This window comes from Akebia trifoliata, chromosome 8 (genome assembly GCF_017979445.1).
Source record: "Akebia trifoliata isolate Shusen 1 chromosome 8, ASM1797944v1, whole genome shotgun sequence".
Lineage (NCBI taxonomy): Eukaryota > Viridiplantae > Streptophyta > Magnoliopsida > Ranunculales > Lardizabalaceae > Akebia > Akebia trifoliata.
In genome coordinates, this window is record NC_141382.1 from 41,756,891 (window position 1) to 41,811,832 (window position 54,942).

The 54,942-nt window shown below is 36.1% G+C and overlaps 4 protein-coding genes across 6 annotated transcripts; 1 reads left to right on the top strand and 3 right to left on the bottom strand.

Annotated features, from left to right (window-relative positions):
• Nucleotides 1-5,092: 5,092 nt before the first annotated feature.
• LOC147396888 (Pentatricopeptide repeat (PPR) superfamily protein) lies at nucleotides 5,093-9,813 on the bottom strand. Of its 2 annotated transcripts, none has more exons than XM_086452181.1 (2): nucleotides 7,193-9,813; nucleotides 5,093-5,834 (listed from the first exon to the last, which is right to left on the bottom strand). In XM_086452181.1, the coding sequence occupies exon 1, from the start codon at nucleotides 9,494-9,496 to the stop codon at nucleotides 7,592-7,594; it is 1,905 nt and encodes a 634-aa protein (XP_086308307.1). In that variant the 5' UTR covers nucleotides 9,497-9,813; the 3' UTR covers nucleotides 5,093-5,834; nucleotides 7,193-7,591. The 2 variants fall into 2 exon arrangements, with proteins under 2 accessions (XP_086308307.1, XP_086308306.1); XM_086452180.1 differs by having other exon boundaries at nucleotides 7,033-9,813.
• A 2,925-nt stretch (nucleotides 9,814-12,738) lies between these two features.
• LOC147396889 (WD-40 repeat family protein / notchless protein) lies at nucleotides 12,739-33,862 on the bottom strand. Its single transcript, XM_086452183.1, has 13 exons — nucleotides 33,557-33,862; nucleotides 33,019-33,100; nucleotides 32,770-32,859; nucleotides 32,049-32,174; nucleotides 23,509-23,636; nucleotides 23,017-23,216; nucleotides 22,708-22,771; nucleotides 16,798-16,908; nucleotides 15,826-15,963; nucleotides 14,028-14,170; nucleotides 13,813-13,867; nucleotides 13,396-13,452; nucleotides 12,739-13,291 (listed from the first exon to the last, which is right to left on the bottom strand). Exons 1-13 carry the CDS (start codon nucleotides 33,707-33,709, stop codon nucleotides 13,208-13,210), a joined length of 1,431 nt encoding a protein of 476 aa, XP_086308309.1. The 5' UTR covers nucleotides 33,710-33,862; the 3' UTR covers nucleotides 12,739-13,207.
• Nucleotides 33,863-37,815: 3,953 nt separating this feature from the next.
• Nucleotides 37,816-47,889, top strand: LOC147396890 (GPI transamidase component Gpi16 subunit family protein). 2 transcript variants are annotated; one of them, XM_086452185.1, is made up of 7 exons: nucleotides 37,816-37,964; nucleotides 38,501-38,890; nucleotides 39,940-41,199; nucleotides 44,649-44,798; nucleotides 44,888-45,068; nucleotides 45,847-46,048; nucleotides 46,678-47,889. In XM_086452185.1, the coding sequence occupies exons 2-6, from the start codon at nucleotides 38,678-38,680 to the stop codon at nucleotides 46,026-46,028; spliced, it is 1,986 nt and encodes a 661-aa protein (XP_086308311.1). In that variant the 5' UTR covers nucleotides 37,816-37,964; nucleotides 38,501-38,677; the 3' UTR covers nucleotides 46,029-46,048; nucleotides 46,678-47,889. The 2 variants fall into 2 exon arrangements, with proteins under 2 accessions (XP_086308311.1, XP_086308312.1); XM_086452186.1 differs by lacking the exon at nucleotides 37,816-37,964 and adding an exon at nucleotides 38,025-38,129.
• On the bottom strand, nucleotides 47,789-54,329 carry LOC147396891 (putative glycosyltransferase STELLO2). The gene is made up of 3 exons (XM_086452184.1): nucleotides 52,220-54,329; nucleotides 48,704-48,830; nucleotides 47,789-48,467 (listed from the first exon to the last, which is right to left on the bottom strand). Exons 1-3 carry the CDS (start codon nucleotides 53,905-53,907, stop codon nucleotides 48,000-48,002), a joined length of 2,283 nt encoding a protein of 760 aa, XP_086308310.1. The 5' UTR covers nucleotides 53,908-54,329; the 3' UTR covers nucleotides 47,789-47,999.
• Between the last annotated feature and the right edge of the window lie 613 nt (nucleotides 54,330-54,942).

Genomic DNA, 54,942 nt, shown 5'->3' on the forward strand with positions numbered 1-54,942 from the left:
TTATAAAAGCACTCCACGAATTAATAAGGGCAACCCACATATAAGTGACTTACATGGGTTAAAAGTTTCGAAATTAGCTGATTTTTGATGAGGATTATCTCTATGATGAGGAGATCATCCTCACAAAAAATCATCTCATTATGAAAACTCTAATCCCATCAAAAATGATTTACAAAAAAAAAATTAACGATTTACATTTCTTGAACTTGTTTTGATGGGGTTAAAAGTTTCGAAATTGGTTGATTTTTGGTGAGGATGATCTCCTTATCAAAAATCAACTCATTCAAAAACTTTTAACCCATATAAGACAAAATAATTAGGCTCTAGTGTGGGTTGCCCTTATTAATTTGTGGGGTGCTTTTATAATTATCCTTATTTGAATTGTTATATAAGTTTGAATCAGTGTTTAGAAAGAGTTGACTCAACCCAATTCAGATTTGTCCGTTCCAAATCAAACTCAAAACCACTTGAGCGAATTCGAAAAATCACTTTGGTTACATTTGTAAGGATTTAAGAAGAGAGCTATTATTGCCACATAAACATTTGCTAATGCCACACTAATTCCTATTTAAATCATTAGAGAATTAAGGATTTTTAGTGATTCGGGCTCGTAACTTTCACAAGTTAGGAGTTCATGCCTCATCTCTCCTAAATTGGGAGTTTACTCTCAAAACTTGTCATATTAGCAAAAAGTATATTTTCATGCCCAAAATGCCATTTACCCTGATCTGATGCTAAACCTGCTATTGTCATCTTTTGCCGATGTAATTATTACACTTTTTCCTAATATAATATATTTCTCTCATATTTTCGTCATTTTTGCTAAAGCTTCTATCAAGTAGTTGAAGAAGATATTAGACGAAAAATAGACTTCAGAAGAAGATTGAAAATACAGATATGAAGAAGAAGAGGATTTCAAACAGAGAAGATGTAATTGAAAATTTGAAAAAATCGAAAAACGCCTTTGTAACAAAGTGCATTACCTTTGTATCATAGTGTAATTTATTTGTAACAATAGTGATAAAGTTGCGATTCAAGAATAATTCGACAAAGAAAAACTTTGAAAAAATAAAAAATGCATCGTTAAAACGTCAGAACAAGTAGAAAAATAAATGAATTATATATGATAGAAAATTTAAAAATATATATTTCATAGAAACGTGTATTATACTATATAAATATAGATAGAGATATTTTTGTCTTATTAAGGGTTGTTGTGCTCACCTTGTTTATCTAATTTTTTTTTTTTTTTAAATCTAATTTTTTCCATGAATTCTAAAGGGGTGTATTGTTGGATAGCCAATGTGGTGATCCATTTGAGCTTAACTACCTTTAGTAAGAGTTGAAATCTTACTAAGTAAGAAAAGTGTTTTTCTAATAAATAAAAAAAATCCTTCTATGACAAAGTTGCGTGAAAAATGAACCGCATTTCGAAAAATTGTAATGCTTCACGATCATTCGTGTTTATTGCTTTTTCTCATAAAAACAACTATTTACTTCAAACACTCACTAGTTTTTTTAAATAAGAGTGATTTAGTTAGCAGATGAAAATATCACGATTAAATCGTAATTTTTTCAAAATATCGACGATTTTTGTCATTATGTTTGTAACGCAGCGCATTATCGAATGATATCAGACTTTATAAAAGGCATCATGTGCATATCGTCGTGCCATGCTGAGTAGTCACACATCTTTTTAGATGTGAATAACTTCCTTTGTATGTATAATGATTACACTTTTTCATAATATAATATATTCGCTCTCACTTCACCATCACTTTTGCTAAAGGTTTTTTCGGAATAGTTGAAAAATATTTCAGACGAAGAAGAGGTTTCAAAAGAAGATTGAAAACGGAGAAGAAGATATAATTTAAAAATGGGAAAACGGATTTGTAACGAAGTGTATTACCTTTGTACCGTAGCGTAATTTATTTATAATGCAGCACATTATCGAATGATATTAGACTTTATAAAGGTATTATGTATATAACGTCGTGTCATATTTAGGTGTCATATGTACTGTAACCTAATTTACTTTTATTTTTATTTTTACATTTTTTACTATGTGGAAGATGAGACAAATGGATTAAAGTATGGAGGTTGGAGCTAATATCAAAAATTTCGTGACGTAAAAATGAAGCTTCTTTACTTAATAATGGAGCTTCATTGCTGTTAATTGTTTAAAAATGTAGGAGAGAGCAAAATACCTATAGCCAAAATTTCATAGAGAAGAAAGATATGTGTAAAAATGACGAAGTAAGCTCCAATGAGAAGTTTTGTGTAAAACTGTTCATACCATCTTCTACGTACTAGATTTCAAATATAGACAACAACTCTCAAGACAAACCTGACAAGGTTGAGGGGTATTTTGACCTTTTAGTAAGGTGTAAGGGTAAAATACCAATTCAAAAGAGTTAGAGCCTGAAGCCCTAACTATTGAAAGTTAGGAACCCAAATCACTAGAACCCTCAGCAAATTACATACAATTGGTGCAGCATTAGCAAAAGTTGGTGTTGCAATAGCAGTTCTCTTCAAAAAAGAAAGATTTTTACTAACTGGATTGTTAAGATATGATCCAAAACCTCAAGGTGCATTATACACTGATCTCAACAATTTAAATCTTAATCTCAATATTTTATTGTTTTATTGGGATGAGGGCCATTAAGAACTAAAGATTTTTACTAACTGGGTTGTTAAGATACTACCCAAAAACTCAAGGTGGATTAAATTGTTGATCCCGACCTCAATCTCGACGATTTGAAATCACTGTTTTATTAGGGTAAGGCAGCATTAAGAAAGAAAGATTTTTATCGAGTGGGTTGTTAAGGTACCTCTCAATAACTCAAAAGTGCATTTAGAAACTCTTGAGGTCTATTAAGTAGTTTCCCTTTATTTGAGAACTTCTTTTGCACCATCCTTTCCTTATATCTTCCCCCAACAAATGGAATTATTAAAACACACCATTTGAAATGAGAGCATGGTTTTAAATCTTGTCTAAGACTGAATCGAAGTTCGATTCATCTTGCTCTCATCCACCAATGAGACGGGTTGACAAGTGGTCTCAAACCTGATGTGTTTCTCAAAAGTCAGTCCATTGTGTCTCAATAGTCAAGCTATTGTGTCATTGTTGAACGACACGCTCGAATAAATCGAACGACTCGATCTCATTCCTGGACAAGACGAGACATCAAAACAAGTTTTAAAACCACGAATGAGGTTAACATAAGGGTTTCAAATCTCGGTTTGACCTTGCATCTCGTTCATGGATGACACTGATCTTTCTTAGACATGTCAACTCATCTTGGATGAGATAAAGCATTTAACTCAATTTAGAAATATTTATCCATGTATATTTATATACAACTTTATTAAATAAGAAAGATCAGAATTTAGTCATAAATTCTTATTTTATGGATAATAAATACTAAAATTCTAAAAAATAATAATAATTTTTAATTAGAATATGCAAAATCCCAGTTGACTTGCATATTGAGCATTTTCAGAAATACCCTAAAAATACAAAAGGTTTCGTAATAGGGCCCCCAAATGTGAGCATTTGTAAATCATCATTGGCGATGATCATGCTAATGAAAGCTTCTCTATTAGTGGGATAGATTGTCTTGATGTTGACAATATTGAAGGTGCAAATGAAAAGAATGACTTGGCAATAAGGGACGAGGGCATAGACTTGGATGGCATTGAAGAGGAGAGGAGTGTTTTGTCGACAAGATCATCAAATTCAAAATAAAAAAGACAGCATGGTAAAAAGACTCGAAATATAGAAGTTGTACAACAAATGATTGAAGGAACAAGTGAAAAAATTGATGAGATGAGCAAAGCCTTAAATCTCACTACATTGGTCTGCACACTATACATGGAGTTAATGAAGATGGATGGGTTCAACAAAAAAAATATCTTGAGTGTGCTTATGAGATACTTGGGAGAGATGTAACGGGAGCAAGAATGTTTTTGGCAAGAGATGAAGAATCTCAAAAGATAATTTGGAGGGACAACGTGAAAAGATACGAGATATATAGGACACATATCTCGTAAGATGACATTTGCTGGATTATTGTATCGGGGCTTATATTTTAGACTGTGCTCGTTTAGTAGATTTGGTGGTTTTAGACTTTTGATTGAATTGTTGTTAGACTAAATCTTGTGTGACTTTGAGACCGTTGTTGGAATCTTAGCTATGAACTTGCTTGTTATATGCATATTATCGGTTATTTATCAGTATCCTCATCGGTTATGTGCATTAAATGTACCACTTATACTCTATTTTTTTAAGGGTAACTCTTGCACTTTTATTTTTGGTACGAGTGGAGGGTATGTCTAATGACCTTATCTCAGTGAGCCCAAACAATCTGTCTTAAAGGCATCTATGATTGACACATGACAACCCAATTACCTTGACATAATAAGTCTTTACTCAAGGGTATTACATATGACACACAAACAGTAATAGAAAAATAAAATGAAGTTTCCATTCTTCCTCTTTATTCTTATTTTCTTTTTTAGAGTACTTATCATCGAAGAGTTTGTAATCATATTGTATAGTGATTATCATTTTTAGGATAGTTAACCAGGCTTGTGTCTCAATCTATCGGATTCTTAGTTAACAAGTTCTTGCATTCTCTCTTTGTTTATTTACATATTGCATGCTTTACTACTGTTAGACTGTTTTATCAAACATAGTTGGGTGGTTGTTCAAGCCCTTCTTAGCAATTCAGAATACGACAAAAATTCGATTTTGGATTGCAAAAATCCAGTCTAAAATTCAGCCAAAATTCAACAAATGGAAAATATGTGGCACATGCTTCCATACGTGTATTATCCGTTTCATTTCAATAATTCGAAAATCAAACATTCGGCCATATGATAGTGATGTTAATAGTGATGATGATGGTAATAATGATGGTGGTGATAATGAGATCATTGAGATTATTGTTCCATTGATTTTTAAAAGAAGACCACAGTCAAGGGACAAATCATCAATTTGGAAAATTAAGGTGTAATCTCAATAAATGTAGAAAGTCATGTCATTATTTTTATAAAAATAAAAAGGACATTTGTCACGTAAAAATGTGGATTCTTCCAAAATTTTGAAACATGACCACTTCAAAAGTTGACTTGTGATACACGTCACAACTTACAAGTTTACACTTTGCAACATACAACAAGTTATAGTAACATTTTTTTTATCACCGAGTTTTATAAAAATTCGTAAAATTTGTAAAAAATGTGTTTTATTCTTCTCAAACTTAAAATCCGTGAATTATTCAAAATAGTTCAATAATCCGGAGAATAATACTTTCATTGAAAAAAATGAAAAATTCGTGAATTTTTCAAGAATTAAACAGGTGATTGCTAACAAGGGGTACGATACAAACAACGAGACCCTCATTTTCCAAAAATGGGATTGACAGAAGTTGCTTTGTAATGTGTCAAACCATTTGATCTATGGGTCCAAGTCTCTTTCCAATTTATTTTGCATTGAAAAAAACCAAGCACATAAAATGATTTTGCGAGATTGTTGGTGGCTACCAAGCAACAGTAATTTTGCATTTGCATGGCACCAAGCTGGGCTGTGATATCAAATACAAATTTTGCACACATCTTGGATGTTTTTAGTAAAAACTGGCGTGGCAATAAAAGGTCTAAAAAAATCACATTTTGATGGGAATGTCTGTTCGATTGCATCTTCCAACTGTCTCCCTTGTCCCTTACCCTTTGCCCGTTCAAGCTTTTTGATTTCTCTAGGCAACTGCTTATACTTGATATGTTGCATTCGATAATGCACACCGTATGTCCATTTTGACATTTTCCCTTATCTGCAAGTGCATTGAGATTTTAAAGAAAAGAAAAAATGGGAGTCAAAACAACAAAAAATATGGCATAAAACTCAAACATAATTCAAGTGGTTCAAGCTTATAAGATCATTAAGCTCTTCATCCCGACATACAAAAAACCAACAACCCTTTCTCGACTTGCATTGCTTGCACTACAAAACTTCCCTAGAGCTTGACATAGTGGTTCCATTTCTTCTCTTTTCATCAAGAATTGTCCTCTTTTTATCCCTTGTACTAAAGAGCTAAAAGGCATCACAAAGAACTATAATAGTGGCTAATTTGAGTAGAAGGAAATGTTTATATTGATATATCACATAAACTAGACTACAGTTTGCTTGTGCCGTACGGATATCCTCTTTAAGGTTCAGAGAGGTAAAAACAAAAAAATAATAAAGTTGGGGGGGGTATTATTAAAAAATTGAGATTAAGAGGAAAAATAATAAAGTTGAAGGGTATTATAGTTAGATGGGACTTTTATTCCCTTCAAAACTATAATTGGATGAGATTTGTATCCCCCTGACCCACAAAACTGTAGCAAAGTGGATCCTCCAATTGTATTTTTATTATATAGACTAGAGGTAGATACGAGCATCATCTTTAAGGTTAAGGTGGGTAAAAATGAAAAAATAATGAAGATGAAGGGGTATTATTAAAAAATTTTGAGATTAAGAAGGTAAAAAAATAATAATAATAAAGTCAGAGAGGTATTATTAAGAAAGGAGGGATGGGGAAAGACAAAAAAGTGGGTTATAAGGATAAAAAAGGAAAATAGTAAAATTAGAGGGATATTATTGAAAAATGGGTAAAAGAGGAAAGATGATAAAATTAGAGTACGGTGAATTGTGAACTGCACAAAATTATAGTCCGATGGAAGGTTTATCCCCACCCACAAAATTGTAGTAAAATGGGCCCTACAATTGCATTTTATTATGTAGATGTGCTAATTAATAAAAACTAGATTGCGAATCCGTTTAAGTATTGACTGAAAAAAAATATATATATATACCTAAGTGGTTAGCAGTAAGCATGAAAGTGGGTTCAACAAGTTTTGACCCTACGTTGTGGGATCAACAGTACACACGCCTAACCAACTTAGCTAAGTTGGCACCTTCAACTAAATTTATACTCACCTCCATTGTCTTTTTTATCTGTTCATAAGCAGAACAAAGACTCATTTTACCTATTGGTAACCCGTCAAACGAGTTTTAGGGTGCTTGCTGACAGCAGAGAACAATCCGAGTAGGGGCAATTATGACGATTGATTACAGCAAGAGTTTTTTATTTCAAGCTTACCCGTCTCCACCGCTAAACTAACTGTTGATTGATTATAGCAGGCTTACCCATCTCCACCGCTGAACTAATTGTTGCTGCTATGGGATTGTTAGCCTTTTTTGTATTATTCTTTCTTGGATTTTCCTCAAAAAACTTTTGATTTTTCCAGCAGAACCACATCATCTTCAACTTCATGAATTATTTTGAAACCCCTGATTTTTTGCTCAAAATCACAACACCACGGGAATATTGAAGGAGTCAGCCCCATCTTCAACCAGACAATGATGGGTTTCTCGAGAAAAACAAGGCTTTTTTTTGCAAGAGGTTGAAGACTATTACAGTCATTTTCAATTAGTCTCTCTTATGTCATCAGTTTGAAAGTGCAGTAGTATCTCAAATAGTCACCAAAATCTGGAGTGTCTATGTCTAAAATCCGTAATTAGGAAAGAACCATTTAACCTCTGCAGTCAATACACATGCCTAATATCTGGCATGTACCCATACTCGGGTAGATGTCCAATCAATGCATCCAATTCAGTATAAATACGATCAGATTCAATGTGGGTCCGGTCCCCAGTAACAAATACATGCATCCCCGTTTTGAGCTCAATCCAACTACACCCCGGAGTCTTCCTCACATTTCGGATCCTCATGGTCTGTCTCATATCCGAAACATCTTTGTATCGGCCTATAGATCCATATACGTTCGAGATTAAAACATAACTTCCACAATGCCCTGGCTCAAGCTCAAATACCCGTTGTGCCGCTATCTCAGCCAATATGGCATTCCCATGAAGCCTACAAGCAGCTAGGAATGCCCTCCAAACTACGGGGTTTGACTCAATTGGCATCGATAACACCAATTCATAGGCCTCGTCGAGATGCCCTGCTCGACCAAGCATGTCAACCACACACGCATAATGCTCAACGGTGGGAACCACCCCATAGTCTGCTTCCATCTGAGTTAGAATCTCACTCCCATGTCTCACAAAACCGGCATGGCTACAAGCAGATAGAATCCCGACAAATGTGACCTCATCGGGTCTCACTTGCACCTCATGCATCCGTGAAAACATATCTAGTGCTTCGATGCCATACCCATGCATGCCATAACCTACGATCATGATGTTCCATGATGCCACATCCTTATTTCTCATCTTATCGAAAACCAATTGACCATCTCTCAAACACCCACATTTTGCATACATATCCATAACAGCATTGTCCATATACACATCATTCGCATCCTTCGTCAAACAATTAACAATCATGTAGCCATGAATCTCCCTTCCATGCATCAATGCCGCTAAATGGGCGCAAGCAGGAAGAACAGTTGTAACTGTAACGGTGTCGGGTTGGATCCCAGAGCCTCTCATCCGATCGAAAAACCTCAGAGTTCCATAATAATCACCGGACTGTTCATGAACTGAAATTATCGAATTCCAAGAGAATATATCTCTTTCTTGCATCTCCTCAAAAATTTCCTTGGCATCTCCAATGAACTTGCATTTCCCATACATATCGACCAACGAATTCAAGACTACAATATCCGATTCATACCCAAACTTCTTCACAAACCCATGAATCGCTCTTCCATTGTTGCAATCTCCAATCATTGCAAACACTGATACAATCCCAGTGATGGTAAATTTACTCGGCATGATCCCTTCGTCAACCATCCTCGCAAAAACCTCTAAAGCTTTATCAAATTCGCCAATCTGAGCATACCCAGTGATCATGGCATTCCACAACACCACATCCTTATCTCTCATAGGCAATTCATCGAACAGTTGTCGTGCCTCATCCATGAAACTAAATTTCAAATAAAAATTGATCAAAGAACTAGCAATATAGGCATCACAATCCAACCCAATCTTAAATAATTTCCCATTAATCTTCCTAACTTCATCTACCTCTGCAAGGTCCGAACACGCTTTGATCACACAAGGGAAAGTGAATTTATCTGGGTGGATGGTACAATCTTGCTTCATTTTTTGATAGAATTCAAAAGCGTATTTGGATAGGGCATTGACAGTGAATCCAGCGATGATCGCATTCCAAGCGAACACATTTCGATCATCATCAGCGGCATTGAAGACGGCTAATGCATGGATAGGTTGATTGCATTTGGAGTACATGTTGATGAGGCTGGTGATGGAGAGTGGGGAGTTGAGGAATCCATTGGAGAGCATCCATGAATGGATTTCTTTTCCTTTGGAGAGATTATTGTGAAGGGCACATGCTTGTAAGAAAGAAATGCATTTACTTAGATTATAGGGAAATTGAGAAAATTCGATTGTTGAGGAGAAATTGGAGTGAAGGTGAGGAATTTTTCGGATTAGTTTGATGGAAATGAGATTCCTTTTATTCATTGGACGGCATGAATAGGCATAAATAATTAGGGTTTCTCACCTCAAGAAAAATGCACTTGTTGAAGATTTGGGGTTGACTTGGGCATTTTTGTGCAATTGAAACAGATCTTTCCACAGTCGAATGTGAATGGAGTAATGGAGGGAAAGACACACACACACACACACAATATTATCTGGGATTAGGGACTAATTTGGGGACTTTATTGTCGAGTTCGACCATATTTAAAATTTTCGAAAAACTATTGGCGCGGATATAACGGTCATAATAGCTCTTATTATCCAATTCGTTAATTCTCAAAGACTGTTTAGTAGAACAATTTGTATGAGCCATTACGATGGATATCTATGTAATAAAATACAACGGTGGACCTTACTCAACTACAATTTTGTGGGGGATATAAACATGATTTTAAATCTCGTCCGAAATTGAGACGACTCATTTGATACGTCTCGGTATCGTCCACTAACGAGACGGATAGATAAGTCAAGCATAGCGGACAAGATTTAAAATCACTATTCATTTTTCTCATTGTTGAATGAGACGACTCAAACACATCAGAAAACTCGTCTGAGACAACTCGGTCTCGTTCATGGACGAGACCTCACTTTACTACCTTTCCTTTTCTCTCATCTTCAACTCCATTGCGTTTGCTCTCCACCTTCTCTTTTCCAATAATAAACCTTTAGATTTACTATCTTTCCTTTTTTATCCTTTCAATTTTGTGAGTATGCTCATGTCATAGGCATGAACAAATTTTAATATCAATTACAACAAGCTGTAATAACTTGAATTCGAAAATTTTAAGTATTGTTGAACTTGATAAAAAATTGCGTAACTCTTGACAATAAAAATGTTGAGCTCAACAATAAAAAGTGGTGAACTCAAACATTATAAATGTGATCTAGATAGTTTTTTCTTTTTTTTTTTTATACATTTTTTGAATTTAGTATTAAATAATTTTTTTCGAAATACCTAAAATGCATATAGCATAGTTGCAAAATAGATACTCAAATCAAAAGTCACAATGAAATCTTCAAAACATTTATCTGAACCCCAATTTCTTCTTTATTTTTTTCATAAATCGTAGAAGTAAATTGAAAATTGTAGTCAGTTGGGCCATCGATTCAAACTCATTTCCAAAACACTACTTAAAATAAGTTAAATAAAATAACTTTGATAGTTCCTATGAATCTTGATACACATGTATATCTATATAATAAAACACAACGGTAGATCCCACTCTTTTGTCTCAATTTTTATGTTCCATCAAAAAAATATCTAGAGGAAGACTTTTATCATTATTACCTTTCTCTTCCTTATTTTTAAATAATACTTTCAATTTTATTGTATTTCCTCTTCTATCCCTTTTCAAAAATACTACTTTTTCTTTCCTCTTATTATCTTTTTTTTTTTCCATTTAATCCCAAAGAGGATGCTTTCCAATAATATTCCTTAACTTTATTAACATTTCTCTTTTACCCTCAATCCTCTAGTTTGAAATACCGTAGGTTTTAAAACAATGAGGCAATTCTTGATCATGGTCTTTTGTAAGAGAAGATGGATAAAATAACCAAAAATATCCTCATTTTCACTTTTTCCCAAAAAAGGGTGATTGAGAATCTAAAATAAATACAGTGTCTACGAGGAACGTGTTTATTGAAAAATAAACATGCTGGGCTGTGTGCCATATAGAGAATGGCTTGGTTAGGAGTCCAATGTGTCTTAAATTCCTATCAAAATTGGTTAGGTTGACACCATTCTCGATCATGACTCTTTGCCAAATATAATACCCAAATAACTCATGGGTTGAAGATGGTGAGGTTTGGCAAGAAAAATCAATTAGGAAAGAAAACCTTAGTGTTGCCAAGTAAATCAATGATTTTGTCCATAATTTTTAGAGTCCAACTATCCTTACTAAGATAGTGAGGAAAAAAAGGCTTTACTAAGCCTCATTCACCATCAAAATGACCTTGAGATGCGTAAAACATGTTCTCAAGATTCATAACAAATCTTGAGGTTTTGTTTTGCACATTTCAATTTTCTTTTTTACTGTGGGTGAGGTCACTATCTTAGTAAGGAAAAGGTTTCTCTAATTTTTATGAAAAAACTAAGAAAAATAAATAAAAATCAATGGTTTTGGTTTTAGCCAGAGATTGAAGATGAGGAGTGTCTATGGGATTAGTCAGACTAAGTCTGGATATCATGTATCAAAAAAAAAAACTCCAATTTATGTGAAAATAATAGTGATTCATATAAGTTAAAATTCACAATTTCAGAAGCTATCCAGTTAAATTGAGAAGTTCCAACTCCAAAATATTTATGAAAGAAAAATCTCAACGCTCTTGATAAATAACCCGGTGTACGACAAGAACTCGATACTTGGCTTTCATCTTTTCTTCACATTTTTATTTCCTCCTGTTATTTTGAGTTCCTTTAACCAATTTTCATATGATAAAAATCACTATTTATTAAATGTAAAATGTATAAAACTATAGACAGTCCATCCCACGATTTCAGAGATCATTGGATAGTCTCACGTTTAAATCACTTCTGAAGATTTTTGAAAAATTACTATCTTTTGATGATAAACAACACAATCAACCTTACTTCAATAAATTTCTATAATTTTTTTAATAAGAGGAGCTGCAAGAGGGGGTAGGTGGACTAAATAAATTACAAAATGATCCTAAATAGTATGTATTATGATTTTATAATACATGGGCAATCAAACTGAAACCCATGGAAAAAATATACATTTTCGAGCTGTGCCAGCCATCCCATAACCGGCACGTCACTCAATACATGCAAGGGTGTGCACACCCAACCTAGGTTAGGGGTTTTCTACGCAGCTAGCACGCCCACCAAGCGTAGCCTCGAAAGCCGGAGTGAGCTAGTGCGCCCTGTAGTTTTCTTATTGACCAGCCCTCCAGTGCCTATAGTAGGCTTGCAGTGATTTTCGGACACCTTCCGGAAAGGAGGCCCATGTAATTGATAGAACGTGAGTTCCTGGAAACTTAGCGATAGTTGCACTATCTGCCACTCGGACTCCCCTTTTTGGTAACCATATGGGCATTGAGGCAAAAGTATGCCTTCATTGAACCACCCATTGCTTACTGGCAGTGATCGCCTTACTTGTACTGAGTTCCTTTGCGTTTCAAAAATAGATAGTAGAGAATGTTATTTTAGAATCATTAAAGTAAAATAAAAAAAACCAGAATATTTGCATATAGGGCATCAGATATATTTGAAGGTGTTTTTCAATATAAATAGCATGACTAAGGTTCCAAGAAAAAAAAGGCATTCGAATTCATAGATGTTTTCTACATCTTTACAGCTATCAAGAAACGAAAATACAGCCATTCTTAACCATCTCAAAATATTGGCCTCAGCAAAGCAGACTATAAATACATCCAAAATAAATATAATTTTCCACTATTTCCCTCTCCCAATTTGAGACCCAACAGGTCCCAAATTCAGTGTTTCTTCCAGAATCACCTGATCATCCTGGTATCATGACAGGTAGGTGTGATGTTTCTGTGTAATGCAAATGACCCAATGGTTTGTATCCTTTCTTTGCACACATCCTCTTTGTTATATATACTCGCAATTGTAGGGTCAAAGCAGTAATGTTGATTGGAGCTGTAGATGTATTGAGTAATACGCGGCTGTCTGTCATTTGCTTGCACACCTATCATTATCCTTTCATCAGTCTAATTCATCCACAATTTCAATACTCTGTCCTTGCCACCAGAGGCTACCTTTTCGCCGTCTGGACTCCAATCCACAGCAAAAACCTTTTCATAGTTGACAACAAAGGATGTTTCAATATATTTCTGTTGAAAAGATACAAGGGCATCCAACAAACCAAAATTTCTAGAGAGAGGGAGGGAGAGAGAACCTCATCTGCATGGCCTGGAAGGTCTTGTTTCAATTTTTGTTTATGAATATCCCAAACCTAGACAACAAAATGCACCACAAAAGATATGATATTAGCTACTGAATGATCCAGTAAATTATCCACTATTAATATAACATTTTGATTTAGGAATAAATAAAACTATCCTGGTTGCATGTTATAAGACCATAATTGTTTAGAGAGTGAAATTACACTTGAACCCACAGCATAAACATTCTTTTTTCCTTTTTTAACAAACAATGCCCAGAAGTATAATTGACCAGACAAGCAAAGCAACCAACTTAAGTTGAGCAATTGTCTTATTTAAATTGATGAAAAAGTTCACGAGTCTGATTCTTAAAAATGATTATTTTCCACTACGAAAATCTATAAGATAAGCTAGTGAAGCATGAAAAGTACCTTCAGTGTAGAGTCCTTGCTCCCACTCAAGAGAAGCCTGCTATCAGCAGACCAGCTGTAGCGTAACACAAAAGGAAGAAGTTAGCTAAATAAGAGAAAAAGAGTGAAGAAACTTTGAGGTTGTGGGTTCAAGTCCAGCTTACCCATCCAAAAAAAAAAAAATAATAACTTAATAACAATAGGCAACTCAAATTGTAAGGAAAATCAGTTCAAACCTTATCTGGTACACAGGCCCAACATGCCCACGGAAAGCCGCAACAAATTTTCCTGTGGTACCATTCCATAACTTGACAGACTTGTCAAATGAAGCACTTGCTATCCATTGTCCATCGGGTGAAAAGTAAACATGGTTCACAAGCTGTAAATGAGTATCAACTAGTTGTCAGTCTCTGCTTTTGAACAACTTAAAGAAAGAGCCTAACCAAAAACAAAATACTTGAAAGAAAGAAATTGGCATCAATCAGAAATCAGCTAGATTAGCTACTTATCTACAAAAAATTAACAATGATGGCATCTTCATTTTTCCTTGCAGCAATCAAAATCTCAGAAAACTAAGGCTCTAAAACTTAGCAATTTCTCTACAAAAAATTAACAATGATGGCACATTCATTTTTCCTTTCAGGTATCAAAATCTCAGAAAACTAAGGCTCGTAAGTTTTAGACATCCAGAATGCTAATCAACATCTTAGGCTTCTAGGCCAAGGCATGATAATCATTTTTTTGGGGGGTTGGATAAGGAATGGAAATCAAGGCTTCACATTAGTCGGATAGTTTAAAAAATATGAGGTTTCAGAGATCTAATGTTCTAAGAAAACTATAATATTTAAATCACAAAACTGGCTACTGCTTGTTTCATAAGCAAGAGTGCCCCACCATATGACAGAGATGAGATTCTTGCACCATTTCAACTTCAACACTCTCCAACCTCATTTACACACCAAAAAAGAAGGAAATGGAGAGAGAAAAAAAACCTAAAAAAGTAAGAAATCTGGGAGGAGATTAAAAGACTCATGCCTACTCAAGACTTCCCACCTATTAGGCAAGCCTTCAAGTCTTTTTCTATACTACTAACTATATCAACCAAGATAAAAGATCAGAATTGTACCTAAGGCCAGAGGCTATCACAATTTTCTCTAAGAACTGTATTGAATAACTTTGGTGCATCAAGCCATTATAATTAATTTCATTGACCAAAAAATAACTATAACATATTTTACTCATAAGGAAATCATCTAATAAGCCATGATCCAAAGCTACACTTAAGAATCAACTCTTCATTAGGCTGTAATGACATAGAATAACAGCCCCATAATCAAATAAGAGGTCTGAAGGAACCTTTTCAAGAAGCCAGCAGAACAGGAGAAACCTACTTCCAAAAGTTAACTTACTAGTCCAAAACCGATGTTGCATGGATTCTTCTGAAAGGGTGAAGCACCCATGTAGGAGATTTTGACACTCCACAGACTAGTGCGTGACTTCAGAATTTATTTATAATTCTTTTTTTTAAGTTTGAGATGCAAATAACTTATTTCACTTACAAATGGCATATTTCATACTCAATGAAAACTTATAGAACAAACTTTCCATTGGTACCAAAATTAATGTGGATGCAAACAATGCAACAAGATTGGACTGTGTCCTGGTGCACATTACACAAACCCCCTTTTCCCCGATTCAGTTCCATGATGCAGTGATTTGAGTTCTGCGGGCACTAGAAGCTAGTATATTTGACATATAATTAAGGGTCCAAGGTGACTAGACTTAAGGTACACTTTAACATCTACTTTGAGTAATGCCATGCACGCTCTTTGAACTTTCTTTGCACTTTATCCAGAACTTGTGCTCCTAATACTCATACTTAAAATCCTTGGTAAAACAAAGATAAATCTTCCAGTGACCCATCAAAATAGACAACTCAAAACAAGAATAAAATTAGAAGCATAACAAAAATGGAAAGTGGAACAGAGAATAAGTGTGTGTTTTAACATAAGCAGAACAAAGAATAACTTTTACCTGTTGGTGACCTGTCAAACGAGCTTTTGGGTGCTTGCTAACAGCAGGTTCCCAAAGGAACATGGTGAAATCGTCAGACCCTGAAACCAGTCTTTCCGGAGCATTTCCTCTCATTTTGTTGTACCTTTGTAGAGCTGCCTGATGTTTACCAAAAAAAAAAAAAGGGATGAGTAACATAATTACAAAGAAAATCAAAATAAAGCGATAAGAACTTAGCAGGGTGTTACTACACTTCATTCATACAAAAGTTGAATAGAAGTATCAATAAAAAGTTATAAAAAAAATGCAGAATAAAGAGCCATGTTCATTATTTGTCAGACTTATAATGCATGTTGTACTGTTCCTGTTGTTCCTTCTAATGGTAAACAAGACTGGTTCTAATGCTACAGGGTGCAGAAGATCAGCACTTTAATGGTTAAGGCAACACTGCTCTCAATTTTGTGCCTTGGTCTCTCACAGAATTTAGCACCACAAAAATGGTCATAGACCTTAGGAGTTGTCCGACCAGAATGTCCACTTGAACAAGAGCAATACAACAATCATTCTTCTTGACCCAACAACAATTTGCTAATCATGCAACTTAAAAATGATTCTTTAAGCATTTTGCCATTTTATGTGGTTTCAAAATCAACCAGTGAAATAAAGAAATCAAGAAACAAGCTGACAAGAACCAAGATTCAAAAATGCCGGAAGCAAAATAGGAAGAGACAAGGACACATGAAATGGCTGGAAGAAATGGGACCAAATAAAGGGGCTGGAAAAATGATTAACTCTTTCATGCTCTCCTTATAAGGAAAATATTCTCAACAGCCACTAGGATGAATTCACAATATATTACATATTTAATAAATATGAATATACAAGAACATCAAAGAGGTCGTAGATATAACTAGGAAATGTTAAGTACCAGTTCACAATTTCTAGGAGAGATCATGGAATCATAAAACCCAATACCTAAGAAAAGAATGTTACCTCTTTCATTTCATCAGGAGATGAATATTGTTTCCGAGTATGATCAAATGCCCCAGTACGAAGAACATATTCAGTGCTCAATGCAAGAGAGTTCACCCAATGCCCATGCCCCTGAAATCAAAACCAAGATGCAAGAATGAAGTGCAAAAACTAGTAAAAGGAAACACATAGTACAAACACTTAAAGTTTCATCAAATTATAATCCAAAAGTACTCAACCAACCACCGATATATATATATATATATATATATAAAAGCCCCCACCTGGGGAATTATAATTAGGGACAGACTAGTTGCACACCACTAGTTGTTGGTTGCACTCTAAACTTAAAAAAAAATACATTTTTTAAACCTTAATTTTTATCTACTAATTGCACTTTATTATGGTAATCCTATGATTTAGGGGATTATTCATCTTCCCATGGTTTCTTCTATGTTTGTGCTCTATTTTTCTTGTGATTGATTTTGCTCATGATCTCTTTGGTACAAATTGAAGTTACTGGTTTTCCAATCAATATTTAGGTTTTGTTTAGAAATTGATAAAAGCCTATGCTTGGATCTTATCTCTTGGAATTCTCTTATCACTGATAAACCAGAAGTGTTGACATGGAATCCAACGAGTTCTTAAGCCTCGCAAGGGCTTTAAAATCGTCAAAATCAATTTTTCCTTGGTTTATCAATCCAGATACATGGTGATTATTACAGGGGATTTGTGATATTTGCACATAGATTATACTACACCAAAAATGATTGAACCAGTAACAATTTATGTGGGCATGGATGGGGAAGAAGAAGAGTGCAATATTTTTCTATTAACTTTAGAGTGTAATCATCCAAATGAAGTGCAAAGGGGAATTTTAAAGTGATGGAGTACAATTGGTAATGGGTGGTGTGCAACTAGTCCGTTCCTATATTTATAGTTCATCAACCACTAGTCAAAGAAGGTATTTTTTGTCAAGGGGGAAAGGGACAAAGTTGCATTTTATGCAAGAGGGTTGTATAGATAAAGTTATGGAAAACACACAAGATACAAGAAAAGAAAAACAAAGGTTGTAAGCGTAAGAGCTAAATAGGCTAATACAAGAGAATGACCAAACTCTTGGTGTTCAACCTTCAAGGAAAAAAAGACTCAAATTATTCTACACCTAAGCTTTGGTCCATATAAGAGAGAAGCATGTATCCTATAATACTAAAGAGAGCTCTGCCATATGTCACCATCCTACAAGCTTTGAAGGGTTTAGGACATATCCATAATCAATACTTGCCTTAATGCAAACTTAGGGTCTGTTTGTTACGGGTTTTTCGACGGCTTTTTGGGCTTTGAGCTGAAAAGGCCAGAAAAATACGTTTGTTGCTAACAGCTTCTGCTTCAACAACTTTTGCGGGAAGCCCAAAACTGCATTTTTGAGAAGCCTTGCTAGGACTACTTACGCGCAAGAGCCACTAATAGAAGTCAACACTGAAAAACTCATTCTTCTTAACTCATCGATTAAACCCAAAAATCAATTCGGCCTCTCTCTACTACTTTTTCACCAACTTCTGTTACAAAAAGGAATCTCCTAGAAGCAACTTCCCAGACTCTGAGCTTCTGCTTCTCCTAGATACAGAATCCTGAAGTAGAAGCTGGAATCTATGACAAGCATCTTCACATTGTTTCCCCTTCAATTTTGTTCCTTATTTGGGTTGGTAAGTAACCACACCCTCCAAAGGTTCCACCCTCAATTACTTTTCAAAAAATTTAAAACTGGAAAACCTTCCTCACTGGATTGGATACTAGTTATCTTATTTTAAGACGATGACATTGCTTCCATGTCATCATCTCTTTTATCCTTTTGGCATGTAGATTTTGACTTTTTGACCTTATGATACCACATGATGTTAAAAAAACCTTTTTATAGGTTCCCAGTCAACAACAGTTGCCTTGGACTAAATATCTATAAAGCATGAAGATTGTTACATGCAAGTTTTAAAATCTTGCTTCGGTCAAGAGAAAAATCAAAACGATCTCAACTAGAACATTCCAAGACAATCCCAAAACATCCAGCGGCTGTTTGTCACCGCTTCAAAACGCGGCTTTCACTGCGTTTGCGGTGAAAAGCTGCGGTTCCACTCCTAATTTCCGTTTGTTAAAAACGGCGTTTAAAATCTGCGTTTTGTAATTGCGTTTGGAAACGCAAATTGGAGAAACTCAATTGAGACACTTTTGTAATCGCGTTTGCGGGGGAATAAAACACCGAATAAACGGTTGAAGTGAAAAGACGATTTTGCCCCTGTCCCTTTACTCTATTCTCTTCGACATAACCTTCGACAGATCGCACCTTTCACTCTCGATCTCACCTCTCTCTCTCTCTCTCTCGCTCTCTCTATCACACATCTCTCTCTATCTCACGTCTCTCTCTCTATCACACCTCTCTATCTCACGGTCTCTCACACATTGCGCACAATTGTTCAGCCTCGATCTTGCACAGATCTCTCCGTCGCAAAGCACTCTCTCTCTCTGTTGAGCCACGCACAGATCTACGTGTAGCCGGAGTTCCACTTCGTCTCTTCTCTTTCGACAAACAGCGGAATCAAACCGGACTTGTGGTTCGATTTTTCTAACCCTATAAACATGGAAGTTTTTTTTTTTTTTTTTAATTTTAGGGGCTACTTTGATTATAGTTGTGATTATTATTTTGTGCAAATTTCATCTTTTCTCTCTCGACAAACAATTGCATCAAATGAGATTTTTTGTTCCATTTTTATAACCCTATAAACATGGAAATTTCTGAAATTTTTTTACCAATTTTAGGGTCTAGTTGATTATAATTTTGTTATTTAAACAAATTTCATAATTTTTTTTTTTTATCAATTTTATTCAATTTGGTTCGATTTTTCTAACCATCTAAACATGGATCAGAATTTTTTTTTATCAATTTTAAGGTATAATTGATTATAGTTTTGTGCAAATTTCATAAATTTTTTTTATCAATTTTATTTAATTTGGTTTAATTTTTCAAACCCTATAAACATGGAAATTTCAAAAAAAAATTTATCAATTTTAGGGTCTAAGTGATTATAGTTTTGTTATTTAAGCAAATTTCAGAATTTTTTTTTTTTATCAATTTGGTTCAATTTTTCTAACCATCTAAACATGAAAATTTCATAATTTTATTTTTATCAATTTTAGGGTCTAATTGATTATAGTTTTGTGCAAATTTCAGAATTTTTTTTTATCAATTTTATTTAATTTGATTTGATTTTTCTAACCCTATAAACATGGAAATTTCATATGGGTGTGTTTATTATTAATGGAAATTTCATATGGGTGTGTTTATCACTTAGTAGGGTTTGGGTCTCTTAAGGGTTTATTATGTGGGTGTGTTTATTATTTACATATTCATGGTTGAATTAAATAGTCATGCATTACAATGGTTAGCTTCAAGTGTTTCTGAAATTCCAATAAGGGCTGGATTCATAATGGTAGCATGATTCATAATGTAAGGTCTGCTCGAGTAAGGATTGGATTTTAGCTTTGAGCAAAAGAGTCCTTAGTGGCAGTCTCACAAAGTTTTAATGTTGGGTGCATATTTATATTTGGTGAGACTGATATTAATTCACGTGTTATTTTACTTTATATAGACATGCAGGGTCTTTTGTGTGAACAGATGAAGTTGACATTATCAATGATAATGTTCCTCAAGATAAAGTAACGGAGTCAAATAAGAAGAATGAAAAATATATTTTGTATGCATTTGTTGGATGTATATTTTTCATATTTTTATTTATTTCAATTTTACTTATTATATTAACTATGATTATTATGTTTAAATGATGTCGGAATGTAAATTAGAAGTTATGTGGATGTGTTATGTATATATGATGTAATGTAGATATTGTATGTATATATGATGTAATGTGAATGTTGAATTGCGTATTATGCAGGTATTTTGTTTATCAGGAAAATTTCATATGTCCATTTTTAAGAGGAGATGCTGCCGAAATTTCTGTAGAACTATAAATTTTTCTATAATTTTTTTTTGAATTATAAATATTTTAAAATTAATACAATTATTTTTTAAAAAATTTATATAATTTTATTATTTTTATATATATTTAGTGTAATTATATATTTATAAGGGTATTCTGGTAATTTTTTATGCATTTTGAGTGTTCTATCAACCTTAAGGGTATTCTGGCCATTTTACCCTAAACAGCAGATTCTAGAAGCTGTATCAAACAATAATTACCAGATTCTGGTCAACAGCACAGCACTTTTACGAAGCTGTAACAAACAAGCTTTTCAGTGTTTCAGCTTCTGACAGCAGATTCTGACAGCAGAAGCTGACAGCAGATTCAGGCAGCTGAATCAAACGGGGCCCCAATGTTTCATTCTAGTCTTGGCCGAAATATTCTGATATTGCAGAAAACATTGAACCATGATTAAATGTGCTAATAAGCAAAACCTTATTGCCTTTTACCAATTTAATATTAGAAACCTATTCATCATGGACTTACTGTGCAATCCGAGGTTTCCCCATTCTAAGAAGATTTGAATAAACTAGAATCTTCTAGAAAAGGCCCAAGAGTGCTAGAACAATACAGGCTACTCTGAAAAAGAGTAGTGTTAGGGTTCCAGTAATGTCTCACAATTTACATAGTAAGATAGTTATAGATTGGTCATAGATATTTTTAGGAGAGTTCTAGAGTTGTAGAGATTTCTAGAGTACTCTTTTGACCATTGGATCAAAGCCATGCGGTTCGATCCATTCCACCTCATCAATTCTGAGTCCTCATTTGTACATAAGCTTTTTGGAAAATGCTGGAATGACACAAACAGAAGCACAAAGTGACAAAAAAATGATGTGGTGGCACGCACATAACCATAGATGCTTTTTACTCATATCTCGCAGAAAAGAATCTACGGTAATGTGCACAACACCACGAGTTTTTGACACCCTTGTGTCACCCCAGCATGACTCATTTATTTTTTTGGAAAATGCTGGAATGACACAAAGGTGACAAAATGATGTGGTGGCGCTCACATAATCGTATATGCTTTTTACTCATATCTCGAGGAAGGCATCTACGGTAATGTGCACGACACCACATCATTTTGTCACCTTTGTGTCTCCGTTTGTGTCACCCCAGCACGACTCTTATTTTTTTAGATTCCAAATCTTAAAAAGGATTCGATTGAAAAGCTTTTGTACAATCTCTTTAGTGTTTGTGTTGCCCAAGTGAGTTAGGGTAAGTAACTCCTAGTCTACTTTGGGTACGGCTGACTTGAGCTAGATTAATGGGATTAGCTCTAAGTCTTGTAAGAATACTCAAGAATTCTCGAAAACTCTCCTAAAAAATATCTAAGCACTAATCTAGAGCTATCCTTCTATGTATATTGTGAGACATTACCATAACCCTCACTTTTACAAAGCAATTCACACTGATCTACTACTCCCTGGGTTTTTCTATAAGATTCTAGCTTATCAAGAACTTCCTGGAATGGAGAAACCTTAAATTGCACGCTAAGCCCGTGACATAGTCTTGGAAAAAAGAAAATAGCTACTTAACTCCCCATAAGCAATAACCCCCCCCCCCCCCCCCGAGACACACACACACACACACACAAAAGGAATGCAGATTATTGGATATCTTGAAATCACAATATGAAAACTAGGACCAGACGTTGCGCCAACCCTAGAAGTCAAGTCCCAGGTCAATCAAGGAGTTCCCAAACCACAAGGTCAAACAGCTAAAGCTCATTGAAGGAAAAACATTACCAAACAGTAAAGACACTTGGCAAAAGTTGATATGTTCCAACATTTTGACGACAAGGAAACATATCAATAGAAACTTGAAATTCAATAGGAGCCCAGGGAAGCAAGCCCTGAATTCCAGAAATTCATCAGTTGTGAGAAAGAAATGCAATTACCTTCAATTCACGGATCAACTTCCCTTGCGAGGTTTCCCATACTTTGATTGTACAATCCTGAGAGCTGCAATGGTATATAGAAGAATGTCAGTAATTAAACTTCAGCATATGGTCATAGTTAGATACTTAAATGAATACCACAAATATTTGTGGAGTGAATTAACCATATACGTTGCAAAGAAAAGAAGCACCTAAAAGAAAGAGAATTCTGAACAGGACAACACAACTTAGAAATTCAAGATCTCAACAAAGAGCTAGCATTTCAATTTTTTTCATAAAATTCGTCTCAAGATCCAAAAGCATATGTACCTCGAATATATCATTCCATCTCCACCCCATTTAACACAAGTTACTGCAAGTGTGTGGCCAGTAAGACAAATAACACACTTCCTTAATGAAATGTCCCAAATACGTGCATCCCCATCTTTACTAGAACTCACAAAGCGACGACATGGAGCTTTCAGGTGTATTGGCTCCCATGAAATACCAGTAATCCACTTCTTGTGTCCCTGAGATGTGATAAAATACCAGGATTAAGTGTAATTTTTTTTCTAAAAAGCCTCCTCTTTGCAAATCATAAGAGAAAATACAGCATGGATATTATAAACAATTGCAATAATACAAATGACTCCAGAATCTGACAGCTGATAGGTACAAAGAAATAATGCCAAGAGGTTGGACCTTATTTAGCCACAGCTTGAAGCAACAGTATACTAATAATTTCTTTGATAGCAAAAGAATTTCCAATAAGAGAAGCAGACTTATTAAAAGCAGATAAATAATAAGGGAAGCAAACTTTACAATGAGTGGATTGCCCGATGGCTTCCCTGTCTGTGGGTCCCAACTTAGAAGTTCTCCAGCCTTACTACCACTTACAAGATGCTTACCATCAGGTGACCATGCAATACAAAGAACCCAGTTTTTGTGCCCTGAATAAGATAATAGAATAACATATCATTCACACCATTTCAATCATATTACAGTTTTCAAAGAAGCTTTACATAATTATCTAATGGGTTAAATTGCTCTGGAAGCCCTTCAGGAGTTATTACATCTGCATGGTGAGCGTCAATCCATCATTCACTAAGCAAATAAAACCAAGGATAGCTTCAAAAACTGTCCAAGAATGCTAATGTAAGTGCAATTCAACCTAATAAATAAATATTTATTAACTAGGTAAATAATTTAAGTCGCAATCGAGCCATAGGAAATAGAAAATATCCAATATTTCCTCATAGAACACTGTTACAATCCAGTCCTATCACTAAACTAAAACTGTATGTCTGGGCGATGATCTCATTGCTTTCTTCAGGTAGCTTAAGTGATTTACAGTTTATAATATTTAAAATAACAATATAAGCACTATCAAAATGAATAAAAATAACAATAAATGCATATGTCCGTATAATGACATAGTGAATTGGAAGTTAGTGTGCCGGCCTAAAAGTTGGGTGGCCTAGGGATTAGGAGGCTTAGATTTGTTAAGAGAGCGTTGTTGGGGAAGGGGGTTTGGCGCTTTGGAGTTGAAAAATAGGAACTTTGGAGGAAACTGATAGCAGCTAAATTTGGGGAGGATCCTTTTGGATGGGAGACTAAACCGAGTAGACTTTCTTTTGGGTGTGGCAAGTGGAGAAGTATTTCTAAGATGAGGCTTTCTTTGCGCGAGCACATTCGGTTAGAAGTGGGTAGAGGGGGATTGTATTCGTTTTTGGGAGTATCGTTGGTGCAATGATACCTCCTTACAGTTTTTATTCCCGGTCTTTATTCCTTATCTGTGAGGAAAAGAATACTTGTCTCTGCGTTTCTAATTCCGAATGAGAGGGGTGAGTCGTGGGATCTCGATCTTAGAAGAAGATTGAATGATAGGGAAATTATGGATGCAATCTCTACCATTGAATTGCTAACCACAACGGATCTTTTGCTAGATAGGGTGGATCGACAGATTTGGAAATCTTGTATTGATGGTCGCTTCTCGATTAGTTCTTTTTATCTACTTCTTGAAGGCTATCAAGAGGTGCGTTTCTCTTATTCTATTAGACGTAAAGGGCTTTACTTGATTGTCTTTTGTTGCATGTGTAAAGTTAATGGTGAGTCTGTGGACCATGTTCTCATTCATTGTAAGGTGGCTTTTCTTGTTTGGTCATACTTTCTCTCTTTATTTAAGGTTTCTTGGTGTCTTCCTGGCTCGTTTGTTTCTCTTCTTTTAGGTTGGAAGTCCACATTCTTCTCTGGTAGAAGATTCTCTAGAACCTAATGCCCTTGTGTCACGGCCCTATTCTTTCGAAGCGAGGTCGTGCGGCGCAAGGGGGTCAAATCCACTTACAAGCCTGTAAAATGATCGTACACCACACACACGTAGCTAGCAAACAAGTAAATGAGGCAACACGAGACAAAACCCGGAGGCAACTTTGTTGATATAATATTTGATTACACGGTGTAACACGTTACAAAAGCAATAGATGCGTTACAAGCAATAGATGATCTTATGACACGCGGGACTTCCACGGAGCTGGGCTTCAAGGGCTTCAACAACGTGGGTGTAGGCCGAGGATTGGGATAGCACTGACACCCTTCCTACAAGGTGTATACTTTTCCTTTCCTAGGTTTTCAGAAGGAAACATCAAAAGTGGAGGCCGGTCATACTCCCTTATTACGAAAATGCCACTAAGCTAACAAGTGTGCCCTGGCACAGGGCTGACATGTTCCCTAAGCTAACAGATATGCCCTGGTACGGGGCTGACATGGCTTCATAACAAGCCTTACATAGTATTATATGGGTGCTCCCAGGTGACTCCGGGGCGAGCTACACCTAAAATCTAGGTGTCAGAGTACATGGCCGTTACTGTCTCCCCCACCTATTCTGCAGACGTCCTCGTCGCATTGTCCCTGACAAACTCTTCAATCTTCTGCTTGAATGGTTGTAGGTTCTCTGCTCTTTCCCAGGTGGCTTCGCATTCTGGCAAGTTCTTCCATGTGACAAAGTACTCCATGTGCTGCTGCTTGCTTGAACTGCTGCTGACTTGACACTCGGCGAGAACTTGGTCGACAACATGTTCCGGCTGGATTGTTGAACGAGAAGGTGAACGTGTTGGAATGCTGCGTGCTGGATCTGCTGAATCTGCATGGAATGGCTTGAGACAGCTGGCATAGAAGACATGGTGGATGTTCCGTAATCAGTGCGGTAACTTCAGCTTGTAGGAGACCTTGCCGACTCGAGAAAGGATGAGCATTGGACCTTCATAACGCTGTAGTAGTCCCCTGTGTGCTCGATGTACTCGGTTGAACCTTCTCAACTGATCTGTCTTGAGTAGAACTAAATCACCAACTTTGAAACGATCTGGTCGACGATGTTCATCAGCCCATTTCTTCATCCGTTTCGACGCTTTTTCAAGGTAAGATCTGGCAATTTCATTGTTGTCTTGCCAAAACTTAGCAAACCTATACGCCCTTGGACACTGTCCCTGATATCTTGAAACAATAGTATGAGGAGTTAAAGGTTGTTGGCCAGTAATAAGTTCAAAAGGACTCTTGTTGGAGGAAGAGCTCTTCTGAAGGTTGAAACAGAACTGTGCGACATCAAGTAGATTCGCCCAATCCTTTTGGTTGGCAGTGACAAAATGCCTGAGATACTCCTCCAACATGACATTAAATCTTTCAGTCTGCCCATCTGTTTGAGGATGTCCGCTGGTCGAAAAGTCAAACTGAGACCCAAATAATCTGAACAGTTCGGTCCAAAACTTCCCTATAAATCTTGAATCTCTGTCGATGACAATGTTCTTGGGCACACCCCAATACTTGATGACATGCTTGAGGAACAAGTGCGCTGTTTCTTCTGCTGAGCAATATGTCGAGGTCGGTATAAATGTAGCATATTTGGAGAAACGGTCCACAACCACAAGGATGGACCCATACTCTGCAACCTTCGGCAAACCTGAAACAAAGTCCATAGAAACACTTTCCCAAGGCCTTTGGGGGACTGGAAGCGGTTCCAGCAGTCCAATTGGTTTGTCGCGCTCGATCTTGTCTTGCTGGCAAATGAGGCAGGTCCTCACATAATCTAACACATCATCACGGATGTTCGACCAGTAGTATCCTCGCTCCAAGAGAGCTGATGTGTGGCGCCAGCCCGGATGGCTAGCCCATGGAGTGTCGTGACACTCCCTCATCAGTTCTCGTCTTAGCCCGTCCGCACGTGGAACAAACATACGGCTTTTGGTGGTATATAACAACCCATCCCGAAGCCAGAAACGGCGTGTTTTCCCCTTCTGCACCATATCCAATATGGCCTTCGCCTGGGGATCACTGTTCAAACCATCATGAATTCTCTGCTGTAAAGTGCTCGTAACCTGAGAAACTTGTCGCTGAAGTGCTGCTAGCTCTGCTTTGCGACTCAAGGCATCGGCCACGCTGTTGTTCTTTCCTGGCTTGTAATCCAAGGCCAAGTCAAACTCTGCGAGGAATTCTTGCCAACGAGTTTGTTTTGGTGTCAACTTCTTCTGAATCAGGAAATGGCTCACTGCCACATTATCGGTCTTCACATGAACTTGTGATCCCAACAAATAATGCCTCCAAACTCTCAAACAGTGGATGACGGCTAACAACTCTTTCTCCTGTGCGGTATAACGTCTCTCAGCATCATTGAGCTTCCAACTTTCATAAGCAAGCGGATGCCCATCCTGTAACAACACTCCTCCAATAGCAAAATCAGATGCATCTGTCTGAACTTCAAACGGCTTGGAGATGTCGGGTAGAGCTAAGACAGGGTCTTGCATAACAGCAAGCTTGAGGTCTTCAAACGCCTCATGACACTTGTCCGACCAGGACCAAGTGTGATCTTTCTTCAACAGGTCTGTGAGAGGTACGGCCGTTTGGAATACCCTTGGACGAAACGTCGATAATAGTTCACAAGACCAAGGAATGACCTGAGTTCTGTGACGGTAGATGGGGTTTTCCATTCATCAATAGCTCGCACTTTCTCCATGTCCATCCGGATCTGTCCATTACCCACAACGTGACCAAGAAACATAATCTGCTCTTAAGCGAATGAACACTTCTCTAACTTAACATACAACTGATTGTCGCGAAGCACTTGGAATACCTTGCGTAAATGTTGAACGTGCTCTTCTAAGATAGAACTGTATACTACGATATCGTCAAGATATACCACAACAAACTTGTCGAGGTACAGTCTGAAGAGGTCGTTCATCAAGGTACAGAATGTCGCAGGTGCGTTCGTAAGGCCGAAGGGCATGACTAAGAACTCATAAGTACCATACCTGGTAGAACAGGTAGTTTCGGCTCATCTCCATCTGCAACCCGTACTTGATAGTACCCTGATCTCAAATCCAACTTGGAAAAATACTTGGCTGCCCCAAGTTGATCAAACAAATCGGCAATCAGTGGAATCGGATACTTATTCTTGACGGTAACCTTGTTCAGCGCTCGGTAGTCTACACAAAGTCGCAATGACCCATCATGCTTCTTCTGGAATAAAGCAGGCGCCCCATAAGGTGCCTTCGAAGGTCTGATAAATCCAGACTCCAGAAGTCCATCAAGTTGCTTGCATAACTCAACTAGTTCCAGAGGACTCATCCTGTATGGCCCCTTTGCAGGAGGCTTGGCACCAGGTACTAGTTCGATTTGATGATCAATCGGCCTACGTGGCAGTAGGATCTTCGGAAGCTCTTCCGGCATAACATCATCAAATTCAGTCAAAACCTGTTTCACCAATGGGGGAGTTGAACTATGGTCCTGATCATCAGGTTCAACTCGTAAGGTAGCAAGAAACGTTTGCTCACCTTTCTTCAACATTTTCTTCAACTGAATGGCTGAGATCATCTTTCCCTCTTATTTACCTGTAGAGAGAGGAATGAAGCTTGGACTTCACCTAGCAAGCCCAAAGTATTGGCAAATGGCATCGGAACGGCCCTGTTCTGTCGCAAAAAGTCCATCCCCATGATAACTCGGAACTCATCGAGTGGAACTGCGAGAAGATCTAGCTTACCCTTCCATGGACCTATCTTGATGGCCACGGACTTGGCCGACCCTTGTATAGGAGTGGCCTCGGAGTTAACAGCTTTCATACAGCTTGAATCCTTTTCGAGCCGAATATTGAAGCGCTTCGCCTCTGCAGGGGCAATGAAGCTATGTGTAGCTCCTGTATCAATCATTGCCTGGGTGGTCTTACCACCAATCTCCACATCAACATACATGAGACCCTTACGCTGACGGATCGTCTTAGTCTCAGAGGTCTGTTTCATTGCATTCAAAAGATGCATAGCTCCCATGTGAGAAGATTCATCCTCATCTTTCTCACTTGAACTCTCGTGACTAGGGTCACTCTGGGAAGCTAACAATGCGTTCAACTTACTTCTTTGCGGGCAATTGAACGTCTTATGAGGACCACCACACAAGTAACACTGAATCTTGCTGCAGTGATTGGTGGACTGGGTACCTGTGTTCTTCGAAGGGGAGGAATCCCGTTAAGATCTCCTGCTTGGACTGTGTCTAGATCCTCCATTTTTACCTTTGGAAGACCCATTGGTGCGTTCACTCTGCGAAGAGTACCCTTTCTACTGATTGGATACCTTCTTTTTATTCCCATCCCCAGGGGAATAATATGTCAACCGCTCAACTGCGGCAATTGCAGTCGTGAGTCTTGCACACGTTGCCTCTGTAGTTTTGTCTGAACCCAAGGCTTAAGCCCTTCTGTAAACGAGAACAGCTTGTCTTTCTCTGACATATCACGGATATCAAGCATCAATGCGAAAAATTGCTTGACGTAGTCATGCACGGTACCTGTCTGTTGGAGTTGCATCAACTTTCTGCGGGCAATGAACTCCACATTCTCGGGTAGGAACTGATTCTTCAGCTCTTTTTTGAAGTCTTCCCATGTATCGATGGAGCATTGGCCACTCTCCATCTCGGTGTACTTTGTTCGCCACCATAGCTTAGCGTCACCTGCAAGATACATAGAAGCAGTTGTTACTTTTACCTCTTCTGAATCCGGTCGAACTGCACGGAAGTACTATTCCATATCAAACAGGAAGTTCTCAAGCTCTTTCGCATCGCGTGCACCACTGAAGGCGCGTGGCTCGGGGACTCGCAAGCGCGAGGGAGAAGCATCACTACCGATAGGCCGCTCATTACCAACGGCTCTTACCAGGAGGCCTACCATAGTAGTGAGCTCCGTAATCTGTTCCTGTAACGTGGCTATGGATCCTCGAGTATCTTCCTCGAGGTCAGTAATTCTGGCTCTGAATGTCTCGATTCTTTCCTCCAGCGTGTTCTGGCGACCATCTAATTGCGCAATACCATCAATAATACCGGATAGCATACCTATCTTTTCCTCAAATACCTCAATACGTTCCTTGTTTGTACGTGGTGCTGGTGTGTTTGGAGCGGGTTGGTTCGCGGTACTAATAGTTCCTCTTGCCATCGTTCGCGTGAACTAATGGAATCTTGAGGGGGAATAGTTAGGGGGGATACCAACTGTGCTCAAACAACTGTAGCTCTGATACCAACTATCACGGCCCTATTCTTTCGAAGCGAGGTCGTACGACGCAAGGGGGTCAAATCCACTTACAAGCTTGTAAAATGATCGTACACCACACACACGTAGCTAGCAAACAAGTAAATGAGGCAACACGAGGCAAAGCCCGGAGGCAACTTTGTTGATATAATATTGATTACACGGTGTAACGCGTTACAAAAGCAATAGATGCGTTACAAGCAATAGATGATCCTATGACACGCGGGACTTCCACGGAACTGGGCTTCAAGGGCTTCAACAACGTGGGTGTAGGCCGGGGATTGGGATAGCACTGACACCCTTCCTACAAGGTGTATACTTTTCATTTCCTAGGTTTCCAGAAGGAAACATCAAAAGTGGAGGCCGATCATACTCCCTTATTACGAAAATGCCACTAAGCTAACAAGTGTGCCCTGGCACGAGGCTGACATGTACCCTAAGCTAACAGATATGCCCTGGTACGGGGGCTGACATGGCTTCATAACGAGCCTTACATAGTATTACATGGGTGCTCCCGGGTGACTCCGGGGCGAGCTACACCTAAAATCTAGGTGTCAGAGTACATGGCCGTTACACCTTGGCAATATGTTGAAGTTTGTGGAAAGAGAGGAATAGGCGCACTTTTGATGGGACTGGGAGCAATATGCAGGAGCTTCCCTTTAATATTTTTCGGTTTGCTCTTCTTTTGGTGCAAACAATTTAAGGAGTTTAGGGACTTCTTTTTTGAAGAATTTATGTTTAAATGGGAAAATGTAATTAGGGAGTGATAGTGTCTTTGTTTGTTGTTTGTTTGCTCCTTTCCTTCGAGAACTTCTTGTCCTCTCATTATAAAACTTTTACTTATAAAAAAAAAAAAAAAAAAAACAACAGTAATTACACGAGAATTTAGTTAAAAGCTAATTTTCAAAAAAAGCTTGGAATTTCCAAATTAATATTTCCTGGGAGGATTTGAAAAAAAGAAAACCCAAAATCAAACATTGAGCAGGAACCCTAGTATGGGGTGTTTTTAGAATTACAAGCTTAAATAAAAATATTAAAGAAACTGTATTTAAGCTCCAGAAATGTAATCCACTCATTTTAAGATGTAAAACTGATTCCAATACCCAAGACGAGTGTTTGGAGACAACCATCGGGAGTTAGAAAATGAAGGAAAGCAAGACAGTCCACCCTCCACTGACCTTTATCAGGCATGCCGCCTAGGAACCACTCAAGTGATTGGTAAAGATGATCATAGAGGACTTCTAGTTACAAAACCCTTAAGTTTGGGGATGACTATCAGGAGTAATAGAATGAAAGAAAGGAAGAGTTTTATCTAGGTCTATATCATACACCCAGCCCTAGCAAATCATTTAAGTGATTAAAGCAATTTCTTTGAATAATAATACAGACAAAAAATAACTATAGAGGTAAACCACAAGATTCCATAAAAGATTAGTACAGTGAAACATATCAGAGATTGGTATGGTGTCACTCATTTCCCAATATCCCAAGTAAGGTAACACTCATTTCCTTTGACAACATAAGATCAAACTATAGCAAAATGAATACTTTTGGTCACTCGAATTTTCTTTCAGATATGAGTTGCTTTTAGTCACTTGAATTTTCTTGCAGATATGTGCAGTCGACAACCTATTGTAACATACGGCATTTAAAGATATTGCTGGTTAAATGTGTTGCCTAAAACAGCAATTTTGATAGGAAACAATTATAAAGGGGCAAAATGAAACTTGTGAACATCATACCAAGAGACAGAAGTAAATCAGATCTAACAACATATTAATTAGTATTCGGATAGATCTTCATATCCAACCTGTACAAGTGTACAATGGTGTCTGGGTATTAAGATCCCATAAGCGGACAGTGGTGTCACCGGAACCACTCGCCAAATGTTTCCCATCAGGGCTAAAGGCAACAGTGAGTACAGCTTCTGTATGACCTGCAGGGATGAGGATACAATAGGTATATAATATATTAAATGCCACATAATCGATAATGAATAGTTCAACGGAAATAAAGGATGGTCAGTTCTATATTGTCAAAGGAAGTGCAGGTGCTTCATATATCCAGGCACCTAGGCAACACTCTACTTGAAAAATAAAAATGGGGGATTTAGAAAATAAAATGACCACTAATCAGAATTCAATCCTGAAACAGGTGTTTTTTTTTAAAAGACCCTGATTCACAGTAATAACAATATTCAGGTTAAAGAATTTTTGTTAATTTAGTTGGCATTGATGAATCTAAATTATAGGCACTCTACTTTGTTTACATGTTTGTTGTAAGTTTTTTACTTCGATCGATGTTAAATTGTAAATTTCATTTTCTCTGTTAGTTAATGGTTTTTAATTGAATAGTGAGACTTTTCAACCAATTGTGTGACTTTTTCTTTCTTATTTTTCTCCTTTAAATATAGCAGAGTTTCTCCTCCTAGTCTCTAATAAAATCAAATTTATGGATAAAAAACTATCTTTATTAATTAACCAGTTCGAACATCTATATACAATGGGGAAAAAAATCATAAAAATTCGTACCAGCAATAGTAGAAGAACACCGGTTGACTGGACGAATACGGAAAATTGCTTGAGGCTGATAAACTATTCGCAACACCTTCTCCACCGAAACTGCAAATATGTTTCCCAAGGAAACCCAATTTCTTTAACAATCTAAATTTAAATTTATTAAACTAATATAAAGGTTCCACTTTTAATTGAAATCAACACCAAAACAAAACAATTGAAGCTGAACCAAACAAATTCCTTTTTTGTCCAAAAATTACCAACCTTTATTTTTCTCTAAATAAGCTCCAAGCTGTACTACAAGCTCCTTATCCGATATGTAAAAGGCATACGGCAATTTTTCCTCCTGAACAACCAATAAGATACAACACACATTATACAGTCACAAAATAATCCAAAATTTTCCAAAAATTTGTAAAATTCTCGGAAGAAGAGACTAGCTGATTAAGGCATCAATTTATTATTTATCAATTAATAGCCAAATATGGTAGCATTTTTACCCTTCACCCTGAAAAAGTTATTTTCTTCAACATTCAAATCTTTTTAAGGAGGTTGAAGATGATGGGTTTTGATAAGAAACCTAAAAACAACATTTTGTGTGTTTTTTCAAAACTTTCTTCTTTTTTTTGTTAAGAAAGTTCCTCAAATTTATCCAAATTAAACAAATTGACTGAATCCAGACTCGAATACTACCGAGACAATAACCAAACAATGATACCAAGTTTGGAAATTTTGGTTTAGAGAGTATGAGAGAAGTTTACAAAATTAAAAGTAATATCGATTATGGAGGAAAGATTGTTACGTTGTTGAGAAGCTTGTTAACGATTTCTTGGAGTTGAAGAGGTCCTGCGTTTTGGGGAAGATACATAGAAGCTCCCAGAGGAGTTCCTTCTGGGTCTGTTAAGAGGCACATCACGTTATTGCTGTTCATCTCTTTGGGTTCTTCGACCTCCATTGTTGATTCGAAACTGAACTGGATTTGCAAGATAGAGATTGAAACAGAAAATCAGAGTAGGAGAATTGTGTCTGTGAGAGAGAGGGGGAGAGGTTTTACTAATCAAAAAATAAAAAGAAAGAGGGGGAGAGGTTTTAGGGTTTAAGTGGTTTGGGCTTGGAATGTGAAATGGTTAATGACGATCCTGTACTACCGGGAGTTGGGTTTTTATTCGGCCCTGGTATCCTTTGCATGATATGGGGCTCAACTAATGAGGCCCACTGAACAATGAACAAATGGCTCTGATTGGTAGACTTTGACAAGTGTTTATGTTATGCTTATGACATGTATACTAAGAGTGTCAATGGGTACCCATTATCCGATGTTCCTGAAACCGATTAGTCTATTTTTGGTCTACCATTATGAACTCTATATTTTTTGGGTAGTTATTTTAAGAATTTTATAAGAATCAGGTCTCACTCGGATGACTGGAGAGTATTCGATTGGTAACCGTCTAGTAAATTTATTTTATTTTTAATAAATTAGTAGTTTAATTAAAATACTAATAAAGAGAAATCTAGTAGTAGATATATTTGAACTACAATTAAAATGTAAAGAGAATGTGAATAATTTAGGTTTTACTTTTTTTATCTACTTGAACATCTCTTCATTTTCTTTGTATTATATACAATTTCAACAATAAATAAATAGTCTATACCGTAATTTTCTATGATTTTATTCTCAAATGTTTGATTTGTTTGAAGAATTCATTGTTGGTCTTAACTTTCAATTGAGGAATTATATGTTAAAATTTTATATTTATAGATAATTATCTATTTTATTGGATACTCGTCTTTTTTTCTTTTTTCTCATTTAAATAAAATATTAATGGGCACCAGATACCTACCCATCGGGTATATGTAGGGTTGATTCTGGTTCCAAGGATCTTATACATGGAACCAAAAAAGATAAGAATCGGAATTGAGATTTTATTTAGGTTTTGGTTTAGGGTACATGTATAACCAACCCCTTGGCAACCCTAAATCTTATATTGTTACCACATTTAAGTTTGGCCGGTTCAAATTTATAATTTAATCCTTGTTTTCAAATTATTAATCTTAATAACAAAATAGAATCTTTAGAACATCTACAAAGGTCTCCCCATTTTCCTCATATATATATATTTGGGGGGGGGGGGAGACAAAAACACTCCCCAATAGTCTTCTTATTTCCTTCCCTATCACAATCTTACATATTTTCTATGCCAATTCAGATGAAATTTTTGCACAAGATTTACAAGTATTTCAAATCCGAAAATCATATGATATTATCATCTTACCATTATCCCTATTTACATCTTGTGCCATTTATCAAATTAAAAACATTATGCATCAATAAAGACTATGTTACAAAGTCTTTTCAAATTCCAATATAATTATCATATTACTTGTCCACCTTTTCAAAAGTATCTTTGAAAATGGGGAAGAGGAGGCCTCTACAACACCCATATTTTTGGATCTCCCCATATGTTTTGTCTTCTATATTTTTGAAGATAGGGCAGAGGAGACCGTTGGAGATGTTCTTAGGGAGGCTGAAGATGATTGGTTTCAATAAGAAATAAAAAAAATCATTTATGTTTTCTTTGATTTTTTTTATTTTTTCATGAAACTTTAATGAATCTATCTAAATTAATCGAATTGAAGTCCCATTGAATAATTGTTGAATTTGAACTTGGTGGCCATAGGAGGGAAAATCATTTTCACAAGTGTGGGACTTAAATATACAATCAAATGCCTAAAATTTGAACTTTCAATGAAAACTTATTATTGTCCCACCCCTTATTAGCAATTTGGAATATGACAAAAAATTGATACTTGTAAAATTTGAGTTTTATTTGATTTTGAGTTTTAAAAATTCAATCAAACATCGGCTAAAGGGGGATATATGTGGCATATACTTTATATGTCCTACATCAAAAATGCGAAAATAAATAATTCAATGTACTTCAAAAAGGGAGTCAGGCTATAGTAATATAGTTATCTCAATTCCAATGATTTTCAAGTTAAGAAGTTTTCAATTATATGAGTCTATGAATCCAGAGTCTAGGCTACATAGCATACATATAATATAATTTAGAATCTAAAAAATAATTGATTCATCCTCCACTTAGGCTATGTTTAGATTGAGAGAAGTGAAGAGAAGATAAAAGAAGAAAAGAGAAGAGGAACTCAATTTCTCTCCATTATGTTTGGATTGACTGGAGAGAACTTGGGAAAACTTTGAAATTTTAAAATATCTTTAAAGAGATCTAGGGGTAGAGTTGGAATTATAAAATATTTTAAAAGGGTTTCTTTCTATTTCTTCCCTCTTCTCTCCGCTTTTGGAAAGAAAGAAAACTCACATTTTTTTCTCTCCAATTATTTTCTCTTCTCTCCTGACTTAACAATCAAAACAAGAGATATGGAGAGAAACTCATTTATTTATTTTCTCTTCTCTTCTCTTCATTTCTCTTAATCCAAACACGGCCTTAGACAATTTGGACAAACAATTAAGATGATTTAATTATAAATCTAAAAATCCAATAAAAGATTTACAAAAGGCTAATAAAATTCTTAATCATTTAATTTCTTGAAAAGATTGAACAACAAAAAATATTTAAACTTAATTAAAAAAATTACAACTTAGAGTTCTAGCAACCATTGAAAAAAATCCAAGACATAATGAATTTATATATATGGGTAGCGTTCAGCATACAATCTTAGGAGGACAAAGTTAGGAGATAAACTTTGTCCTATATGACTTAAAAGTTTTGGATTTGGCTGATTTTTTGTAAGGGTGATTTTTAAAACTTCCAATCCCATAAAAAAATGATAATTGACGGTCCACAAATTTTCAACTTTGTAAATCACTTTTGACGGGTTTAGAAGTTTTCGATTGGATTGATTTCTTATAAGGATGATCTCTTCACCCTAGAGGATCATCCTCACAAAAAATCAGCCCAATCTGAAACTTTTGAGTCATATAAGACAAATTTTGTCATCCAATGTTATCCCCTTAAGATTGGTTGTTGAAATATATACATCTAACAAAATATATGAACATTCCTTAAGTTGAAATGAATGAGAGAAATGCATATTTCCGATGTATAAAGAAAGATCCTTAAGTTTAACTGAATGAGAGAGAAATGCATATTTTCGATGTTTAGAGAAATAAAAATATAAAAGGAGAACCAATATAAAAAAATCTAAAGAGTTGCATAAATCGTGTCGATTTCAAATTTTCTATACGAAGTTTCAGTCGATTTGATTTCATGTCTGACTTTTTTGTTGTTTTAAAGTATACTTTTTTGTTTATTTTGATCAATTTGCTAAAGAGAAAGAGAGACATGCCCTAATGGACTACAGGAGAATGGAGACAATAGAGACATTGAGAAGTTCAATCAATGGAGGAGATTGTAGCTTCATTATTAACTAAGAACCTTAGTGTCATTTTTTTGTGAGTGTATCGAATATTATAATATTTGTAAAAAAAATCATTTTCTTATTAAAGTACTCAATTTGTTAATCATTCAAGTATTCGGACTAGTGGTGTTAATGACTACCCATTCAACTGAAATAGAAAACCCCCAGTTCGATTTTCCCTTTTTATTGGAATCGATCAGAACTGAGTCTAAAGTTGAACCAAATCGATAAGAAGTGGAATTGTTAGGTTCTATCCAACGGGTACCCATAATCAATTTATTTTGTCATTTTTTTATATACTATAGATGATTTAAAGTATTCTTTTATTTTAAAATTAATTCATGTTATATCTTTTTCAAATTTTCACATAAAGTATTGATTGAAATTTAATATTAGATATCTTTTCTAAAAAAATATTATTTTTAAATAAGATAAATTTTTATTTTTAGACAAAATCATCAATTTATATCTTTAGTATAACAAATTATAAGTAAGTTAATAAATTTGTAGATAATATGTTAATTTGTTTAAATGAAAAAAAAATTAATAATGAAAATGGATCCGAAACTGGCAAAAAACCCGAACGAAATAAATATAACGGCTATGCTTCTAAATTCAAATCAAATCGGAACTTACCTATCGACGTGCCCGAGTCAAATCAGACACGTCCGTGTTTTTTAAAACCGTTCTGAGTTGCACTTTCTTCTCCATCTCCAATTCTCTATTGGATCTTCAAATAGAGGACAAACGAAAAAAAAAAAAGATCGATATCTTATTTTCGCAGAAACCCAACTTCGATCTAATATCGTTTTCAGGTACTCAAATTCTCCCCAATTTTAATTTTAATTTTTTATATACAAAATCAAGTATTAGGGTTTACATTTGTTGCCTGTCGCTAGTGTGGATGAAGTAAGAGTATTCGGTTCCGCATATATATATATTGCTCTCCAGATGCTTGAAGAAATGTTTCAAAGAAAAAAGTAATCCAGTTTTCCACTCTTGATTTTTCAAACTCAACTTAGTCCCCCAGAAAAAGAAAAATATTTGCCGACCCATTTTTTTATTTATTTTTTTCTCTAGGTCTTGACTCGAAAAATGAAAAACCCAGGTCGAATTTTTATTTGATCCATAAAACAGTCTTGAGTTGTTGTTTTTTTCTGGGTTTTTTTTCATCTACTATAGCTGAAGTTTTGAGCTGTTTTGTACAAATATTCGCATAAAATAGGCATTTTAAGTCTATGGGTTTCCTTATATCTGAATAACACTGCTGCACTGTAGTACTTTTTTCTGAAGAATTTCATAGAATTTGCATATTATACCGTGCATAATTCCCAAACTTACTTGTTTGCAGCCGTGTGAGGCCACAGTAATTTGGATAAGATGTTGGTGTGTGGTAGTTAAAGATGGGTTATTGGTCTGGCAATCGTGTAGTGATGATGGTGGTCGAGCTGAGCACGTGATGAAAACCCACTAATTGTGCTCCTATGTAACCCTACCTGCAAAAATATCAAACTTTTTGTATCCGTTAATGGCGTTGATTCGTTCTATTTTGTTGTTTGTTCTTCTAACACACTCTTACTTCATTGGATCAAATGGAAGTGAAGAATTCTCGGAGGAATTACTATTGAGACCCTTACCAGATCGTAAGGTCCTTGCTCATTTCCATTTTGAAAACAGAGCTCCTACTACGGATATCCATGGACACCATTATCGTATCTTCCCCAAGGCCATTTATCAACTGGTATGCCTCTGTGAAGTCTAATTAATTTACCATTCTCAAAATTAGGATTCTTGTGTATTTAGGGGATTTGTATTCCTGTTTAGTTTGATTACTTTGATTGGAACTTGAGCATATAATTTCAATTTGAGGTTTTGAAGGACTTGGGCAATACCTGGGACCAACATCTCACCTGGGAGTGCTTCAGGTGGTTTGCTAGTCTGCTTGTTTATTTACAAGAAAATTGATGACTAGTATGGCAATTCTGGATCTATGCCTCTTGAATGTAGTTGGCCCCAATTGAACTCGAGGGACACTTCTTGATGTGGCCACAACCCAAGGTCATGGTCATTGAGTAGCTATCTTTATCTTATTTGAATGTTTTTCTAGACTGGCCTAGAACTACTTTCCAAACAGTCTCATCAAGAAAAAAAAAAGTGATTTTTAAGTTTTTTTTGTGTTCACGGGGTGTTTGGACCTGCGACTAGCGGGGCAGCGCAATTGGCCTCTTAGAGTACCATATCTCGCCCAAAACAAAACATTCAAATCCGACGGATATGATCACTCAATTGAAGCGATATTTCGGTCATAGCTTCATCAATAGGTGGCTTAGCATTTTATGGGTCTGGGTGAGGCTAATCGGTGCCATTTGACATAGACATAGATCCAAGGAGTTTTTTTTTTATGACTGAGCTACCGCTGATTCTACGAGTCGTCCAATTTCTAAAACTATTGGTTTGGACAGACTTAGTTTTGTGAAACTTTGCAGCTGTTCATCTTCTTTCATTGTTTCTTTATGTTTAATCAACTTTTACAGTGCTTATTTTGTAAGAAAAAACTTAGCTTTTAGAACATGAGATGGATAATTATCAATGACGTACAAGGATTAATTCAAATTCACTGTTTTTGTTTTTGGATAAATGTGAAATTTAGAATACTAGGAGATGCTTGACAACCTAATATAGAAATCCTAAGAAGGTTGAAAGGAGATTGACGTCCCACAGTATGATGAGTTTGGGAAATCTTTAATAACCCATAGATCAATAACTAATAGTGTTATGATGCTTGAACAGGTGCAAAAATTTCGAATCCGTGAAATGGAGCTATCTTTCACGCAAGGTCGCTGGAACTATGAGTACTGGGGTGGATTTGATCCTGTTTCGAGCAGCAATGCCAAGCCTCCTGGAGTCGAGTTGTGGGCTGTCTTTGATGTCCCACCTGATCAAGTTGATGCAATGTGGAAAAATTTGACCCATACTCTTTCAGGTCTCTTCTGTGCTTCAATCAACTTCCTGGAGTCTACCACGACTTATTCTGCCCCTTCTTGGGGCTTCCGACCATATTCAAGCAGTTTGAGATATGGTGCATTGCCTCGTGAGGCTGTTTGCACTGAGAATCTAACTCCCTGGTTGAAGTTGCTTCCTTGTCGAGACAAAGCTGGGCTTGCCTCAATATTGGATAGGCCATCGATCTATAGAGGATTCTATCATTCACAACGATTACGGTTGATGTCAACTGAATTTGGCTCGGTGGAGGGGGTGGAACCTGGCATAGTTCTTGAACAGACCCTTACTGTTGTTCTCGAACCTGATACCCAAAGAAACAAAATGTCCTACTCCAATGGGAGACTACCGGAGACAAGTTGGTCTATTGGCTCAATTTTTGGAAGGAAAGTCAATGGAAAATGCGTTGTTGCAAAGTCCAGCAATATTTTCCTTGAACTTGAGAGTGGTCTAGTTTCCGAGCTCAATAAGTTAGAAGTAGAGAATGGAAGATTTGGGGTTGATGTAGCCTCTGAAGGTTTTCGGAATAACTCATGTTTTGAGTTGTCTGTTATCCCGAACCGGGTGATTAAGGAGGTGAATAGTTCACATAGTGAGAGCTCATCTATTCTTTATGAATTCCCTCTTGAAAAGTATAGTGATCGTGAGACATTGGATATTGGGTTTAAGTGGAAGCTTCCTGTAGTTTGGTCATGTCTTCAAGCACCATTCCTCACTAGCAGGTTCTTAATGGGTAGTGGGAATGAAAGGGGTTCTATTGCTATCTCTTTGAGATCTACAGAATCTGGTAGATGGTTTATGGGTGATGAAGTTGTTGGAGATGGGTGTAGGGTACGAGCTTTTGTTTTCCAAGTTGTTCCTTGGTATGTAAAAGTTTATTTCCATACTTTACAAGTTTTTGTAGATGGACAGCCCAGGATGGTCAAAGACATCGTAGAGAAGATGCGTGTCTCGCCTTCTGAAGACAAGGTATCGCCTGGGGTGATGGAGATGGTCTTGAGATTTCCTTGTCATGTAAAGTCAGTTGCATTAACCATAGAGTTTGATAAGGTATGGTTTACCATTGTATTGATTTTAATTTTGTTTGGTTAGTGTTTTTCTTATTATATTTATACTGAGAATTTTTGAACTTTGCCAGATTTTACCAGTGTTAAATACTAAAATGCCTGGAAACAGATAATGATATTGCTATAGAACTCAGTAGTAGACATGTTGTGCGTATTAGACATGTATGGAAGGTGTTCATCATCAAAGCCTTATCCCAAGAACTTGGTTTGGATGACCTACTTTTATTCCATCATTCAATTCTATCTAAAATCATATGTTTTGTTAATTAAAATGTAGTTATCATTGCTCTCACTACTCACAACCTCAATCCATATCCTTTTTGGTACACTTCTCGTTGTTTTAGAACCTTCAACTTGCACAATCCTTCAAACTGGTTGTTATTAGATAAGATGTCAAAAACATTAAGCCAAAAAAATAAAAAATAAATAAATAATTAAAGACCCTTGACACAACACCATTGACGCAAAATTGTGGAATGTTATTAAACAATATTTTATTATAAATATTACCTCATAAAGTAATATTAGCAAACTGCACCCAGATGGATATATATGCGTTATGGCATGCAATTGGTATCCAAATGCATAGAGAACCAAAGAAAATTAAAATGAAGATCTTATCATAGTATGCTTTTCAAAGGGTGTATGGCACGGGTCAGATACATGACAATTTTTTAGAAACGAAGGGCCCGTGTGGATACAAGAGCCAGAAGTACTTAGAACATAAGTACTTTCATAAATACTTTTTGAAGTATTGTCTAGAGTAGATGGATAACTGTTGTGTGTTTGGATGCAGGTTCTGAAAAGTATTGTCAGAAGTACTTTTGATAGAGTTTTGTGTTTGGAAACTATTTTTTATTCTGTTAAAATGATCAAAATGCCCTTATAAGTATCAATTACTATTTTTAACATTATAACTCAACAAATTATTTTTCAAAAGAAATAAAAGTTATTGTTTTTATCCATAAAAACTAATATAAACACCCAACAATTATAAACAAATAGAAGATATTGTGAGCAAATATATATAACCACTAAAAATATGAAGAAGTTTTCACCACATCAATGGATAGTAAATTTGTGTGTAATTGTTCACATCAATCTTGCAATAAGAAAATTTCAACCATGGTTGGAATGCTCATGGATAAATCATTGAGTGAGCAATTGGGGGAGGTAGAAATCCAAATTCAAATGCTACACTAAAAGGCTACCACTACATCAATAGATAATAATAAAATATATTATTTAATTGTATTTTTGAGGATATGCTTATAATTTTCAAAATTTATGAGGGGCATACTTGTCCCAAATGCTACACCAAAAAGCTACCACCACATTAATGGATAGTAATATAATATTTCTGCAATTGCATTTTTGAGGGTATGCTTGTAATTTTCAAAATTTATGAGGGGTAAACTTGTCCCAAATGTTACACCAAAAGGCTACTACCATATTAATGGATAGTAATATAATATTATTCCAAGTGCCTTTTTGAGGGTAGGTTTGTAATTTTCAAAATTTATGATGGGCATACTTGTCCCAATCCCGTCATTTTGACAATGTTTTGTGGCTCCATGCAAGAGTAGTTTAGAGAAGTAGTACCATCGGTACTTCGTGAAAAAGCACTAAAATGACTCCACAAAAAAATAGTTTTTTCCAGGAGTTATTTATCCAAACACCTTTAAAGTGCTTCTGACTCCCTGCAAAAGTCAAAAGTACTTAGAAAAGTCAATCCACACAGGCCCGAAGTGTCTCTGTTATTCTGATACAATACGGATGCAAACATAGATATTCATGGAAAAACCAGCTTTTCCTAGATCTAGAATGGTGTACATATGTGAGTACTTCATATAAGTTGCCATGTTTTAAAATTTGTACTGGACCAACTGGTATATCAACCAGTCCAAGAATTGAGTCCAGTTATGGAGAGTCACTCACAAGATGGAAAACAATGAGATCATTGGAGTAGAACATGTGGGTCATGGGTTACATGTATAGTCAACAAGAGAGGGAGATTCATTTGTTTTTTGTTTTATTTTTCTATTGATCGATGAAGATTTGCAAAATGTGAACCTAGTACAATAGTACATCTACCAATTATGTATTGTTTTGAGTTTATTAATTTTTGAAATTATATTATTCATGATGTCACAGCCCAACCTGTTGGTCCGGCCTGGTTGACCGTCCATCCTCATTGTTATGTTGAACTTTTGGCCTGGTTTCGTAATATTGGTATTATTCTTAGTTTTGTTAGCATAATATTTACTTTACTCTGTTTTATCATGCCCAGCATACCTGTTTTGGCACAATATGATCTTGATTAGAAGTTGGTACCATTAGTCGGGGTTTTGCACAACAGTTGTGGTCGAATTGGAAGAGGGAGGGAGGGGTGGGGGTGTGTGTGGAAAAAGGGGGGGGGGGGGTGGTTCTGGGTCTTCAACCCAAGCCAACCTTATCTTATGGCAATTCAGCCTGGGTTGTGTCCAATTTTAGTTCCAGATAAATGTACCCAACCCAAGCTACTCATCTCTCCTCCCAAGCCTGACTTGTGTTAGCTCTGGTTGGGCACTAGAATTAGCACAAAAACTATAAGTGAATGTATACATAATACTAAAAGTTATTATATGATACTTGCCAAGCTCTGGTCGCCCGAGGCCCAATCCGACCCTGAGGTAGGAGAACTGCCCAAGTCGGGCTTGTGTTGTGCCTGTCCAAATTGCACTCCAGCTGTATACTGTATATGGATACTTCTATATTACGAACTACTCATTTTGCATTGTATCATTGGTTATTTTCTTAATTCCTATTTCCTAATAAATCCTAGTCTCTTTCTCTCTCTCTCTCACACACACACACACACACACCAAAACTGTATATACAGTATGTTACAAAATGTACTATAATAGCATTATGATCTTTGAACTATTCAGAGGTGTCATTAGATTTAGAATGGTGTTAATAAGAAACTAAAAATTAAGGCATATGAACATATTGAGTGGGATAACCGATTAAATTGTGGAAATCCCGTTACCCAAGCCAAAATCCTTATTCGGCTCCATGCCAAATTTAAAGATTGCATATGTTAATGCAGAGTCCTTATATTAGGATTCTTTAGAATATACCGTTTTATGACAAAAATGTTATAACCGAAAAGAGACTTAATGCATCAAGACAGCAGCACACATATTCTACAGGGCTTCAAGTATCATAAAAATTTCCATACAAAGTATCATTCTCATATCAAGCAAATGCATATTAAGCATGTTTAGTGACCTTAATATGACAAATAAAATAATAATCTTATTAAACTTGTCTCTTGGGAGAATATCCTAGGCCAAAAGTAGGTCAATTAAATGATCCCGACCGTACATTCCTTTCCTCTTTGATATCTTCTTGTTAATTTCTTATTTATAAATAGTAATATCTATGCAGGGCTTTTTACACATCGACGAATACCCTCCAGATGCTAATCAGGGATTTGACATTCCATCAGCTGTGATTAGCTTTCCTGACATCCAAACAAGCATCTATTTTCTTGAAGAGAACTCCACGATTAATTCACCAATGTTAATTAAATTCCAGGTATGAATTAGTTCTGCCATTTTATATGTTTCTGAATGTCCCTAGTTTTCTTTTTCTTGATGCTCTTGGTTGTCCTTGTACTTTCACAGGAAAAGAAAACTGTGCTGTCCTACACAGAAATACTACTTGTGCCTTTGACTACTCCTGATTTTAGTATGCCTTACAATGTCATCACAATTACGTGCACAGTGTTTGCTTTATATTTTGGATCTCTGCTCAATGTATTACGTAGGCGGGTTGGTGAGGAAGAAAGATTCTTAAAAAACAAAGGTAATTCCATATATATATATATATATATATTGGATGAGGTTGTCAACTGTGTGAATCATCTTAAAGTAATCCACCCTCTCTTTTAAACCATCTTTAAAAAAAAAAAATTATTGTAGGCCAGAATTGATAGGAAGTATACCATTGCTATTTGTATAAATTTTGATCAATATTTAATTTTAAAAATATTTTGGTCGAATTATTTCTACCAAAATCTTGCATTTCTATAATTGAAATTTTGATTATTTTGGACTAAATTTAAGGTTCATTGAAATATTTTGAATAAACCGTGATTCCACCAAATTCAAAAAGGTATAAATTTCCTGTCAAGCCTTGTTGAAATTGAAACGTTGCCAATGTATTTTGTGGGAATATGTCGAAATTTAATCCTATGATATGTATCATTACTTGCAAACAAGAAAATGCATACACAAATGTAGCTTTTTCTACATGGAAAACCTCAATTGGAAAATGTAGAATTGCAACCTATGGAAGATGTTAATTAATATCTTGCAAATAAGGACTGAAAAGCAAAAAAGAATCTGTGGAGTTGAGAATCCGACACTCGTTAGACCCAAGTACATTACCTATGTAGAAGAATCCATGCAACACAGAATAGACAGTTAGGAACATCCCATCGGTTTGATACGTAAGATGGATCCACTTGGTGTGTTCCATTCCACCGATTATACCCTACACATTACCCTGGTTAATGAGACAGATTATGGATTCCCGTTGTTTATTTAAATTTTTTTCCTCATCTTTTATATTTTATTTGCAGCTGCCATGAAGACACGTTTGCTTCCTTTGCTCCTATCCAAGTTGTCCGCCAAGTTAAGAGGAAGACCGCAAGAACCTCCCAAATCACCTTCACCATCATCGTCTTTATTAAGCCCAAAGCTCATACTGAAAGTTATATTAGTGGCTGGGGTTGCTGTTGGCTGGCATTATTATTTTGGATGACTTAGAGCCAAGTTCGGAAGGTATGACTTGTGTACAATATATCCCTTTGTCACACACATTGAACTTAAATCCAATATTGTGTTTTGCTGAGTTGTTATTTAATGATATTGCTGACACTCATTGTTGATATATTATTATTTTTTATTTTATGGTTTGATTGTGATGGAATGTTATCAATCCTAGAATTAGGATTGTGAAAACTGAAGCACAACCACATCATGGATTCAGAATTACATTATGATTAAGATTTCTGCGGGATTAAAAGAGTTCACAAAATATTGAGGAAAAATGTTGACCCACACAAATAGAGTTTCTCATAAAAAATCATTGGACAGTCTTGTTAGGAATTTTGAGTACTGTTCAAGTAATATGAACTAAAATTAAGATTTTTTTTTTTTAAAACAAAGAAGAAAAGCTTGTTATCTTGCCATATTTTTAAAACACAGAAAATACATGTATTTTAAAGCAAACCGTATTGTACACAGTATTGCATAATTTTGAAAAAAGATTAATTAAATCTCTCTGATCTCCAGGAAAAACCGCTTGAATTACATGGTTTCTGCCATTGATTCCGAAAACTTGTGTTTTTTATTTTATTTTTATTTATTTGTTCTTTTAATCTTCTATTCCATATTCAAACTGCTTAAAGGAGCTGGAGTCTAGCATGGCCAACAATTTCTTCTCACTCATCTTGGAATCAAATGTAGTTAAACACAGTTTTAATTACAGAAGACTTGGCACTTGACACAGAGAATGGAGGAACAAAGGAGATGGAATCTAGCATGGCTAACAATTTCTGCTTTCACTCATCTTGGAATCAAATGTAGTTAAACACACTTTGATTTACATAAGACTTCCAAATCTTTGGGATAAGGTTTTGTTATTTTTGTTGTTGGGTTGGAACGGAGTTCTTGTAACATATTTAAAGGACCCAGAACACGAGGGGTAAATATTACAAATCATGTGTAGATCACCCACCTCCCTTTACTCTTTTTGATGGGGTAATTTAGATAATACCCCGTGGGATTTGATAAATATTTGAGAGACCCCTGTATTTTCAAACTGATGACATTAGTCCTTTGACCTTGTTCTCTATAAAAGAGTAACATCAACCAAAATGATCAAAGTACCCCCATCTTCAACCTCTTGCCCAGAAGCCTTAATTCCCCCTCCGCCCAGCCACCCACTCCAAAAAAGAAAAACTACAAGAAAACCACCCTAATAAGTTGTGTTTAGACAACTCTCACAAGCCAAATGTGCACTACATCTCTTTTAGATTGATTATTGTCCCCGCTCTACACATAAATTCTTAAAAACCAGTTACATTTATAAAAAGATAAAAGATTAAAAAACAAATAATCTATAATGATGGACTCAGCTGATTGTTTTAATATTGGGTTTTGGATGAAGCTTTAAGATGTCTTAATCTTCATCAGATGCATTAGAGATTTTAAACCATGTAAAGAAGGATGATAGGTTGTAGAAAAGAATCAGAATGATTTGTTATTGGTCCATGGAAAGTTTATAAATAAGCATAAAATAACATTGGAGGAGCCAACTTTGAGTCATGGTAAGGTCTATTGAGTGGTTATACTCAAAACCCTGCCTTCATCTGCTTATTGATTTATGAACAGTTTTATGTCAGAATCCAAATTTCCTTGTTGAAATCAAAAGCAGATTTTTCTAGCAATCACAGCCAAATTAGCAAAAATGAATGGAGGGGCTATTAAGTTTCTCTTTAGATGTACCCTTAAGCCAACTGAAAAGATGGAAACAATTGTTTTGATGGGAAGAAGAAATTCCCACAACTGAATGAATAATACAACATAATCTACAAAACCAAGAGGTAAAAAAAAAAGAACCTTACAATAAAGCACAAAAAACAAGAAAAGAAAACGGACTGGTATAACAGTTAACAATGTGGTTTTTTCTTTTTTGAAAGAGACTGATTATCAACAACTTCCTCTTAACTCAAACCAGCTCCATTAGAAGAGGGTCACCCGTGGCCATGATTCTGATCAGCTTTATGAAATCGGGTTCGCTTGAAACATTCCAAGGGTGCACAGCAGGAACTAGAGCTGAATAAAAGCTCGAAGAATTATTAGACGGTAATTCCGTCCTATAAATCATTGTACCAAGCACAGAATCGAAGTTTTGTGGTGAATCCATGGCCAAAAAGAACATGGGTATGGCAACCTTATGATGGATATCTAAGTCGCCTACAAGACCAACCAGATCTACAAAGTCCCCCACCAAGCGCCGAGGAACGTAGAACACCTCACAATTGCAGATGATGAGCTTCTGTTCATTGGTGCTGCTTTCCTTGTAACTGACCTGAAAATGAACAGGCATTGTGCTCACTACTCTCTTCACCAAGTCAGCTTGACTTGAAAACCACTTGTTGTCATTGGTTGAAACAGTTGTCCAAGAGCTCGAAACCTGAGCAACAAATAAAAATAAACTAAAGCTTGTCAGATTGAGATAGCGCATTTGGGGGTGGGGGTCTATTGGAGTTTTATTCAAGATTTAAAATCTCGTTTCAAGGCAATGTTTCGGTTAGGAAAAAAACTGAGACATTCGATCGAGGCAATCCGAAACATTGAATGTTTTGTTCTGGTCAAGGCCAGGGCACTCCCGAGATTGTAAGAAACTTTAAATCATGGTTTCATTATTACCTTGTCAGTAATCCACAGCTTAGTCTTGTCTGCTTGCATCAAATTCCAGTAATTAAGAATAGTATCGTCCTGAAGGAATACAAATCCTTCTGCACCTGAATACCTGTCAAATATTTTGGGCAGATACCTGTTCGATCCAAGTATTAACATTGTTACCGAAATGAACCCCAAAATGCCATATTTATGTTATATACAACAAGGATCAATTCAAGGTGAAAGACCGTTATACCCTCGATGTGTATGGAATTAAATGCGAGTTCACATTCAGTTAAAGAAAGTCTAAATATCATGCCAATTTCATCAACATCAAAATCATGTGGGGCTAATTCCAAACGTCTCAGTGGTACTAATAATGAAAGAAATCTAAAGTACCACAGACAAATATGAACACAAGCAGTTATTAACATCACACACCCTGGAAAAATTATAATCCTAATCTCGGGATTGTTTTTATAGAGTAGTCCATGTCACAAAATTAATCTGAATTTTTTTACAATTAATATAAGGTACATGATCTCCTCAGTTGACTGAAGGCATACTCAACCTTGTATTGGTTCAGATGGCAGAGGGGATTATTTTCCTTAACGTAACTACTTTAATATAAAAGTTTGGCACCCCAACTTTAACTTATTACACCCTAATTTCTTGTATTATTTATCACACCCCAATTAAACATTAAAACACACTATTCAAACATCACAAAGGTTTGGCTCAAATTATTATCTTTACATTAAAAAAAAATTATAACACTCCTTCAAACAATTTCAGTTGTTTACAATTATGATTAGGCTCATATAAAATCCCAAACCCAAAAAATAGATATCTAGAAAAAAAAAATTACAAGAGTACTTCTATTGGCACCCCAACTTTTATTATCAACCATTAACATATTTTCTTTATTTTTAATTGGGGTGTAATAAGTAAAAGTTGGGCTGCCAATAGCCACTCTCATATAAAACTACCACACAATTATTCTGGAATTAACTTTATATTGTAAACCTGGATTAGCTTTTGGAGGATGACAACCCCATCTTCCTTGCTGCATGTACATGCGGAATGCAAATCACGACCAAGACCCTAAATAAAAATATATTTTTTAGATAAGTCCTAAATACAAATATTCATTCATAAATGAATCTTGTTCCTTCATTCAATTTTGTCCAAAGCATGTCTTTTGTTATTGAATGAGTGTTCATATCCACTTTCACTGTTGCTCTTTTAGCACCTTTAACTTGCATATTCCTTCTAACTAAAGCTGTAATCGGCAATCATTAAACGTGCCCAAGCCATCTCAATTGAATTTCTCTTAGTTTATGATCTACTGGAGCTCCTCTTGCATTTTCTCGAATGCTTTCATTTCTAATTTTATCATGTGCAGTCTCTTCACTCATCCATTTCAAAATACAAATACTCATCCAAGACGATAAAATCGGCATTTTGAATGACAAGACTTCGGAAGCAATTTAAAGAACTGAATGCAAGACACCTTACATATAACATGTGGCACACATGCAGGGGCTATGGACCATAGTTCTCTATATGAATTGAGATTGACTCAATATGAAACTCATTAAAACTAATCAAATTGTGTATCAACTTGTGTTTCACCCTCTTGACAGCAGGGTCTTCAAAGGGAAGGAGCTATGAGTCAAATGTTCTATTGGAGTAGGAACTTTAAGCAATTTAGAGAAATCTTCTTTGAAGTTTTTTTATCCAATGGGACTCAATTTGTGACGCATGCGATTGCTTTTTTATTTTTTATTTTTTTTGGGTAGTTTTCTGTTGTTTTTGTTCTTGTAATCCTGTTGGGTGGCCGTCTTTATCTTCTTTTTAATAAAATCTTTTGCCTATCCAAAAAAAAAAAAGGTTTCTTAGTTGTCTCCAACCTTTAAAAATAACTTGTGTTGAGAGTTAACTGGTTGGTATTTCACACACCACTCCTATTAGTGTAATGGGCTCATTAAAAATAAAACAAAGGATACAAGTGAATCACACAGTATGTCAAGGAAACCTACTATGGATGGGTTGAAAAGAAAATATATAGTACGACAGCATATGCGATCATAGTTTAACCATCTCCCTGCATCAATAAATCCCACTTAAAGATTAAATCTAAAAAGAAAATTCCTATAAACTATTCATGAGTTTGTCTTGGACCAAAGGAACATGTTTGCTTTCACTACTAATGGCATGTAGGCTCTACTTCCCCTCAAAAGTTCTGTTTTTCCTCTCTTTCCAAATACTCCATACACTGTAAATGGTGAGATCCTTCAGAAGATCCAACCTTTAACATTGGACCATGAGAGAACCAGCTATTAAAAAGGTAGGCCATCGAACAAGAAGGTCCAATAGATTGAATAGGGATAAATAGAGGGGCCAAATACTATTAGTCCTGGAACAATGAATCAAAAGACAATTAACACTCACACCACTTTCTCTACATTTGACACATAAATCAATGATGATTCTCTTCCTTGCAATTACATGGTCAATAGTTAGAATTTTATGACACCAGACAAAAGAAACAACCTTCGATGAAATTTTTGAACCCTAGACAGCAGAACCAAGAAAGATGGATAATTTGGATGGGCTATCATCTAATAGAATGATTTGACTAAAACTGCTGCATCACGGCTCCCATTTGATACTCTCTTTTCCTCATTTCTAGAAGAGGCGATTTTATAATTCTTAACGAGAGCAATCAAGCTACCAGCATACTCCAATTCCCAACCATTCAATTCTTTTTGAAACCTAAGTTCCAGGAAATTTCATCACCTGATCAACATACAAAACTTTGGATAGAATGGTACTTCTTTTAACATAGAGAATCAGTCAGGAAATTGCAGCCTCAAAGGGGCCATGTCACATCAGGAATCCTCCTAGAACAGAATCCAACTGCCTCTCCCAACTGTGAAGCCAATGACCTTGTTGAACCAACCCTACAATTATTCCAATTTTTAACCAAATGAAACGCACCCAAACTTGTAAGTAATCACTCTCCCCAAAGAAATAGTATCTTCCTCCCCAAATCTCCAGAACGACATGCTTGAGTTCAAATTCATCCACTCAAGTTTCCCAATTTATGAAGACAAAAGCATTTCCCATTTAACCAATTGGTATTTTAGCATTTCCACCCTATTGTTCCAAAAAAAAAAAAAAATCTCGATTTTCTTCTGTATGATTTCACAACTGTTGGAATAAAAAAATGGACATGAAGCATACAAGGAGACTGGACAAAAAAAAATATCTTTTCTATTCCAACTTTAATCTGCTAATGTTCGTCAAAACTTTGATTTCAAGAATGTTTCATATCAAAATGTTCAAATAATGCACCTATAAGAGCTTCATAATTTATCACAGCAGAACACAATTTGGGCTAATTCAATTTTTTCTAGGCGAGCTTTAGTCAAGTTAAATTAGTATTCAATGGAGACAAACCTAGCTGAAAGACAAGCCACTAATTCAATGAAGATTATATACGAACATAAGTCAAAGATTATAGCAAAGGTTACTTACTTGTATGCTAGCTCCAGTTGACCATGTTCGACGGCAAGATCTGAATTGCTCTGTTCTGAGAGAATAATCACAGTCTTGAATATCCTCCCATAAAGCAATCTCCATTCCAAAGCAGTACGATCCACAGGACCCACACAAAACATGATGAGCACAACATTCCCAAAGTTCTTCCTCCACCTAATCAGGTTTCCTATCTCATAATTCACAGTCCCTGTTTCCTCAACTCCAAGATGCACTGATGGTATCTTTTGAGGGACAAACTCCTTCCGATCTCCATGACCAATACTTGCCCGTGGTCGATCCAACTCTAATGACATTAACCTCGGCTGTTGGTACCCAACAGCCAACAAGTCTTGAAGCCAAGCAACAGTGAATGTCACATCCAATTCACTCCAAAACCCTTCCTCCGCCATTACATAACTCAATTGCAATATCTTCTCAAACAATCTATGCTTACGAGATCTCCATTGAACCAAGAATTTTATTAGACGACCGACATTGACATGAAGATCTTTCTCTTCCGAAAATGGGTATGCCTCTATCCTATCGTATCGATGAACTGTGGGCGGATAAGCTACAACAAACCCGCCAATCTCCCATAAAAGCCTCTGACCCCAATAACCCCTCAATAAATCGGATGCCATTGTACTAACCGAAACAGGAAGCATTAAAGCCCAAAATGCTGAAGAATGGAAAATTGTGTTAAATGAATTAATGGGCATCATTATACCTTGCGGCAATGCCACTTTCGGAGCATGTTCATCGAAGCGGATATCGAATGCTTCCAAACCGGATTTCCTTGTGAAATAGAAAATCGAATCAACGTCGGGGAGGCCGTTTGATATGCCCTGCTGGATGAATTGCTTCCCACCATACAATTCTGTGTAGAATTCTTCGTGCCCAATCTCCCCTACATTCTCAAGAGGCAATCCCCTCGGCCAAACCGATCGTTGCCCGAAATGAATGTAAGGGTTTACAACTGTCCGATTTGGATTCTCATGACTGTACTGCAAGATAGTCTGTTGCCTTGCACCCTCTCCAACCAATTCCAAATCAAAATGTTTCCCGAGATCACCATCGATTACATCCCCACGATCATCAGCATCAAAGATCTTCTTCGCCCCATGTTGGATTGCAAAGAGATACCCAACATTCTTCCTAACAAACGAATGGTAAGGGAGGTGATCCACAATTCGAAAACCTAAATTGGCTTGTTCTTCCAAAGAGAGAAAAATTGCACCTTTAAGGTTCCAATCTGAAGGGGTTCCAGAATTTCCGACTGCCAGAACCTGCCAACCCTTGATCTTGACAAGATTACGAAGTGAATCGGTCGGATAGTTCGAGACGGAGACGACGATCCATCGTTCGGATCGAAACGAAGCATAAGGGGAAGTTTTATCGGTAATGGGTCGAATCGAACTCCAGTCAATTTGTGGAAATTGGATTTTTTCGAGCTCTTTCGTTGCTTGGGTTTGGAAACAGAGGAGAGCTGCCGTGTCTCCAACATTGTGAAGGAAGAAGAGAGCAGCAACAGAGGCAATGATGAGGATAATTACGACGATTTTGTAGAGATTTTCGGAAACACATGTTGAGAAATCGAGGTTTTTGGGTGGAGAGAAACGATCTGGTGGAAGAGGTGGAGTGGTTCTGTGGTGGGGTTTCGGGGATATACGGTCTTGAACCAACATTGAATCCAAAACCCAAGCACAAGAACTCTGAATCGAAACTGAAACTCACTCTTCTTCTACTTCTTCAGAGAGAGAGAGAGAGAGAGAGAGAGAGAGAGTTGGGGCTGCCGACAGGTTTTGGGTTTGGTGTCTTTCTTAGTCAGATTTAACTACAAGTAGATGGTGACTACTTGGTGCAAACGGGTTCTATCTTTATTTATTATTTTGGCTTCTCTGTGTGTGATTTAATGGATTTGGAATTTTTTTTTTCTTCTTTGGAAGATATCAAATAATTTAGAAAAAAAGAAATTGTGAAAAATGCATTATTTGATCTCTTCAAGTAAAGAGTAGGAGTAGAAAAGAAGTTAGAAAGGTTGAGAAAACAAAACAAAGTTTGGTGGTGGGTGGGGTGGAGACTTCAGTGTGAAGTAGGCTCTCGAACTGCAAATATTTTAAGTTACAAAAGCATTTCTAGATGGCTATGAGGTATAAGGGTTGGATGTAACTTGGTCGGGTCGGGTTGGGTTGGGTTGGGTTTGAGTTTGAATTTCATAGACTTAACCCAAGCCCTACCCAATTTTTTTTTACCACTTTTCTATCTCTCCCTCTTTTCTTTTCACAAATTTTTTCTTCGGTTTGGTGGTGTTAGAAGAGGAGAACCATTTGGACACTGAGTGACGAAGGAACAAATGATCCAACTTAAGCAAGACGTGTATGGAATACTCCTTGATTATGTAGAGACAAAATCTTCTCCTCAATCTCTTCCACTCAATATTTAAATAGTTTTTTTATTATTAATCTGTAAATATTTATTTTCAATCATAGGAGGTTGCTATAACTAAATAGAAAATTACTCCAATAACTCTTTTATTGCATTCCAACAGATCTATTGTATTATAATACATTTTTTCTTATAAATAAAGTAATTGTTTCTTCTTGATCTCATCTTGAGAGAAAGAGAGACCTTTATCCACAACTCTTAAAGTCTTTATGGTACCAGAGCTTCTTACAAAAATTGTTACCAAGGTCAAAATTGTGAGTTAAATCCGTTAAAAG

Bases quoted from the DNA above. Each gene is read 5' to 3' on its own strand.
- LOC147396888 (XM_086452181.1), bottom strand. From the start codon at position 9,496: ATGAATAAAAGGAATCTCATTTCCATCAAACTAATCCGAAAAATTCCT.
- LOC147396889 (XM_086452183.1), bottom strand. From the start codon at position 33,709: ATGGAGGTCGAAGAACCCAAAGAGATGAACAGCAATAACGTGATGTGC. The intron at 32,175-32,769 runs GTACGAATTTTT...TCATCCCTGCAG, and splicing joins GTGTTCTTCTACTATTGCTG to GTCATACAGAAGCTGTACTC. The intron at 23,637-32,048 runs GTTGGATATGAA...TATCTTATTCAG, and splicing joins ACCATTGTACACTTGTACAG to GGCACAAAAACTGGGTTCTT.
- LOC147396890 (XM_086452185.1), top strand. From the start codon at position 38,678: ATGGCGTTGATTCGTTCTATTTTGTTGTTTGTTCTTCTAACACACTCT. The intron at 44,799-44,887 runs GTATGAATTAGT...GTACTTTCACAG, and splicing joins CAATGTTAATTAAATTCCAG to GAAAAGAAAACTGTGCTGTC. The intron at 45,069-45,846 runs GTAATTCCATAT...TTTTATTTGCAG, and splicing joins AAGATTCTTAAAAAACAAAG to CTGCCATGAAGACACGTTTG.
- LOC147396891 (XM_086452184.1), bottom strand. From the start codon at position 53,907: ATGTTGGTTCAAGACCGTATATCCCCGAAACCCCACCACAGAACCACT. The intron at 48,831-52,219 runs GTAAGTAACCTT...TGGATCGAACAG, and splicing joins CAACTGGAGCTAGCATACAA to GTATCTGCCCAAAATATTTG. The intron at 48,468-48,703 runs GTAATAATGAAA...TTTGTTGCTCAG, and splicing joins AGCTGTGGATTACTGACAAG to GTTTCGAGCTCTTGGACAAC.